We start from the raw sequence: 70,843 nt of genomic DNA on the forward strand, positions 1-70,843 counted from the left end.
TGTTTCTCCTTTTGGTTCTACCGCTTCTTGCTTCGTGTATTCTGCAGTCCTTCTGTTTAGTGCATACATAGTTAGGATTGCCATGTCTTCTTGTGGATTGATTCCTTTGTCATTATAGAGGTTGAGTATCCCTTATCTGAAATTCCTGGGACCAGAAGTGTTCCGAATTTTGGATGTTTCAGATTTTGGAATATTTTCATTATACTTACCAGTTTAGCATTGCTAATCTAAAAATCCAAAGTTCAAAATGCTCCTATGAGCATTTCCTTTGAGCATCACGTGAGTACCTACATGATGCTCAAAAAACTTTGGAGTTTGGAACATTTCAATTTTTGGATATTTGGATTAGGGATATTCAACCTGTATAATGCTTCTCTCTGCCTCTGGTAATTGTCTTTGCTTTGAAGCCTACTTTATCTGATATTAATATAGTTACTTTTGCTTTCTTTTGATTTATATTGGCATGAGATAACTTTTTACATCCTTTTACTTTCAATCTGCCTGCATTGTTATACTCAAAGTGAATTTCTTGTAGACAGCAGATAGTTGGCTCACGTTTTTAATCCACTCTGTCAATTTCTGTCTTTAGTTGGTGTATTCAGACCATTAACATTTAATGTAATTATTGATATGTTAGGGTCTAATTCTGTCTTGTTTTCGTTTTTCTTTTTTTTTTTTTTTTTAAAAAAGATGACCGGTAAGGGGATCTTAACCCTTGACTTGGTGTTGTCAGCACCACGCTCAGCCAGTGAGCAACCGGCCATCCCTATATGGGATCCGAACCCGTGGCCTTGGTGTTATCAGCACCGCACTCTCCCGAGTGAGCCACGGGCCGGCCCTTGTTTTCGTTTTTCTGTTTGTTCTTTGTTTTTCTTTTCTCTGTTTCCTTTTTCCTGTCTTCCTGTGGAATTTCATTTTGATTATCTATCGTGTTTTTTAGTGTATATATATATATATATATATTTTTTTTTAAAATTATTTTTATTTATTTATTTTTTTTGTCTTTTTTGTGACCGGCACTCAGCCAGTGAGTGCACCGGCCATTCCCATATAGGATCCGAACCCGCGGCGGGAGCATCGCTGCGCTCTCAACGCCGCACTCTCCCAAGTGCGCCACGGGCTCGGCCCTAAGTGTATATTTTTATACTGATTTTTTAGCAGTCTCTCTAGGTATTACATTTTATATATATAACTTGTCACAGTATATTGGTGTTGTCATTTTACCAGTTTCAGTGAAGTATATAAACATTACCTCCCTTTAAATCCTTTTACTCTTTCTCATTTATAATTGTATTAAATATTTCCTGTACATACATTAAGAGCCGCATCCGACAGTGTTATAATTTTTGCTTCAACTGTCAAACACAAGAAGAAAAGGAAAGTCTATTGTATTTTCCCACATTTTTTGCATGCCATGTTTTTCCTTCCTGGTTTCCCAAGATTCCTTCTTTTATTATTTCCTTCCCGTTTGGAGAAATTCCTTTAGTTCTTTTAGAATAGTTTTCTGGTGATAAATTCTTTAGTTTTCCTTCATCCTAGAATGTTTTGATTTCCCCTTCATTCCTGAAGGATATTTCTCTGCATGTAGGATTCTGGGTTGACACGTCCTTTCTTTCAGCACTTGAAAAACGTTGTGCTGTTTCCTCTGGACACCCCAGGTTCTGGGAAAAATTCACTCTCTTTCTAATTATTTTTCCCCTCTATGTAAGATGTCATTTCTCTCTTGCTGCCAAGATTTTTTTCTTTGTTTTTAGTTTTCAGAAAACGTTTGACTATGATGTGGATTTCTTTGAGTTTACCCTGTTTGGGGCTTGCTTAGCTTCTAGATTCAGTAGGCTTATGTCTTTTGCCAAATTTGAGACAGATTTTCAGCCCTTATTTCTTTGAATACTTTTCCAGCCCTGCCCTTTTTCTCTTTATCATTCTGTGACTCCACTGACATGAATGTTAGATCTTTGGCTATAGTCCTATGGCTCCCTGAGGCTCGGTCTCTTTTCTCTCTGTTGTGCAGGTTAGATAATTTCTATTGTTCTGTATTCTAATTCACTGATTCTTTCCTTTGTCCCCTGCATGCTGTGTTTGAAGCTCTTCTTTATATTTTCTGTTTCTTTGCTGAGGCTTTCATTTTTTTCATTCATTTCAAGCATGTTTATAGCCTTTCTGTTATCTCAGTGTTGGCATCTATTGATTGTGTTTTTGCATTCAGTTTAAGATCTTCCTGGTTCTTGACATCATGAATGATTTTCTATTGAAACCTGGACATTTTGGGTATTATGCTATGAGACTCTGTATCTTATTAAACATTCTGCTTTAGTTAGCTTTCTCGGGCCCTGCATCCACAGGGAAGTGAGGGTGCTGTCTCATTACTGCCAGGTGGGGCTAGAAGTCCAAGTTCCCCACTTGGTCTCTGTTGACACATGAGGTGGCAGGGCTCCTTTTTTACTGCTTAGCTGGGTACGAAAGTCCCAGCTCCCTACATGGCCTTCCCTGACAGCACCCTGGCAGGGAGATAGGAGAACCTTGTTATAACCTGTCGAGGGCAGAAGTCTACGTTCTCCACTTGGCCTTTGCTGGCACAGGTGGGGCCACAGCTTTTTATAAGATGTTTGGCTGGAATAGAGCAATTATTGTCTAAGATTTTTCTGTCTTGCTAGGCTGCCTCTTTTCTGTGTTCATGGCTGGAGAGAGCCGGCCTTTGTTGGGGCTTTTTACATCTAGGCCCCTTGGTGTTCCAGTTGCAGGCCTTTTCAACTCCAAGCCTGGGATACAGGAGGTAAATTAAAATGAACAAATAAATGAACAAAACATACCAGGAAACTCACCACCATGTTGGTCCTTGGGTCCTGAGATCCATAGCTAATTTGCCTTCTTCTCTCCTCTTTTCAGAGATTCCTCATGCTAGTTTTGTATGTTATGTCTAGAGTTTTTAATTGTACTTACAGGGAGGAATAGGAAAAAGAGTATGTCTATTACATCTTCCTAGAAGTAGTAACTTTTGAAGCTAAGTTTTATTTTACTTTTTACCACTAGTAGAAATTATTGAGATGATTTCATTTCTTGATTCTTTGTTCATGCAAGGTCCTCCTTTATTTTATATAAAGTATATGTGTATGTGTGTTTGTGTGTAAAAAATCTTCCTTTCCGGGCCGGCCCGTGGCTCACTCGGTAGAGTGCGGTGCTGATAACACCAAGGCCACGGGTTCGGATCCTATATAGGGATGGCCGGTTTGCTCACTGGCTGAGCGTGGTGCTGACAACACCAAGCCAAGGGTTGAGATCCCCTTACCGGTCATCTTTTAAAAAAAAAAAAAAAATCTTCCTTTCCTCCCTGAACCAAACTCCCATCCCCCCCCCCTGCAAAGGCTTCCACTGTGATGCACTTGATACATGCCCTTAAATATGTATGTATCCTCACCAAGTCCGTAGCTATTTTTTGGAGGGATGTGTATGCATTTTAAATTGACACAGATGGTGTCATGTCAGACATTCCATTTTATTTCCTACCCCTTCTTATCAAAACTACGTCTTTTTGGTTGGATCCACATTGCCCTACAGATGTCTGGCTGCTGCTTCTCACTACTGCAGCATTCACCACTTTTTACCTATCCATTTCCCTAGTGGGGGACACTTGGATTGCTTCCAACTCTCAGCTGCTGCAGGGACATCTTGGGAAAGCCCCCTGTAGACCCAAGTGCAACGTGCTTGGGGGTTTGCAATGAGGAATGGGGCTGCTGGGTCATGGGTACATACTTTCATAATTGCTCCAAATTCTGGCATATGTACCAGTTTACGCTCCTGCCAGCTGTGTCTGGGAAATCCTGTTGGGAAGACTAATTAAAATAACTTTGAGAATCCTTTGGAGATAATTTTGGCAAAGTGAACAACTGCCCCCTAAATCATGTTTGGGCTTGTAAATAACTAGACAGTATAACCCAAGGTTCCCCTAGACTTCCCCTGGTGATCAGGAGAGCATCCTGCCTGTCTCATCGAGGGTCACTTAGGTGTGGAAACATCCAGAAGCAGGGAGAGACTCAAACTCAAGAGATCCCAGAGGAGAAAGGGCCTGCCGGGGGGTTGGCATCATGGGAAGCATTACAGGGCCTGGCACATAGTAGGTCTGTAATTAATATTTGTCAACTCAATGAATGAAGGAAGGAAGAAATGATTGGCCTGGGGCTCTGAACACTTGCTGTGCTGCTGGGAACCCCAACCTTTATTTTCCACATTGGCTCTGCCAGTTGCCTGGTCTGAACAGAGCTGCTGTGAAGGTTCTTGTGCATGTCTTTTGGTGGACATATACATGCATTGCTTTTGGACATATGCCCAGGAGTGGATCCGCTGGATACTGGGTAGTCGCCTGTTCAGCTTTAGTAGATAATTCCAAAGAGTTTTCCCAAGTGGGTGTACTAATTAACACTCCTTTCAGCAGCAGTGCTCTGAGCATTCCAGTTGCTCCTTATTCTCACCAACGATTGATATTGTTTATGATTTTCATTTTAGCAATTTTGCTGAGTGTGTAGTGGAATCTCACTGTGGTTTTATTTTGCATTCCCCTATGAGTAATAATGTTTTCATATACTTATAAGGCTTTTGGAGAACCTCTTTTGTGAAGGGACTTTTCAAAGTCTCTTGCCTCTTTTCTATTGATTGCCTCTCTTTTTCTTATTGATTTGGAAGAGTTCTTTACACATTCTGGATATGAGTCCTTTGTCAGTTATATGTTTCGTAAATATTCACCAGAGAATTCTAAACCAGGGACTGATGTGGTTGAATGCAGAGTGCAGGACAGATGACGCCCATACCAGGAAGGAGGGGCGTGATGGTGGAGGTTACCAGGGTAGTGGCTGTGGGGGTGGACAGGAGGCACCAGGGTTTACAGATACTTCAGCAGCAGAATTGAAAAGAAACATCTGCCACATCATGTCATGACAACAAACAAGACATGCGGGGTGACACAGAGAGGGGGCAACAAGGCTGACTTCCAGGTCTCTCTGGCTGGCCCAAGAGCTGACGCACACCCTGCCGCCTGGCTGCCGGCAGCCAAAGACCGCTTTGTCTTTCCAGGCCCCACCCAGGCCTGCTGGTTGGAGATGTTCTGGGGTCACCATCAGGACACTGGAGAGAGTGCTCAGTGTAGAATCTGGGTCTCCCATGGCAACTCGGGGATAAATGTACCCCTACACATGGCAGGCTGGTCCCAGGAAAACCTTGTGTCCCAGATGGGTTGGCAGCTGTGGGATCTGGGCCCAGCTAGGCTGGACAATGACCCCCTGTTTGCAGCCTCCTTGTCCCTGCTGAGCCCAGGCTCAGGGGATGAGAGTCCTGCTCCAGTTCCTGGGGAAAGAGTGGGAAACAGATCCTGTGGAGTCTCGGCTTGCACCGAGCAGCCGGGACAGTACCAGAGTTTGACCTGAGGTCTCCCCAGAAAGCAAGGACCCCCCACATCTGCACCCCTGGTTAGTTTCTTGACAAATGTTCCCCCCCCTCCCCACTCTGCTTTTTAGTATTTACTTGGGAGAGTCCCCCCAGCCTCTGCTCCTCACAGCACTGGGTTCAGATGTGGATTACGGTGTGTCTGCCGTGGTATGGTAATTACACCTGAAAAATACGTTCCTTCCATCTCATGAGACATGCAGCATATCCTGTATGCTGCAGTGTACTAGTCGCTTTATGCCTGTGATGTCCGTCGCTCCTTCCAGTAATCTCTAACAGATATTCCTTTCTTCATCTTGCAAATGAGGCTGCTGACTTGCCTAAGTCCACGCAGTCCCAGTGGCAGGAGCAGGGTTTGAACTTGGGCCAATGGACCCGACATCCCCTTTCTTCTCTGCTCCGCTGCCTCTTGGATAGTGGGGGGCTGCTGTTGGGGATTGACTGTCTTCCCCAGTGGTGGCGTCTGAGCCTCACCTTCATATGGCTCTGGGTATGGAAATGGGGGTGGCTCTGGGCTGTGGAGGTGGAGAAGGGGGTCCCGAGACAGCGCAGGTTTGCACCCTGCCTTTCCCTACCTCACTGGGTGGCCATGGGTGAATCACTTTTCTCCAGACCTCGGCCTCCCCGTCTAGCAATGGGGTCCCCTCTGCCCAGCCGTGTACCGGGATCGTGCAGGGGAGGTGTGTGGGGGTGGCAGAGCCGAGCTCAGAAGGAGGGGTACTTGCTTCGTTTCTTGCCCCGTGTTTGGCTCCTTCCTGGCGCTTAAGCTGACCTTTTCTGTTCCCTTTTTTGGTGTTGGGGAAGAGTCAGATCACTTCCCCCCCAAGTCCTCTCCAGCCTGCACTTTTCCCGGCTTAATCAGTCGCCAGCTGCTCAAGTGTCCCAGGCAAGCCCTGGGTTCCAGCCAACGGTGTTTGCCCCATGGCAGGGCTCCAGGCCAGGCCAGATGGGCAGATGGTACTGTTGGCTGGAAATAGCCCTGGTGGGAGATTCCCCCCTTTCCGGTGCTCAGCCACTTCCTCTCTGACGGAGGACACAGTCTCCAGAAGGCTCTGCTGGAGAGAGCCAGGGACAGGCCTTGGGTCCTTGTCTGTTGTTCTTGGGTGTGCTGCACACATGGGGGGGCTGCCCCCTGCCATCCCTTCCTTTCCTGTCTCCTAGCAGGACCCCACAGCTCCCAGCCCAGGCTGGGTGGGTAGGCACTGCCCAGCTCCAGGTGGGCCATGATTGGTTTAAGCCAATACTATGTCCTGTGGCCACTGTGTTCAGGGATGAACACAGATCCAAGTCAGGCCAATCAGAGCAAAGATCTCTATTTGAGATCTCCAATAGGTAGACTTTCTCTCTCTCCCCTAGATGTGGAGAGAAGCACTCAGACCCAGACCCATTGGGGGCCATCCTGAGACTCTCATGGGAGAGCCAGCCTGGGAAAGGAGCAAATGCCGGAACACAGAGCCGAGGGATGGAGAAGCCGAGCCCTGTCACCCTGTTTGCGTGGCTCGACCAAGGGTTGCTTGAAACCTCAAATACCCTGTGCTTTTTGGTTGCTACACAACCCATAAATTTCAGTTTTTAAAGCCACCATGAGTTGGGTTTTGTGTCACTTGGAACCTAAGAATTCTGAATAGGGCCTATCGTGTGAGGGCCAGGCCTCCAGGCCCTCCTCCTGCATTTCTAACCAGTAGGACGGAGCTCAGAAGCCAGCCCCGCATCTGTCCTGACCACAGGCAGTGCTTGTGTGGGAACATGACCAAAAATGTCCCTTTCCCATCCTTTGTCTCAGAGCCAGAAGACCACTCAGAGACCTTGAATCCCATGTCTCCATTTTCCAGATGGGAACACTGAGGCTCACCAATCTTCACCTCCTGTGGACTGATTGATTTGTGTCCCCCAAAGTCCATGTGTTAGAAGCTCAATTCCCACTGTAACTGTTGAGGGTGGGAAATCCTATTACATTAATTGAAAGGTGGGGCCTTGAAGAGGTGGTTGGATTGCAGGACCATGCCTTTGTGAATGGATTAATACGGGTGGGCAAGAGTGTGGTTTTTAAAAGGAGAGCATGTGAGAGACTCTCTCATTCTCTGCTCTGCCATTTTCTGCCATGTGAGACCCCTGCATTGCTGTAAAGCCACCACCCAAGAAGACCCTCACCAGATGTGTTCCCTGGACTTTGAAATTCCCAGCCTCTAAAACTGTAAGCAATAAATTTCATTTTCTTATAAATTACCAGTTCCAGGTATTTTGTTAAAAGCAACAGAAATGGATTAATACACGACCCCTCTCCCAGTACATTGGCTGTGTGCCTAAGGACTCAGGCAGATGGAGAAGGGGCTGAAGATCCAGTTGCACCCAGAGTCCCCAGGCCTCACATCTGTGGCCAGGCTTTTTGTGGAAACCCCCCCACCTCCCCAGACCCCACTTTGTCTGCGGATGAAGGCTGTATTCTGTAACGCTAAACTCAGAGGGGTCCAGCACATGCATGGAATGTCATAGCTCTCACCCAGGTACCCTCAGTAGCTCCTGGTTGCCTACAGGGTCAAGTCCAAACAGCTTAGCCTGACATCCTAGACCCAAGCCCCCTACCTTTTCTCCTTCATTCTCTCTATCCTCCCTTGCAAGGAGGGGACACCTGCACCGACTGTGCAGCCTCTTGTCCCTGCAGAAATGTTCTGCATAACACGTGGCCAGGGAGTGTCACTTTAAGTTCACAGTCATGAATCTCAGTTCTGCCCTTGGTGCTTGTTCCAATTAGTTACGAGGGTCTTCAAAAAGCTCATAGAAAAATTCGTATTATCTTTTAATTCTATTTGTCCATGAACTGTTTGAAGTACCCTCCTATTTCTGCATGATAAATTAAAGGCTTAAAGACTTAAGACAACAATATTTTTATTAACTCTCACGGATTCCGTGGGTCATGAATTTGGCTGGGGCTCAGCTGGCTTGTTCAGGGTCTCACCGAGTTGCAGTTGGATGGTGGCTGGGGCTGAGCATCGCTCTCTTCGTGCGGTCTCAGGGCCTCTCCTGGTCTCTCTGCGTAGGCTCGTGTGGGCTTCCTCAGGACATGGCGGCTCAGGGCTCTGGCAGGAGTGCTCCATAAGGAGGAAGCTGTTCTAACCTGGCTTCAGAAGTGATGCAGTGTCACTTCCACTGCATTCCATTGCTGACACAGTGAGTCACAAGCCTGCCCAGGTTCAAGGGGAGGGGAATGAGACTCCACTTCTTGGTGGAGGAATGGAAGGTTCTGGAAGAGCTTGTGGGGTGGGAGATGTTGCAGCCATTTTGGAAAAGATAATCTGCCAGGGTGTTGCTGGGCAATGCTGCTACACTTCTGTGGTCCACTTGCTCCCCTCCACCTGAGAGGGCTCTCACGCCTCTCCTCTGCCCTCGAGTCCCCAGGGCGTCCCTCCCTAACTTGTAGCCCATGGGTTTGCCGCTTGTCATCTTGCCGCGGCTTCCACCAGCCGTCCCCTGCACCCTGCAGCCACTCACGCTGCTCCCCGGCAGCCCTGTATTAGTCCGTTTGTGTTGCTTATGATGGAATACACGGAACTGGGTGATTTATAAAGAAAACAAAATTTATTGCTCACAGTTTCTGAGGCTGAGAAGTCTAAAGTCCATCTGGTGGTGGTGACAGTGACCCAGGGGTCTCACATTGCAAGATGGTGGAAGCAGAGAGAGCAGAGAGAGCCAGACAGACTCTCCTCTTCTTTTAAAGCCCTCAGAACCACACCCCTTACCACCACTTTTAATCCATTCACTACTGCAACGTCCTACAATCCAATCACCTCTTCAAGGCCCCACCTTTCAATTACCATAATAGGATTTCCCACCCTCTTAACAGTCACAGTGGGGGCTAAGTTTCTAATACATAAAACTTGGGGGACACAGCTCAAGCTTCAGTGAGTTTCGGGGGGACGTAGTTCAGTCCACTGCGAGCCTCCGTCCCTCCCCCCACCCCACACCGTCCCTCTCCTTCCCCGGGAGAGCGCGCTAACGCTTCTCCCATCCTGAAAACAAAACCAAACTGTCTCTTCCCCTTTCCCTCAACTCCTCTGCTCCCAGCTCAGCCGTCACATTTGCGGGGCCCGGGACAAGAGTACAGATGGAGGCCTGCATAGTTTTAGTCTAAATATCACCATGTTATAAATACGTGAACAAACTGTTAAATCCCGTATGTTCTCTCTTTTGACTTGATAAGCAGATCTTCTTAAGGAGGGTTTGGATTTAGAAGTCTCTGACTCCAGAAAGGTGTCTGGTCCTAGGCCCAGTCCCTTTTTCTCTCCCTCCCGGCTCCTCTCCTCACCTTGGACGGCCTTGGGCACATGTGTGTAGACACCCAGCCCAGACCAAGCTCTGGCTATCACCCCCACCCCACCCCTGCAGCACCCCTTGAGAGGAGCAGCCGGAGGGGACCAGTGTGGATCCTCCGAGCCTCTTGCCTGGGTTTCAGGGCAGCACGGTGGCCCCCTGTTCGGCCACACTCCTGGGCAGTTGCCTCTGCTTGCCTTTTAACTTCCTCTCTCCTGTTCTTTCTTGAAGCCTCTCTCTTGTATCAGGCTTTCACCTGCCACAGCTCTGCACAGACCTCCCTGCAACTGATGCAGAGCCTGTGGCCTAGGACCCCCTCTGCTGGGCCTCCCCCTGCCTGGCTTCTCCTTCCCAGGCTCCTCTGCTGCTCCCTCGTCTTCTCCCCAACTTCTAAATGTTGGGGCTGGTGCAGGGCACAATCCTTGGACCTCTTCTTTGTCTACACCCATTCCAGTGTGATCTCATCCTGTCTCCTGGGTTAATTACTACCCATAAGCCAATGACGCCCAAATGTGTGTCCCCAGCTGGAACCTGAACCTCAGACTCCAGTGTCAGCTGCCTGCTCAGCTCCTCCTTGTGGGTGTCCACACTTATCACCAGGCATCTCAACCTGTCCATCCTCAGTGCCTGATCCCCATCTCATCCAAACCTACCCCTCCCTGGCCGGCCGGCCCCCCATCAATGGTCTGCAGCCCCATCCTCCCAGGTGCTGGGCCTGCACCTTGACCTTCTCCTTCCTGTACCCCTCCCCCTCCTTTCATAGGCTGCATGCGCTGCCAGCTCCACTTTAAAAACCCACTAAGAATCGTCTCCTCACCGCTTCTACCTCCTGTTCTCCCCTCAGCCAGGTCCCTACAGTGGCCCACTAGGACCTTCTAGGGCCCAATAGTGCCCTTCCGAGGGGAACCACATTCCACCTGTGTCTGTGTTGCTCCCTGCCCCTGCCCGTGCTGTGCCCACCTTGGGGCTCCGCATGTGCAGCCTCCTGTGCCTGAAGCCCCCTGACCCCAACCCCAGCCTCTGCCAGCTCCCTCCCTCACTTCCTTTAGTCTTCAATCAAATGGCACTCTCTGTGATGCCTTCCCTGACCACCCCACCGCAAACTACCCCTCATCTTTCCTCAGAGCTGTTATGTCAACCCATCTACTCATTCAGTGTCTCATTGCCTGGTTTCCTCCATTTGAATGGAAGCTGTGCTGCGGTGTCCGCAGACAGGGCATGGCACGTGGAGGTGTTCAAGAAGTATTTGTTGAATTGAATGAATGAATAAGTGCATGAATAAAATGCTAATCAAGCCCTGCATCCATCCCTGGCGGATGCCCACTTGGCTTCCCAGTCTCTCTTAACCCAGGACTCCAGATTTCTAGTGAGCTGAGGCTGCTTGTCATCCCTCTTGTACACTTTTCTTTCTTTCTTTCTTTTTTTTTTGGGTGGCTGGTAGGGGGATCTGAACCTGGGACCTCGGTGTTATAAGGCTGCTCTCTAACCAACTGGGCTAACTGGCCAGCCCCCTGCTCCATAGTTAAACCAGGCTCCAGCCACACAGAGGACCCCCTAACTCCCCACCGTACATCCCACCGGTACCACCACCCCCAGCAGTCACCTCCTCCCTGAAGTCCTCCTGATTTATTCATCTCTTTCTCTTTCTCGGGTGTCCTTCTGAGGGGAACCACATCCCACATGCGTCTGTGTTACTTGCGACTGGTGACTGTCCCCCCCTCTGGATAGCTGGTGAACTTGCCAGGGACTCTGTCTCCCTCATCTCTGTAATCCCAGCACTCAGCAGAGCCCTGGCACACAGTAGGTGCTCAATGTTTGCCAACTTGAGTTGAACATTGGGCTTAGTTTTATGTTTAGTATTTTCCATTAGGCCTTAATTTCTTTTATTTTAAATCATGGCTTTTATGTTGTTTTCTAATTTGATTTTTAATTTGTTTTTATTACCTTTATTCTCCTTCTTCTGATTATAAAACCATCATGTGCTTATTGCCAAAGACATTGAGAATGCACAAAAATATAAAGGAAAGATGAGATTATTCATGATTTCGCAACCCACAGATAACTGTTATTAGCATTACATGGGTTCACTTCAGCTCCCCTTCTGGGCATGCGTTCTTTGACTAAATCTTATATTACGACCCTTATGTCATTGCTGTTCTTCAAAGACATCATGTTTAATGGCTGCATAATATGCTGTCGCATCACTTTATCATAATTTATTTAATCAAGGATTCCACACACAAGTGATTACGACTCCCCCCACGCCCTCGAACTCAGCGGCACACACGCCCAGCCACGGCTCCCAAGCCACACAATCGAGGTGGTTTCCCGGGGGCGGGGGGTGGAGGTGAACAATGCCCTGGACACGTGGACCCAGCAGGGTGGGGTTCCAGCTGCTTCCTTCTACTGTTCCTCAGACAGACAAAGAGACAGACAGATGGCCAGACAGGCGGACAGGACAGCAGATGGGAGGCACCAAGGGAAGGTGGAGACAATGGCTTTGGGGGTGTCTGGCCTTTTGGGAGGATCAGGCAGTGAGGAAGGTGGGGTTGCTAGGAGCAGGGGCCCCACCCCAGGAAAGAGCAGGTGACAGAGTGGGGCTTCCTGTGCTTAATACCAAGGGTATGTAGAGGAAGGTACATGGTCACGGAACTGAAAACGCAAATGAATCCCGGGACCGCAGAGGGCTGAGTGGGACTGGCCCCAAGGGACTCTGTTGTCCAACCTCTGATGGTTAACTGGAGCTGTTGAGGTCCATTGGTTGGGATCTCTCAGGGCTCCTGACTCAAGCAAAGAGCCTTTCCTGCCATTCCATGTGGCCTGGGCCAGGTCACTCTGGTTTCTGTCCCTAGAGCCACCATGAGCTGTTGAGGTGGGAAATAGGGCATTCTGTGCAGACTGCTCTGGAAGGTCTCCAGGACTGGGCAGAGGGGATTGGGGTGGCCCTTGACCAGCAGGAGAGGAGAGAGGGAGAGAGTCCAGAGACTGACGCCCTAGGCCTGACCCCAGATGCATCCGCCCCAGCATGCCCTTCCTGTCCCTCTCCCTTGGGTCTCCCCAAGTGCAGAAGGCAGTGTGGGGGGAGACAGAGGTGCCAGTGTCTGGGGCTACCTGCTCCCAGGCTCGGTTTCCTGTGGAGGGGAGGTCTCTGAGACAGACCCCTGGAGAGCTGCGCTTTCCTGGCCACCAGCTCCCGGCTTCTTCCCAGACTGTTCTGGCTCTCGTGGGTCTGAAGCCTGGGGCTATTCACAGGAACACATGAGAAGGAATGAACCCAGCTTCTGGGTGGCTCTGCAGGGGAGCAGCAGTTCCGTCGGTTTTACTGAGTCAGCTCAACCCGGCTAACTGTCGGACCTTGGACAGGCCATCTCCCTCCCAGGACCCCCAAGACACTCCCAGGCCAGGGGCTCCGGAAGCTGACCACTCTAGGCTGTGTCGTTTCCAGCCCTCCTCTCAGAGTGTCAGAATCCTGCAGACCACTGCTGCGGGTGGAGTTGACCGTCGACGGAAGTGGGAAATACCGTGACCTGCGCTCGGCCAGGCCCAGTGTGGAGAGGGCCGGTCCCTGCCCTCAATCAGGGGAAGAGGCTCTACAAAATGGCACTTATGACATTGTAGGTCATGACACCACAGTGTAGCAATGCTGGGGTTACCCAAAGGAGGGAGACAAAAGCTGCCATTTATAGATGGAGATACCAAGTCCCAGAGAGGGAAAGTGACTGTCCCAGGCACTAGAGACGAGAAGCCAGGAGGTTTCCATCCCTCCCCTTCCAGTCCTGCCCCCTGGCTACTTTCCAGAGCTTCCCTGGGGAAAGAGGGCTGGGGATGGTGGGTGGCTGGGGAGCCCTACAAGGTAAACCTGAAAGCAGAAACCCCACCCTGTTGACTGACTGCCCCCAGATTCCCCAAATGTCTGCTTCCAGAATAGGGGTTTGGCTGCTTCTGCAATAGCCTGGAATGGGAGGGACTGGCATGAGAGGGGGTCCCCTGTCACCCCAAGCCCAAGGGGGGCACTCCAAGTGGGACGCTGCTCTGCCTTGCCGGGCCAGTGAGGCTCCAGGCCAGTGCCCCCGGCAGCACTGAGGCAGCTGGACAGAGCGGGCGCCAAGAATGCCAGGAATGCAGAGCGGCCGTGTCCTTCCCGCTCCTTTTCCTCCCCCTCCACGCTGAGAACAGGATATTCCCTGTCCAGGGAAACCCAAGTCCGGTCCCTTTATGGGAAAACCACAGGGCATCTGGTGGGCACTGTTCCTGCTCTGGGATGGGCACTCAGTATGGGGGCGCCAGGGGGCATTGCAGGGGGTTGTGTGGGAGGGTGCAGGGGATTGTAGGGGTCTATGGGGGTTCAATACCTGTGAGGCCTACTATGTGCTAAATGCTTCATATATATTAACTCACTTCATCTCACATCAGCCCTGGGAGATTCTGTTTTACACATCAGGAAACAGGCTCGAAGGTGCTAAGGACCTTGACTAAAGGCACCAGCTAGCAAGTGGCAAAGCCAGACTTGATCCCAGGCCTGTCTGACTCTGGTGCCCATACTCTTAGATACTAGGCCAGGTGGCCCCAACTCAACTGTGACCACTGTTGGCCCCTACATGGCACTCGCAGAGGGTGAGAGGCATGTTGCAGAGAGGCATCCTCCACCCTGTTGGCAGCTGGTCTGTTCTGCAGCCGGCAAAGGGTCAGTATGGGAGGTTTGTGTCAGATATGGTGGTTGGCACTCAGCTCTAGCCCCTCCTCATGGCTTTCCTTGCAGGGTCCCAGCACCAAGGGACCACCACGTTTGGTCAGGCCATTGGTTCTAGGAGGGGCCAGTGAAAGTGGTTCAGGGAGCCAGAAGGGGCTCCTCTGGTGGGCAACACGTCTAAGCATCACCCTGGCTGGTTCAGGTGCAGACCCCACCCTTTTCCGAGGGTGGGCCAGCCTTGGATCAGGTCTGCTGGCGGCTGGGGGACAGAGAGAAACGCAGAGCTGTGGGCGTGCTGTAGGGGCCCCAAAACCAACCCAAGTGATCGGAGAACAAGGAGCTATCTACATGGGAGATTGTCCCCATTTAGAAACAGTGAAAACCAAGGTTCAGGGAGACGCGATGACTCCCTCAAAGTCATAGAACTGTCACCTGGCAGGGCTGTGATATGAATGCTGGCCTCTGCCTCTGGTGCCCACCAGACCTCAGGGAGGGGATCGCCCTCACCCCCCAGCTCCCTGCCTTCCCCTGGTTCCCTACCCCCCACTGGCTCTGTTCCAGTGTGTCGTCCTGTACCGGCTCTGGGGTCCCCCAGGGGGCCAAGGTCAGGTAAACAGGATCCCAGCCGCACTCCCTGACCTTGTTTACCTCCCAAAAGAATGTGAGGGCCTTCTTCCCGTTCCCGGCTGGCCGTGAGTCACCCTGCAGCAATGCGACAGCTCCCGCCACTGCCTGCCGGGCCCCCTGCAGCCCCCTCCGACCGGGCCCGTTGCCTCCTCACCCGGTGATGTCACCGATGTCACCCTTCCCCGCCCCCCATGGAGCCCACCGGGCCTCGAGTTGCCATGGCGACGGCGCACAACAGGAAGCGAGGCCCCATCAGGCCTGCGTGGGGCAGAAACACAGGAAGCAGCGCTGAGCACTGGGCAGCATTGTCAGCCCGTAAAAAACAAAACAGGACAAAAGGATTTAATAAGAACAATTAGCCCAAAGAAAAAGGAAAAAAAAAAAAAAAAAAAAAAAGGCCAAAGAAACAAACAAAGCTAAACAACCTGAAGGCAGGGGGGCTGGCCAAGCTCCAAGGACCCCGTGTTTTCCCTCCCAGCACAATGTAGGTTGAATAATACGTCCTGCTCAGAACGAGGCTCCTGCGGGGTAAGAGGGGTCCTTCCCAGCGGCACCCCTGCTGAGTCTCCCAACTCCTGAGGCCTCCCAAGCTAGCCTGGCTGCCCCTGGCTTCGCCTGTCACCTTGACCCAGATCCGCCTCTGCAACCTCTACTGAAGGGACCAGACGGAATAGTCCTGCCCCCCACCCCAAATATTATTGCTCCCCACATCCTGCTCACTGGAAGAAAGAGCACAGGCCCTGGGGTCACTCAGATGGAAAATCAATTCCCGGCCCCCCTGCTGCCTGATCGTGAGATTCTGTGCAAGGGACGGTCTCCCTCGAGCCTCAGTTTCCCCATGGTTTTCTCATCATCACCACCATCGGCACCATCAGCATCCTCCTCACCTCACAGAGGTGTTGTAAAGTGTGAACGAGCTGGCACATCAGCTAGCATTCAGCAGGTGCTCAATGCATGTGGAATAAACTAGGGAAGAAAGAATGAACTGGGCAGAAATTCCAGAGACCGGTTTTGGCTCAGTATGAACTAACGATCAGAGATGGACAAGATGCCCCATGAAAGACTGAGTGCCCCATCAGTAGAGGTGGGCATGTAGAGACTGGGAAGACTTGGAGGACCTTGCAGAAGGGGCTGAACCCTCGGGTGGGAGTGCAGTGGGGGATCCCCCAGGCTCTGTCCCTCCAACCAGCTGAAGGCTCTGGCCCAGTGATTCTACCTGGATAATATACATTAGAGCGGTATCTGTGGAGGAGCGCCTGCAGCTCAGGTGGGGCCGTTGGAGGTGGGGGGTCCACAGCTCTCTCTCCATTACCTATAAGGGTAGCAGGCCCTGGGGCAGAGCAGGTGACATAGCTTCTTTGCCTGGCCAAACTGTAGTCAGGCTTCTAAACCTTCTGCTGGGCCCATCTGTGCACGTCCTTGTAAAATCCAGTTTTAGCAAAAGAACTTGCTAAGTCAGTTTAACCAGAGCCTCTCATCCCCAATATCTGATCATCTTTGACTTCAGATCAGTTTCCTCATCCTCCACCATCTCCCAGGTGATGTCTGGTCACCCTGGCCTGTCTTTGGCAAGAATCCTGTCAAGTCCATTTAGCCAGAATCCTCCTTACTGCTCATGTTTCTTCTTAGTGATTTCTATCCACTGACCCCCTCCCCACTTCATGGCTATAAATCCTCACCTGCCCATTCTGTATTTGGAGCTGAGTCCAATCTCTCTCCCGCACTGCAAGACCCCACTGCAGTGGCCCCTGCACCTTTTGCAATGGTTCTGAATAGTCTTCCTTACTGAGCTTTAACATCATTGAATAATGTTTTCTTTAACAGAGGCCACAATTGAAATCCATTCAGTTCCCTCCTTAGGAACTGACCCCCGCCAGGACAGTGGCAGAGCTGCACCTGCCCCGGCCACACCCTGCAGCGTGGATCCATCCAGCACCTGCTGTCAGCCCAGCAGTTTCTGCAATGGTTATTGATAGAATGAGGCCAGGCAGGACTGAGGCTGAGGAGTGGGGGTTGGGATGCTTAGCTGGAGGCTGATGGAGGTTCAGCGCCTTCTCCAGGCAGTCAGAGAGGCCATGTGGGGGAAATGGACCAGAAAGAGCTGATAGGACTTTGCTTGTAGAGACAGTGGTAGCTGTTCACTCAGGAGCACGGCATGAGCACAGGCGGGGAGGTGAGAAAGCCCAAGATATTTTGGGCATGGGACCTGGACCCATGTGACTGCAGTGGAATTTGATATCACAAAATAAGGGGGGGGGGCCCACATGGGAAAGAGGTTGGAGCCAGATTGTGGAGGGCCTTGAATGTCATGCCCAGAAGTCGAGACCTGGCTCTATGGGCACTGGGGAGCAACTCGTGGCTTTTGAGCAGAGTAGTGACTTGTGCAGCTGAGCAATGAAGGGTGATTCCTCTGGATAGATAAGGAATTGGGAGACGCACCAGGAAAGAGCTTAGGATGGGAGGTCGGGGAATCCGAGGTCTGCTGACTTGGTTTCTTTTCCTTTGAACTCTGTAATAATGACACATGATAGGCGCTCAATCAATATTTATTGAATGAATGAATGATAAATATTGTGATATTTATTTTGCAAACATTGTCTTAATTCTCACTATAACCCATGAAGCTGGCCTCATTCTTCCCGGTTTTACAAATGAGAAAATGGAGGCTCAGAGAGGCTGAGAAACTTGCCCCAGGCTGCACAGCACATAATGATGGAGCTGGATTCCAGCCCAGCTGACCCCACTTGCCATCTCACACTGCAGTGCTTACCCAGTGCTAGCCCCAATGCCAGGTCTTGGGGACACACAAATGAGCAAGTACCAACCATGTCTCTGGGAGCCCCCGGATTGGAGGCCTCAGTTTTTCCCAGCCATGGACTGAGGGGTGGTCGAGGAAGCCCTCAGTGAAGAGGCTGTGGCGCCGTGGAGAGTAGGGAGGCCACAGTAGCTGGGAGAGGGCAAGGCTGGGATGGAGGAGGAAAGGAGGTCCCCCTCCCCCCAGAAGAGACTGGATAACTGTGGGGTGTCCCGCAGGAAAAGGAGCAGAGGCTGGGGCTTGGGGAGGGGAAGGAGAGGCTGACATGCTGAGGGGCAGGAGCAGGTGTGGTCTGGGGCCGGAGGAAATGAAACTCAGCCCCGGTCCCTGCCCCTTGGGTCCTAAACACAGGCGGATGGGGTGGGGACTGCACCTGAGGGCCTCAGGTGGGTGTGGAAAGAACACGCCGCCCACATCCGTCCTCCTTCCCCTCCATCCGGAGCCCCTCATGCACCTGCCCCTCCTGCCCGGCTCACCCCGGGGGTGGGGGTGGGGGTTCCAGTCCCGGGTGGAAATCCTGGTGGGGGCTGTGGAAATGAGCTGTAGGAAAGGGCTACAGTGTGTGGGCGGCTGTGTCTGGAGCAGGTGAGGGACAGGAAGCTGGCAACAGCCAGGCTCCCTGGAAAAGCCTGATGGGGACGGGGGCAGGAAGGGTCATCACAGATGGTGGAGGAAGGGGCACTGGCCTTGGAGCCACCAGGCTGGAGCCCTCCTCTTGGTTCTGCTCCCCACCAGGGGTGGGGTCCCTGGCAAATTCTTCCCCTCTCTGGGCCTCAGTTTCCTCTTCTGTGACATGAGGGACTCTGATGCTAGGGAGAGGTGGCAAGCAAGCCTGGTGCCTGAGTGTGGGTTCTTTGTGGACTGGACAGTCTGGGCTCCTGGCTCTGGCCGCTGTATCACACAGACTCCGTGGTGAGGTGTCTTTATAATACAAGGTGTGGTGTAGCCTGCGTGCATAGAAATGTTCTGGTTTTAATATCTGCCAGCTGTGTGACTTTGGGCAAGATGCTCAATGTCTCTGGGTCTCAGTTTCCTGCAGCAAGAGGATTTTAACAGCATGTACCTTTTGGGGTGCTGGCGGACTCAGTATGTAGGAACACAGGACAGCGCTGGACATATTGTAAGTCCCCAGAGAGCCATACTAAGATGCTTTTTGACTGGAGAAACCCCGGGACAGCTGCACTGTCTGACCATGTGTCCCATTTTGGCCATGGGACAGAGGTGGAAACAAGCAGAGGAGAGTGAGAGAGAGAGAGTTGGAAGCTGTCTGGCCCAGAGGTTGGGACCATCTCCCTTGGCCTCTGTCCCCTGATCACGGCCATTGTGAAGTAGAGCCACGAGGTCCAGCTTTGCAGGCCTCCCTCCTTAGGCTGGCCACTCCCTGCAGAGCACCAGGCCTGGCCTGGTGCAGCGTCCAGGCCCTGGGTTTCTCAGTGATCCCTTAGCCGACTCTCCAGGCCTCAGCGTGCTCCTCTGTAAATGAGAATGGGAACTGCAGCCTCATGAGCCACCGGGAGGACCCAGTGACATTGCGCACGTGAAGGACCGGCCTAGGAGGTGCTCAGTTGTGTTCTCTTGCCCTCCCCTGCCAGAATCATCCCGCCCTCAACCATCCACCTCAAGCCCCTCCCCGCCCACCCTCCCCTCTCTACTGGGCAGTCTAGACTCATCCTCAGGTGTCTGCCCTAACACAGACATGGCCCTGACCCCAGCTCCTCCCAGCTCCTCCCAACCTTCTCCCCTTCCCTCTGCCTCACTCCACCTGCCCCCCACTTCTCGACTGCTCCTCCCCTCCCCATCCCTGAAGCTCCTGGGCCTCCTGGCATCTTTACCCAGAGCGGTTGCCTCTCTCCCCTTGGCTCCAAGACGCCCCACTACCGCTCTCCTCCAACCCCTTAGGGCTTCTTCTCAGTCTTGCTGTCTTCCCCTGCCAGTCTGGACCCAGGGGTGTTCCTGGGGCCTCTGCCTCTGCCTTCTCTTCTCCTCCCAGCCCCTGGCATCATATCCGCTCCCCAATCCCTGTCTCCAGCTGGGAATGGCTCAACAGTAGGATTTTGGTGAGTCAGCACCCACCACCTAGCTGTGCAACCTTAGCAAGCTACTTAACCTCTCTGTGCATCAACTCCTTCACCTGTAAAATGGGGCTAATAGTGGTTCCTGTGGCCTAAGGTGGTGGGAGGATTAGCTTGGTTAACAACTGCAAAGCACTTAGAATGTGCCCATGCAGCGCAAGCACCAAGTGACACAGCCAGTGTCAGAGGGGACATGCACCCAGGTCTCCTGGCTTCAAGTCCTGTTCTCTTCCAATTTCCTTATGACACTCCCGTCTTCCAAGGAGTTCCTCCTTGGTGGGGAGGGGGTTGTAGGGTAGAGCAGGCATCCCATCTCCAATAGTGGACTCAGGCACAGTAAGGCAGATAGGGCAAGATTGCTTGAAGAGCTGCGGTGACCCCAGGACTGGCCTGGAGGAACCCTCTTATATTGCTGCTGTGGCTCTGGCCTCCTGGGGACTCGCTCCATCCATAGAGAAGCTGGGGAGTGTGCGACGGGCAGCTGGACACCTGGGGGCCTGGTGCCACCTGGTGGTCAGAGCGAGTCTCACTGTCCTCTTGCTTAAGACTGGAACTCTGGGTGCCAGCCATCCTGCAGCCATCACTCCATTTTTTTTTTTTTTCGGCCACCTTTAATAGTCTTCCCACCTCCTGCTGCGGAGCCCCTCCTCCTGCCCTCTCGCTCCATGCCTCGCTGAAGACCAGCCTCTCATGGGTTTTTATTTATTCACTCAGCAAATGCAGACCCATATCATGTGCCTGGCCCCAGGCAGAGCATGAGATGATGAGATAAACCATGTTCCTTGTCTTGTTGGAGCTCCAGCCTGATGGGGGAGACACACACGGACGGACAGCAGGATCAGGGCTGTGACTGAGGGAAGCCTGGAGGTTTTGCTGGGGCCAGGCAGAGTAGCCAAGGGAGGCTGTCTATGGAGGAGGAGATGTTTGAGCTTCATTTTGAAAGACAGAAACAATAGTGATTAGGAGAGGCGTTTAGTACGTAGAGAAGGAGGTAGGAGGAATGCTAGCCACGGGAGCAGCACGTGCAAAGGCATGGAGGCTCTGAGCTGAGAGCCGCTGAAGGCTGTTAGTAGAAAGGGATGTGGTCACTCTGGCTGCGAGTGCCGGATAGAGGAGGTGGCCGACGTGAGAGGTGCTGGTGGCTGCATCTTGGAGAGAAGATGGCCATATGTACTGGTGGCCACAGGGGCTGTGAGGAGGGGACAGGATTGAGAAGCAGCTGGGAGGTGAGTTAGAAACAGGGTCTGGGACACCCCTTGGGTATCTGGCTTGGCTGGCTCAGTTCACCTGGCCAGGTACTTGAGAAAGAGGAGGAGGAAGAGGGAGAGGCGGTGGAGGCAGGAGAGGGGAGTGCTCAGAGCAGGACATGCTCCGTGTGAGAAGGCCGGGCTACCTCCAGGTGCAGCCACCTGGGGCAGTTATAGCGGGTGTGGGGTGTTTCTAGGGTAGAATCCATGGTACCAGGTGACCTGCTGAGTTAGGAAAAAGAAACTCAAATGTTCCCCTCGTAGAGCCGAAGACAGCGCTTCTCACAAACTCATGTGCACACAAGTCAGCGGGGATCTTGTTGCCAGCGAAGGGCACCGCCCTCTCCCAAAGCTGGACGTGCAGTCTGACCTTTCCCCCAACCCGCCCCCCAGTTAATTCATCCCGTCTCCTCTCTCTCTCTAATCCGACCGACCACCGCTGTCCATGCTGCCGCCGCTGGGCCCTCCTGTTCCCTGGGGAGTTGCAGGGGCTCCTGACTGTCCACCCGCCTCAGTTCTGCTCCCTCCAGTCACTGTCCACAGGCAGAGGGGTCCCTGTCCTCCCCCGCCCCGACTTCCTTTCCTTACACATTATATCCAGGGCACATTGAGGTGTTTACTTTTCTATCAAAATTATGCATGTATAATTCATATGTATACATTAGATACATGTATTGTTAAACATATATTATTATTATTATAGGCGTATAATTCATGTATACATACACACACGCACAGGAGGGTACTTCCAAGACTTGATGGAAAAATAGAATTAAAAGATAATACGAATCCACCAACTTATTGAAGTACCCTCCTGTGTGCGTGTATATATATATGCACAATATAGTTCTGTAAGTTTCATGGAGAAAAATAACAGCCCTCTCCTTTACCCCATTCCAGAGGCAACCATTTCGATTCTTCTAGCTGGTTCTTTCGGTGTAAACCTCCACATTGGAAAATTGCATGCTTACGTGCTATTTCTGGACCTTTCAGTGTTTGACACGATCTCTTGATCCACTATGGAGGAGAGGATATGGTTCTCTTTCACTCCTGTGCTCCCCCCTTTCCTCCATTCTCCCCTTGTGATTATATCCTACTTTGGGTCAGAGCAACATGAAGTATGACATCATTAAGATGACGGACATGCTCTTCACAGCTGAGCCACGTGGAGTACTATGAGTGTACTTTGATTACTCCCCAAATTATCTGTGTTTTCTTTGTCCCCTGGCGTTTCTACTTGTCTTTTAGTTTGTTCATTTAAAAACATGTGCTTATTACTAGTTGAACCCCAGGCATCCTGCCAGTTGCCTGATCCGCCTCAACACTTTGGGGCATGCAGCTGTTCTGTCAGTTTCATCTCCCTGAAGAAAGCTGTCCTGGTGCCTTCTGACTCTCTCTCCTCTGAGCCTGCAGCCCTCTGCACCTGGGTGTACCTGTTGTTCTGGAAGTCTCCTTCATTTCTCCCGCTTCCCCCCGTGCCTCCCAAACCTGCTTCCTAAGGTTTCTTCTACTCCCTCTTTTGGGGGGCAGATACCTTCAGTAGCTTCCCAAGAAGGTGTGCATGGGAAATAAATTTTGAGAGACCTGGTATGTCTGAAATGTTTTTGTTTCTCCCCTTACGCTTGATTGGTAGCTTGGTTGGGTATACAATTCTGGGGTGAAAATAACTTCCTTTCAGGAATTTGAAGGCATTTGTCTATGGTCTTCCTGCTTCCACTGTTGCAATTGAGAAGTCCGAAGTCATTCTGGTTCATCATTTTTGTATATGACCCATTTTTCTTTTTCTTTTTGGAATTTGTAGGATTTTCTCTTTGCTCCCAGTGTTCTGAAATTTCAGTATCATGTGTCTTAATGTGGGGTTATTTTAGTTCATTGTGCCAGGCCCTTTCAATCTGGATATCCATTAAATTTTTATAATATTTAAAAATAAAACTTTATTATAGATTAACTTTACTATTGATTGAAAAAACAAAAGTTAATTCGCCATATTAAGAACTAAACAGGAAAAAAATATGGTCATCTCAATAGATGCAGAAAAAGCCTTTGAAAAAATTCAACTCTCTGTCATTGTAAAAACTCTCAGCAAACTAGGAATAGAAGGAAACTTTCTCAATCCAATAAAGCATGGCTACAAACAATCTGTAACTGAAATCATAAATACTGGGGAAAATCTGAGTGCTTTCTGCCTAAGATCAGGAAAAAAACAAGGATGTTCACTCTCAATACTTTTTTTCAGCATGGTCCTGGAGGTCTTAGTGCAATAAGTCATAAAAAAGGAAGGCATACAGCTTGGAAGGGAACTAAACTGAATATATTCACAGACATTATCATCTATGTAGAAAACTGGATGGAATTTACAAAAATAGCTAATAGAACTGATCAGTGAATTTAACAATGTTGTAGAGTACACGGCCAATATTTAAAAAGTCATATTTAGGGCCGAGCCCGTGGCGCACTCGGTAGAGTGCTGCGCTGGGAGCGCGGCGACGCTCCCGCCGCGGGTTCGGATCCTATATAGGAATGACCGGTGCACTCACTGGCTGAGTGCCGGTCACGAAAAAACGACAAAAAAAAAAAAATAAAAATAAAAAAATAAAAAGTCATATTTAGTTCTATATACTAGTCATAAACAATTGGAAAATTAAAACTGAAAATTTAAAATTTTAAAATACCACTTACAATAGCAATGAGACACTTAGGGAAAACTCTGGTAAAAATGGGAGCAACGGGACCTCCAGAACTACAGAACATTGCTGAAAGAAATTAAACAAAACCTAAATAATGGAGAGAAATAACATTTTTATGGATTGGAAAATTCAATATTGTTAAGATGTAAATTGTTTCCAAGTTGATCTACAGATTCAAAATAATTCTAATAAAAATCTCAGCAGTCTTTTTTTGGGGGGGGAGGTAGAAATTGACAAGCTGATTCAAAATTTTATATGGAAATGTGAAGGGCATAGAAAAACCAAAATAATTTTGAAAAAGAAGAACGAAGTCGGAGGACTTAATCTACCTAATTTCAAGACTTACCATAAAGCTACAATAATCAAGAAAGTGTGGTACTGACATTAGAAAAGATATTTAGGTAAATGGAACAGAACTGGAGTCCAGAAATGGATCCATACATATAAAAGTAATTGACTTTTGGTAAATATGCTAAGGCAATGCAGTGAGGGAAAGGATAGTCTTCTCAACAAAAGGTACTGGAACAACTGGATAACCACGTGGAAAAAAATGGAGCTTAATCCTCACCTCACATCATATACAAAATTAACTCCAAATGGATCCTATATCTCGATGTAAAACCTTTTGTTCTTTAAAAAACATCATTAAGGAAATCAAAAGGCAAGCCACAGTCTTGGGGAAAATATTTGCAAAATATGTATCTGTTTAAGGACTTGGAATATACAAAGAATAAACAGAGAATTCTTATAACTCAAGAATAAGAAGACAATCTGATTTTTAAAATGGGCCAGAGATTTGAAAACACACTTCATCAAAGAGGATATATGACTGGCAAATAAGCACTGGAAAAGGTGCTCAACATCATTGGTTGTTAGAGAAATGCACATTTTCTACATTCTGTTAGTACATGTGCAATAAATAGCTAAAGTCGAAGATTGATGGTGTCATGTGTTGGCAAGGATGTGGGGCAACTGGAGCTCTCAGACAGTGTTGGTGGGAATGCGAAATAGTGCACCCACTTAGAAAACAATTCGGCACTTTCTTTAGAAGTTACCACATACAATCCAGTGATTCTACTCCTAGGTTTCTACCCATGAGACACGAAAATCACTTTCTAGGTTTGTTGCCGCAGGTATGTTTCTGAGATTTCTTTCCACTGTCCTCTTGGATAAGTCCCCTTGTTTCTTATTTCCTACATCTTCCTCTGAGTTGGTTTCTATCTCTTACGGAGACTGCAGGTGCTCACCAAAGCTGTGAGCTTCTCGGCTTCCTTGCCACCATGGTAGATGACCCAATTCCTTGTACCCAGTTCAGGTCACATGACTAGTTCTTGCCAATGTTCCTGGAAGCTGTGTTACCTCCACAGAGGTGATATGCCTTCTTTACTCTTTCTCTTCCCTTGTCTACCAGCGAAATGTTCCTGTGGAGGTACTGAATGACTGTGTGGAGCAGCCCCCAACCTGCACTGGGCTCTAAGGTGGTCAAAAAATCAACTTTAAGTGTATTTAACTACTGAGTCACTCTGTGTGAGTGTGTGTGTGTATTTGGTCTAATAGCTAGCATTACTCACTCTGACTAATACATTGCCATTTTGCTGAAGTAGAGTCTCAAGTAACTTCCTAACAAAGGGTGATCAGGAGGTAAATTTTCAGAGCTCTAGCATGTCTAAAAATGACTTTATTTACCCCTCACATTTGATCTTGGCTACTGAGGCTAACCTGCTAGTTGCCTACCCAATACCCATTTCCCCACTTCTTGCTTGCTAACAGAACCCCTTTTTCGTGTTAGGGACAGCAATACGATTTGGCTAAATACTTGCTTTCTCTGGCTCTTTGGTGGTCAGGAGGAGCTATGTGACACATTTCTGGCCACTGAACCATCAGCAGAACTTTTCCTGAGTTTCCTGGGTAAGCTTTGCTTTCCTGATAAAACCAGGATAAAAGGGGACATATGCACATGGCACCACCCTTCCTCCTCTTTCCTGCATTGCACATGGATGTGATGTCTGGAGCTATAGCAGTCATCTTGTGACCATGTGGCGACAAATACAAGGTAGAATCACAGAGATGCTAGCCCTAAGGCCTCTGATTCACTGAACAAGCAAGCAATGACTCCTTTCCTATCGAGAGAGCAGATGTTTTATTAGATGAGAAAAATTGCCTCCTATGAGTATTTGTTTAAGGCACTGTAAATCATAGCTTCTGTTACGTAGGGCATTTTTGACTGACCCAGAAGCATATGTAATTTTATGTTCAAAACTTTTAGATTAATGTTTAATCTTTGATGTTCAAATATTTCTTATTGTGCATAGGTGTTAGTGTTTTAGAAGTCCATCCTGAGCATCACATGATAAACACTTTCAGTTTGATGGCCTGAGTCTCCCTTCAGCTCTGGAAAATTCTTTTCTATTGATAATTTCCCCCTTTGGTCTCCCTACTTCCTCTTTCTGGAACGGCTGATCACATATGTTGGACCTTCTGGATAGATCCTTTATATCTCTTGTCTTTTCCTTCATACCCTCCACCTTTTGTTCTATGTTGTAGGATTCACTAACCCTTTACATTTTTTAATTTTTAAAATTCCAGCAATGTTTGTAATGTTCAAGAATTCTTTCTTGGTTTCTGATTTCTCTTTCTCAGAGCATCTTGCTCTTGTTTTGTGGATGTGGTATTCCTAAAATGTCTGAGAAGCTTTCACCCCAAAGTTATCTTCTGTATCCTGAATTATCGTTATTTTCTTCGGAGCCTTCTTTTTTTTTTTTTTTCTATTAATCTTCGGATTTCTCTTTCAGCTGCAGCTTCCCCTCAACTATCTGACACTTTTTAGAATAAAGACAAAAAATTCTTAACATAGCCCCAAATGCCCTGTAGGGTCTGGTCCCTAACTACAGTTTCAGAATCATTTCTTTTAAATTTAATTTAATCTTTGAATTGTGACACTCAATACATACATAAGAGGGTGTAAAACATAGAAACGTTCCAAGAATAATAATAATTCTAGTGCCCACATAACCAACTTCCAAATTAAGAAAGGGCACATCGCCAGGACCGAGTGTCCCTCTGTGTTCATACTCACCTCTCTCCCCAAGAGGAAATCACTGTTCTGGTCTCTGCAATATCGCTTCCTTGTTTTCTCTTTAGTTTTACCATCTACTCATGTGTCACTGTACAACATGGTGTTTAACTTTGCCTGGTTTTGAACTGTATATAAGTGGCACCGTATGGTTTATATTCTTATTTCCCTTGTTCAACATTATTTTGAAAGATTCATTCAAGTTGATGGATGTTCATTCCATTTCAATTCTGAATTATAATACAGTGTGTAAACATTCCAGACTTTATTTACCTGCCTCATCTACTGGGGTATTGCCAGTTTCAGGTTTTTACAAATATTGTTGCTATGAACATTTTAAAACATGTTTTCTGTTGCACATTTGCAAGAATTGCTCTAAGATATGTCCCAAGCAGACGAATTGCTGGGTCACAGATTATGTGCAGGTTTAAATTTGTTTTAATAGTGCCAAACTGATTATCAAAGTGGTTGAATCCATTTCTATGCTTACCAGCAGTGTACGAGAGTTCACTTGTTCCACATTCTTGCCAGTGCTTGCAAGAATTTTTTTATCAGACTTTTAAATTTTTGCTAATCAGGTGGGGGTGAAGTTGTATCTTGTTGTGGGTTTTTATCTGCATTACTCACGAGGTTGAGCAACTTTTCATAATGTGTATGGGTCACTTGTTCCTCTTTCTGAAGTGCCCGTGCGAGTCCTCTGCCACCTTCTGCACCCCTGCATTTTGTCACAGTTGGTTGTCCATTTTGTCCATTTTCTTTATTGATTGACAGGAATTCCTCACATCATCTCCTTATCAATCGGTGAGTGTTTTAAATGTTTTTATTTTCTGTTTGCTGTATACAGTCTTTTGATAGAGTTCATAGTTTTAATGTCATTGAAGTCATCAATTGTTTCCTATATGATTTAAGCTTTTTGCTTCTTGTTGAAGAAACTATTCCCTACCTCATGATAATAAAGATATTTTAAAATATCATCTTCTAAAAGTTTCAGAATTTTTCCTTTCACATTTAGGTTTTTAAATTATATGGAATCAATTTTTGTGAGGTAGGAGATTTAATGCTTTAATTTTTTCACATAGAGATAACTGATAATCCTGGCACCATTTATTGAGAAGTTCATCCTCTACCCACTGATTGGCAATTTCAGTCTCTCTCTTCCCCACCCCCGGGCTCTAATTTTGTTCCACTGTCCTATTTGTCTGTTCTTGTGTGGATAGGACATTGTCTTATCTGCTGCAGCTTTATGTCTCAGTATCCTCTTCTCTTTTCTTTTCCTTTTAAAAAATATCCGCAGATTCTTTAGCTTTTAATTCCTGACATTAGTTAATTGTGTCTTCTTTTTTCTTGGTCAATTTCACCAGGGGACGTTAGTACTATTAGTCTTTTCGTAGAAATAATTTTTGTTTTTGGCGGATTCTATTTCATTACTTTCTGCCCTTTCATCCTTATCTTTTGTTCTCTTTGGTTAACTTTGCTGTTCTTTTTCTAGTTTTTTTGAAATGGGTACTTGCTCATTTCAGCGTTTTTGCTTTTGTAACATAAGCATTAAAGGCCATAAACTTCCAAGCAGTGCTTTAGTTAGAGTCCACAATTTTTAATATGCAATATTGCCATTCTCAGTTTAAAACATTTTATAATTTCCATTATAAGTTTTTTGATCCATCAGTTATTCAGAAATGTACTTCTTAATTTCCAAACCTGTGGGGCTTTTGAAGTTATATTTTTGTTATTGATCTCTTGCTGGTAAGTGTTGTGGTCACAGAATGCACTCTATCTTATTTCAGACTTTTGAAATTTCTTGAGATTAACTGTTTTTGTAAATATTCCTTATGCCTTGTAAAGGATAGTATTCTGCCATTGTAGATACAGTGCTCTATAAAAGTCCATTGGTCAAGATAATCATGTATTCAAATCTCCTATATCCTTACTGAATATTTTTCTGCTTGTTCCACTAATTACAGAGGTATGTATTTTAAAATCTCCCACTATAGTTTCTCATATTTTAAGACTATGGTATTTGCATATAAATTTGAAATTGCTCTATTTTTCTAGTGAATTGGACCCTTCTCATTATGAAGTGACCCTCCTTGTCTCTAGTGATGCTTTCTTTCTGATATTAAAATAACTGCACCGGTCTTCTGTTTGTTAGCATTTGCATGGTATTTTGCCCGTGTGTTCAGTTTCAACTTTTCAGTGTCCTTACATTTTGAAAGTGTCTCTTGTGGATGTCTCTTGTAAAATGCATCTAGCTGGATTTCATTCAGTGTGTGTGATAATCTTTGTATTTTAACTACAATATTTAGTCCACTTGCACTTATCAAATTATAGAACACTTGAATTTATAACTATCATCTGTTTGTCTAACCTGTTTTGTATTGATTTTTCTCTCCATTCTTTCCTGCTTTAGGATTGTTTGGGTTGATTTTCTCGTTCTATTTTCCCCCTCTAATAACTTAGATAAATGTTATTCACTGTATCTACATTCGTTTAGTGTCTACCCTAGTTAACTTGGATTCTTAACTTATCAAAGTCTAAGTGTATTTGATCTCTAACTTCACTTTCCTCTGAAGAATATAAGGATCTTAGAACACTTTGCTCACTTGTTATATGCCATCGTTGTGTATTTGAATTTTATTTTTATCCAGAAGACATTGTTATTGTTTTACATTATCAATGCCCCTCATTGTGCTTTATTCCCTATTGCATCAGGCCTCTGTCTGCGATCATCTTCCTTCTGCCTGAAGTTCCTCCGCTGGAATTTCCCTTAGGGAGGGTCTGCTAGTGGCAAACTCTTAGTTTTTGTATTTGTAAACGTCGTTATTTCACCCTCATTCTGGACACATGTACCTTATTCTGAGTGGATAACTTTTTTTTCATTGACAGTTTTTTTTATTGAAACATAAATGATGATATATGTTGTGGGGCACAGACTTGAATATCAATACATGCGTACAATATGTCGTAATCAAATCAGGACAATTAGTATTTCAGTGGATAACTCGAAAACTATTTTCACTGTATATACTCGTCGAGTTCTAGGATGACGGCTATTTTTGCTCTGGCTTCCGTGGCTCTTGATAAAAAGTCAGGTGTAAATCTATTCTTCTCTTCTTCTGTGTGCCAGAGGCGTTTGGATTTTATTCCGAGCGGAATCGGGAGCTGTGGGAGGTTTTAAAGCCCGGGCTGACTCGGTCAGGTCTGCGTGTGAGAAGCACCCGGTACGTGTGGGCAGAGCTGGGGCGCGGTGGCAGCTCCGTCAGGAGGTCATTGCTGTGACCCATAGAAAAGAAGTGGGAAGAACCAGGGCGCTGGGTGTGCAGGTGCGGGAGGCGCAGACCCGAGTGTCCCCAGGAGGTCAGAGGCAGGACAGGGGAGGGGGCGGGAGGGGCAGGACGACTGCGGGGTCCTGGTGAGGACGAATGGGGGCGCTGTAGCGAGACAGGGGCGGGATGGAGTAGATGGGGGATAATGAGTTCGTCCTGGACCTCAAGATCCATTCATGCCACGAACAGCTGAATACCTACTATGTGCCAGGCGCCAAGTGCGGGGGTAGAAGGGGGTTGGGGCAGCACGACCCGTCTCCGTGTGCACCTTACTCAGCTCCACCGCGGCTGCACCGGCTGCGAATGACTGCCGGGGACCTCTCCAGGTAGCGCCGGCGTCTGGCCCGTGCGTCTCTGCATAACCGTCTGCGGTCGGACGGACGGATGCACGCAGAGACACCGCTCAGGAGCGGCCAAACCACGCCGCTCGGGTGCCCGGATTCACGAGACCTCGGTCCTGCGACGCCCCGACATTTGGGAAACCTTTGCGATCCCCACCCCGCTGCAGCTCGAGGATCCGCGCCTCAGCCCCGCTCTCCTGCGTCGTGGGAGGTGGAGCAAGTGCCCTCCCGGCTGGGAGCCTCTGTTTCCTCATCTGGCCGACCGGGGCCGTGCCGTTTCGGCCCCTCAGAGTCACGGGAGGGTTTGAGGTATCGCGTCTGGGTGTCAGAAACCACGCCGCACCCCGAGCCGCGAGAACGGACGCGCCGGTGACCGCGGTGTCCCGGCGGCCCGCGCCAAATAAATCCCGCACCCGGCGGCCTGCAGCTCCCGGCCCCACCCCTCCCCGGCGGGGCGGGGCTTGGGGGCGGGGCTCCGGCGGCGAGGGGGCGGGGCGTGACCCGCGGGGCGCGAGCCGAGCCCCGCGGCCGGCCCGCGCGCTCCCGCCCCGCCCCCTCCCCGCGCGCGCTCGCTCCCTGGCGCCGCGGAAAACGTTGCGCAGGTTCAAAAATGGAACGTCGGCGGCGTGAGGGAGCGCGAGGGGGTGTGCGCGCGTGCGCGTGCGCGCCCGGGCGAGGGTGACGGGGACCCCGCCGGCCCCAGCACCCCGCGCCGCAGCCGCGGCCCCGCAGCTCCGCCCCCGGCCCGGCCCGGCCCCGGGCCCGCTCGCCCGCCGCCCCGCATGGAGCTGTCAGCCATCGGCGAGCAGGTGTTCGCCGTGGAGAGCATCCGGAAGAAGCGCGTGCGGAAGGTGAGGCTGCCCGGGGGCGGCTCCCAGGACCCCTGTGGGGCCCTCTCGCATCCCCAGCGCCGCCCCCTCACGTTGGGGGAGCGAGGGGGAAAGTGGGCCTGGGGGCCCAGGCAGCCCTGCGCTGCTGGGTCCGACTCCTCAACCCGTGCCTCAGTTTCCCGGCCACTGTGTAGCGCGAGTAGAATAAAAGTTGTCGCCCCAGGATGCTAGGGCCAGTTTAGCCCGTCCAAGCTGGAGATTAGGATCGGACTGTAGGGATGCTGAGCGCTGTCCCACCTCATCCCCCTTTCATTCTAAATATAGGTAGACTGAGGCCCAAGTTGAGGAAACGACTTGCTTGGTGTGTTAGCGTCAGAGCTGGGTCTCGAATTGGGGGACTCTGGAGTCCCGGTACCAAGTCCTTTGGAGTTGGAGGCGGAGCTTTGGAAAAGTCTCCTCCTGCCCCTGAAGTTTTCCTGCTGGACTTTGACCTTTGTAGATCCCAACCCTCCGGTGCACACCCCTCTTCCCCGACCAACCCCCCAACTCCCAGTCCCAAACTCCCAGCCCCCGCCCGGCTCTGTAGCTGCCCGGCACCCTTGAAAGCTCCTGCCCCACTGCCTTCACCTTCAAAACGAGCACACTGCAGTCCCAGGAGGTCTGTTCCGCTGGGCTCAGGACCCCGCACTTCGGGGCTGGACTTCAGTTTTCCCGGCCTGGCGTCTACTCTTCTAGTGCACATGTTTGCCGAGTAGACTCACCCCAGACTGGAGGCTGGGCTTTTGGGGAAAAGCTCCCTTCCTGGCACTCACCACCTTCCTTTTCTCTCATCTCCACACTACAGCTCCTTGGGAGACTGCAGCAGCAGACTGGAAGGGGCCTTAGCCGTCACCTCCTCCCATTCGACAGAGGGAAAAACTGAGGCAGGAAGTGACCTGCTCAAGGTCACACGGCAAATTAGAGATGGAGATAGGGCAGGAGCTAAAGCTGGCTAATTGCCAGCCCATCTTCTCTCCATAGAGAAAACTTGGTGCTGGCATCTTGGGCTAAGGGTGAAGGTCAAGGTGGGTCATGAGCTTCTTTTCTTTCCCCAGCTTGGCTTGGGGTTGAGCTCTGACTTGTGGTTGGAGCTACTGCTCCTCCTCCCTTCTCGCTCCCCCGAGGGTTTCCTCTACTTGAAAGAGAACTAATTTATTCCACAAAGCCCAGTGCTTTCTATGCAGCGGAGCCTGAAGCAGGTCCAGCGATATAGGGCCCTGGAGTAGTGGGAGAGAGTGGGGACCACTGTGCCTTCAGCCAGTCACTCAAAGCATTTATGGAGGAGCTGTTATTTACCAGCCATCTTCCTGAGCCCCAGGGATCCATCCCTTCCCTCATGGCATTTTGGCAGAGGAGATACACAATGAATAAGGAGATAAATACAGGTGCCTTTAAGTGGGTCTGTGTGTTCTGCAGAAATATAAGTGTAAGGTGCCGGGGAGGTACAGCATTGGAAAGGGGGGCCAAAGAAGGCCTCTGAAGAGGTGCCATATCTTGGTCTTAAAGTTCTGGTGTGGAGGGGCTTCACTCATTGGATGGAATGGGTTGGAAACTTTTAAAGGCCCCTGTGGGTAGTGAGGAAGGAAGCGCCTGGCTCACCCTTTCTAAAGGTGGGGACTTTGCCAGTCTTTTTTGGGGTCCTGCCAGGGCCCTTAGAGTTCAGCGTCCTCAAGTCACTGGCCTGTTGCCTCTTTCCTTCTGGGCCAGAGGCAGCCTCTCCCAGAAACCCAGCCAATAGGGATAGAACCATGGTGGAGGAAAAGAGGGATCACCCCAGGGAAGAATTTTCTAGGATTTGGAGTCTTCCAATCTAAAAAGAAAAGTACGAGTTATGATCTTGGCCCTGGGACTCTGAACAGTGGGTCTTTGGCCATGCACACACACCCCCATGTGGTCTCAGTGTCCCCAGCTTGGGCCCCAGGAGCCTCAGAAGTGTTCCAGGGCCAGATGCATTCCTGTGCTCTAATAGGGAGGGCAGCCTGGGGTAGTCATGCTGCAGCCAAAGTTTGGGTCAGTTAGCGAGGATCCGGTGGACGGTCCTTGGATTGTGTGTGTGTGTTCGGGGACATGTGTCTCCAGTGAGGATTTGGGGCTGAGGGCCTTGGGGCCTTACTATCCTGCGAGTGGTTGTAGGGGCAAGCGTGTGCCTCACTGTGTCTGCTTCTCTCTTCCCAGGGTAAAGTCGAATATCTGGTGAAGTGGAAAGGATGGCCCCCAAAGTAAGGTTCCTTTGTGTCTGTCTGTCTGTCTGTCCCTTCCCTCATGTCTTGCCCCCTCCCCACCTAGCTTTGAGCTCCAGCTGCTCTTGTAACTGGACAGCTGGCCTTGGTTAAATCATCATCTTCTCCGGGCCTCAGTTTCCCCTATGCCAGCTGAGGGGCTTGCAGCACATAGGGTCGAGGTGGGTCTCCAACTTCTCTTCTCACCGTGTGCCGTCAGTGTTGAGTCCATCTTCTGATTGGACCTTCCCGTTTCCTCCCCTCCCCTCCTTTTGGCTTTTTCTAGCAACTGGGAGGTGAAGGCCCAGCCACTTGGCTGCAGAGATGGCTGCTGGCCAGGTGGAGGGGCTCCCAAGCCACAGCAAGTCCAGTGCTGGGTGAGCAAGGGAAGCCTAGTTAGTGGAACATGAGTCCTCAGTGCCATATAGCTAGGGGCAGAGCCTTGCCTTTGGATGGCACTTTCCAGTCTCCAGAGTAGGTTCCCGTATAGCCTTCTGAGGTAGGTGTGGTTGTGATCTCTTTAGATGAAGAAACAGGCTCAGAAAGGGTAAGCAGCTTGCCTTAGTTCACACAGCAAGTGGAGGCAGAGTTGGGACTTGAACTAGGCCTTCTCATTTTCAGGTATCTCCTCTGTGCCCCACCAACATCCAATCTCAGAGTTTGGGGGCAGGAAGCTGGGTCTAAGACCTCTCCCAGTTGCTCACCTCTTCTGCTGAGGCCCAATCAGGAACCCTCCCACCAACCAATCACCTCCCAGCAGGGAGTTGTTGAGCGGGTAGGGAATGAACTAGTCGTGCGGCTGCCCCATTGGTCTGTGGGTGTCCCACCCCTGTCCTGCCTCCTGGAGACTGACTCCTAGAAACCCCCTCTGCCGAGAGCCCCTGCTGTCCTACCAGGGGCTTTCTGCTTGCTGATGTTGGGGGCTGACCTGGTGTTGGGTCCTGGCGGCACTCTGTGGGGATGGTGAGGAGAGACAGCAGAGAAGATAGCCCAGAGTGCCTCAGCTTCCCTCTCTGCAAAATGGGTTCAATAGTTCAGGCGCTGCTCTCCTCTCCCAGGCTAGCTGGCTTTGTGGGGTGAAAGGCCTGGGCACATGTTCAGGGTGACGGCAGGCATCCTGATGACTGGAGTTGGTGGTTGGCACGTAGATAATACACCTGTGCACGCCTCACCCCAACCCACCCCTGTTCTCCCTTCCCAAATTCCTTGGTGGCTGAAGGAGGATTCCCCTCCTCCACTGGGCTGATCCAAGGTGGACTTCTGGCCTGAGCAAAGGGGGCAGTAAAAGGGAGTGAGAGAGAGAGAAAAGGGAGATGCCCAGGTGGGCAGTGGGCACTGACTCCCTGGGCATGTCACGCCTGGCTTAGCCTCTCACAGGGAAGGCATCACGTCAGAGCCAGAGTCACCAGCTTGTCAACCTTCAAGTCACTGTTTGCTGTTCTACCTCCTCTGTGGACTCCACCTTTTGAAAGATTTTCTCTAAACAGAGACCTTTAATAACGAGGAGTTCCCTCTCCTACTTGTATTAATCCTAAATGTGAATACATCTGCTGAACAGAGCCTAGTCGGGAGGGAAGGAGCCAGTGCTCCGAGGGCAGAGCCCAACTGATATTTCTGTTGGCCTGTGTCCTGGCCCTGGGGCCTGCTTGTTTCTTAACGTGAGACCACCAGGTGGGCCCTCATGACTGCCTTTTACAAACCTCAGGGGGTTATAGAAACTCTGTTTAACCAGATGACCTGGGGACACCTTCTGCCCCCCACCCACTTTGGTCCTGGGTTCCAGGCCTGGCTGCCCACTCATCAGCTGTGAGCCCTTGGGCAGGTCTCCAATGTGGCTGGGCCTCTGCTTCCTCTTCAAGTTAGAATGATGAAGCCTTCTTTGCAGGGTAGTCATGAGGATTAGATGATGCATATAGATTACCTGGCTTGTGTTCAGCCCAGACCAAGCATGTTAGTAAACGTTTGCTGCAAATACAAAGTCAGATAGCTAGGTCTCTAGGTTTTGTTTTTGTTTTCTCCATGCAGGAAAGGGACCTATGGGATTCCATCATTCACAGAAGCTCAGAGTATCCTTAGAAATTATTTAGCTCAGTCCTCTCACTTTTCAGATGGAGAAACTGAGACCCAGAGAGGAGAGCTCATTACAAGAGTATAATTGCCAACCCCATGCAGTGTGGTACCCACTTCATGACATTCACGGTGCCATCCATGTGAGGCAGGGATGGCTGCTAATCATGGCCACCTCATCTGGGAGAACACAGAGGATGTCGGGGGAAGCAGGAGAGCCAGGGCTCCTTTGTAACCAGCTCTGTCATCAGTCTCCCTCCTCAGGAGGCCTTGCTTGGAGAAGAGGCTGAGAAAGAAAGAGGGGAATGGGTAGTTGGGCAGGCTGCTTCTTCTGGGCCTGGGAGCCTTGGCTGGGGTAGTGTGAGCTCAGGGACGGCCACCAACCTCACCTCTGGGCAGGCAGACTCCATGATTTAAATGAACACTCACTCTGTGCCAGGTCCCTGTTAAGCCATGATATACCTTGCCTGTTTTCTCTCCCCGGCAACAAGTGACTGCCCTCCTGCCACAGCAGATGTGGCAGAGGGGCTCTCTTGCTTCTTCTGGAAGGCACAGCAGATGGCACAGGAGGGGCTGGGGGCTGGAGGCAGAGGGTGTTAAATTGTCAGCTATAGGTGCTCTCTGCACCTCAGAGACCCTCAGATACCTCACTCTCATTTCAGCCTGCCCAGGACCCTGCTGTTCCCCCTTCGAAAATGCCTTCCTTTCTTTTCCATTTGAATGCTACCCAATCTTTTAGGAAGGTCAGGCTCCGTGGAGCTTTCGTAATGATATCAGTGAATACAGCAGTAACCAGGCTGCCAATCAATAAGCCCCTATTATGAGCCAGGCATTTGCCCATTTAATGCTTCATAGTCACCCATTTTACAGATGGAGAGAGAGTCCCCCAGCAGAGGAGAGTCCTTGCCCAAGGCCATACAGCCAGGAAGATTTGAGCTACCACCTGCCTGACCCCAGGGTTGTGGGCTTTCCCCCTGTGTACACAGCCAGCTCCGCCAGAGGTTACCAGGAGTCTCTAGTCTGTTGGTTTTGGGGCCAGTTCGGTGGGAAATACTCAGGCTTTGCAGCCAGACAACCCTGCCTTGGAACGCTGATTGTCTAGATCCACCAGCTGTATGACCCAGGACAAATCCCTCAACCTCTCTGTGCCTCCATTTATTCATCTATAAAATGCCCTAGCCCCACAGGGCCCTAGTCCCACAGGACTGCCCGAGACAAGGTAAGATTCATTAACACCCTGACAGGGGCAGAGTATGGAGCTGTTTCCTCCTTCAAGACTGGGGTTGGGCAGCGCAGCAAAGTCCGTGGTTGGGGCCCGGGCAGACCTTTGCGCACTCTAGGGTTTTGAAATTGATTTAATTAACGCTTCTTTGCTTTTATTATGTGCCATACTGATCAAAGATGTGGCTTAACACACCTGATTTTCACAACAACCCTAAGCGACAGGGATTATTGGTAGCCCCACTTTAGGCCGAGAACCCAGAGCACTGGAGTCACTTGCACAAGTCCGCGCTCTGGCAGTCTGGACCTGAGCCCGCCACGGTGCTTCTCATCTGGGGCAGCTTTAAATTGGAGTTGGGGGCTGCGGTTGGCCTGGCCCCGCAGGGTCCCTGGAGTGTTTCCACCTACCCCAGGGACGCCTGCGTCACAGCTCTGCAGTGCCTGCCCCTCCCCCCGCCTCCCTCAACCCGGGGAAAGACTGGCTCGGGGTTGGGGGGTCCTCCCCGCACTGCCGCACTCCCCCCACTCCGTTCCCCCGACCCCAGCAGGGCGGGAGCCTGAGCACCCGGGGCTCAGGCAAAGAGGCCGCGAGCTTGTTTACTGGGGCGGGGGCGGGGCGGTCACGTGGCCGTGTTTATCTCGGAGCCGGCGCGCGCTGTCCCCGCCCCGGCCCCGCCCCCATGGGTTTGTCGGGTGCGCCCAGCGCGTGCCCCGCCCCGTGCGTGCGCGCGGCCGCCCGACTGTGAGGGCGGGGCCTCTGGCTCCCCCCACGAGCGCTCTGTTCCCTCCCAGCCGGCTGTCCGACCCCGCGGCAGCCCCCTCCGGTCCCCGAGTGTCTCCTCGGCTGTGTCCTGCGGCGACCGCGCACTCCCAGCTACCTGCGCCCGGCTGTTGGCGAAGCGTGTTTCTCCCGGCTGCGGCCTCTGGGGTCCCTGCACTGCGGAGGGGCGCGGCGTGGCCTCCACTTAGGGAGGGGGGCGAGGGTGGAGAGGTTAAGACACTTGTGCAAGCCCTCCCCCTCCATGGCCCCAGCACGGAGCAGGATCAGGCCTCCTGCTCCCAGATCTGACCTTGTTACCTCGGATCCCGGCTGCCCCGGGCCAGAAACAGTCCCCCTCTTAATCCGGCCGACCCTTCCTGTGCACCCGCTGTGTGCCAGGCCCTGGGTCAGACTCAGGACCCAGGTCAGCCAAGCAATGATCCTTCCCCAAGGACGTCACTGCCCGGTGGGGCGCCAGATACAGCGACCTGGGAGGGGCCGAAGGAAGGAGGGTGGCTGAGAGTCCAACTGAGTTCCAACCGCAGACTGGCCCCTTCTCCTCAGTGACTTTGGGCGAGTTGCTTAACGCCTGTGCTTTCTATCTCTTCATCTGTAAAATGGGGGTAATAATTTAAGGACCTACCTCATCAGAGATGCGAGAGGGACAAGTTCCTGGTTGCAGTCTGCACGCCTGCTGTTGCAGTGATGGTTATTCTTAAGATGAGGAAATTGAGGTCCAGAGAAGGGTAGGGACTTGCCAGGAATCACAGCAGCTACATCAGCAAGAAATGGTTTGGGCAGTGGGGAGGTGGGCAGGGTAGACAGGACACACAGGGAGCTTTCAGCAGAGAGAGGGCGAGACAGACCATGAGGGAGGAACACAAAATTCCCCTTTCTTCTTACTAGTTACAGTTGCAGAGATTCAGCCTTTATTTGGGGAAAGGAAGGTTTAGAGTCTCTGCCAGTCTCGGGTTGCTCATGTCCTGGGCTTTACCTAGCTCTGTTTTGCTTTCAGCATTTCTGCAGGGGTGAGCAAACTGCCGCAGTGGCTTTCACAGGCATTCCCAGAGCACCTGGGGCAGGGTTTGTGCTCCCCTGGCCAGGGTGCCAGCTGGATTCATTGGCAATTACGACAGGGACCAAATTCAACAGTGAGGCTGAGCAATGGAGGGGAGGGTGCGTCCTGCTGGAGTAGGACAGCATGGATGGGGTGTCAGGGAAAGCTACAGGGGCCTGGCTCCTAAAGGATGAGAAAGAGTTCACTGGAGGGCCGGGGCGCTCCAGGAGGAGGGCACAGCACATGCAAAGGAAGGGAGGCCAGGCCAGCATGTGGCTCGTGGGAAGGGGTTGTACAGTGCTCAGGGCATGGATCTTCATTGCTGAGTCTGCAGATCCCACACAGGCCTGACCCAGAGTAGGTGTGCCGAAGTGTTAGTTGAAGAAAGCATTCTGTCTTCAGGCAGCTGGTTGCTCCAGACTGGACTAGTGGATATCACAAAAAATGTTCCGTAAGATAAAGGTGTCAGCTCACCCTAAGACCTTCCTCATGCTCATTCATGCGCTTATCCAGCAGAAGCTCTGACCAGGATCCCAGAGCATCGCTTTGTTTTCATTTACATATGTGTGTGTACATATAGTATACATGTATAGTTTTTAGAAGGGGTCTTCAAACATTTCATGGAAAGATTCATATTATCTTTTAATTGGATTTTTCCATGAACTCTTTGAATTACCCTTGTATGTATACTTTATATATATTTACATATACATTTTTTTAATTGGAATCTTTTTATACTTGCATCTATTTATGGTGAGTGATACTGGTTTTTCCATTTACGGAAGTCATTGTGTGCTTTTAAAATAAAATTATTTAAACCCTCCAAAATGAGCTGCTTTAAAGGCAGATACTAAGTAAGTAAAAGTGCAAGTGGAATGAGGATATGGCAGGTGTCACCAGGGGTACCACAGATGGCTGAGCTCTAGAACTGCTGCACTGTCACCACTCGGTCTGCCCCAGCACGGGGATGCTCTCTGGTCTAGGGGTGATGGAAGATCTGCTGTAGAAATACCAAGGGGGCCTGCTGTAGGACTGCTGAGCCATTAGGTCAGTAGACATTAACCATATACCTGCTGTGTGCTGGGCCCAGAGACAACAAGGAACATCAGACCTGGCTGTGATGGCACAGGTGTCGCTGAGCTGAGTAGGGAGGGCGCAGCTCTGTGCAAGCAGAGGGGGCCTGGCCCAGGCCAAGGCTTGAAGGGTGTGGAGGAGCAGCAGCAGTTCAACACTTGCAGAGTGCTCAGCACGCACCGGGCATGGCTCCAAATGTTCAGATGAATGAGTTTCATGAGCACAAGAGCCCTTTACAGACGGGGAAATTGAGGCACAGAACCCTTAAGTAAATTACTCAAGGCAGCACAGCTGGCTGGGGGTGGAGCTGGGATTTGAACCCAGAAAGTGTGGCTTCAGAACCCCTGCTTTTTACCACATGCACCCTGGGACCTGCAGGGGCCTGCGTTCTTCTAGGCACCCCGAGGGTCTCAAGTGAATATGGGGTCTAATGGGGAGTTGGACTCAGTCAGGTTATAGTGTGGTGTGAACAAGGAAGGCTCTGGAGTCGCTGGAGTCCTCAGGAGGTCCAGGCTAGGCCAGCTCCTTGGAGTAAGTGACAGCTACACCTTACCAGGAAGGGGTGAAGGCTTGCTGACAGCGGGCCTGGGGCAGCAGCTGCAGCCTCTATCAGGTGCAAGTCAGGTGGGAGAAGGGCAGCTCTGACCTCTCGTTCTTCTCCCCAGGTACAGCACATGGGAGCCAGAAGAGCACATCCTGGACCCCCGCCTGGTCATGGCCTATGAGGAGAAGTAAGGGGTGCTCGGCAGGCCGCTGGGCTGGACTTGAGGCTGGCCCTGAGGTTTCATAGCGAGCTCGGTGCTGGCTTGGCCCTGATCAAGGGGTCGTTAGGGTGGGGCAGGGGGGTGTCTGACAGGGGTGGTCTGGTCTATTCCATGGCTGAGGATCCTGGGTAACTTTCCTGTTGCTGGATGATGCTTTCTCTACCACCTAGGCCTCAGGCTCTCTGCTGTAGGATGGACCACCCCTAACAACACGCTGATTTCCCTGTAAGGCAGAGGTTTCGGTTTTGTTGAAGAGTGTAGAAATGCTTTACAAAGATGCCCACGTGCGAGGGGGCAGCAATAACAGTAATGCCGGTGGTGGTGGGTCAGAGATAGAACCCCCTAGGGATTCTCTCACCAAGAAAGCAAGCCTGATGAAGCCCCACACAGGCCAGGGGAGGGAATGGGGGCTTTAGAGTTGGGGTTGCTGAGTTCTGGTCTGCCCCACTTGGCCAACTCCCAGCTGAGTGGCCCTGGGAAAAGTCAGACCCCACCTGTGTCAGTGCTGTGCTTTTGAACAGAACTGACCCTTCCCTTCCCAGCGCCACTGCCTGCCCCTCTGGCAGGCAGCCCCAGATCCTTCTGCCCCTCCCTGTACAGCATGGCACCATTCACAAGATCGTTTTTATCTGGCTCCTTACGGCAGCATCCAGAGATGGAATGAGAGTCTCATTTGACAGATGGGGACACTGAGGCTCTGAAGGGTTAAGGGGCTTGTCTAGGAGCCTCACATTTGGGGAACTAGCACAGCAGGGACTGACGCAAGGCTCCTGACCCCGAGTCATTGCTGTGCTCGCAGCACTTCTCCCCAAGGAGGCTTCTGCTGATGATTCAAAGGACAAGTTTTTATTGTCCTTTCCTTTAAAAATCAGGGTGTCCCTGTCCCACAGCTTTCTGCTTTTGGGTGCTTGGTGCGGCCTTGGTCCAAAAGGGTTGTGACACCTAGGAGAATCCTGCAGAATGTTGTGGATTGTGGTAAGGAGAGCAGTGGACAGGTGTCAAAGGCCTGGATCAGAATCCTCTGCAAGGTGCCCTTTCCCCTTTCCCCTGGAGACTGATGTCCAGCAGGGTGTGGCAGCTCCTGCCTAGAGGACAACCAGACACTTGAAATAAATGCCATGGGATGCACTGGTTGATGCTGAGCTCAGATTGAGAAACTGGCCTAAAGTCACACAACCTGTAAGGGACATATGGGGTGAACTCCTGGCCACCACATTCTTTCCGCTGCCCACGTGGCCTCTGTGCTGGGGGCTGCAGAAGTGTGAATGGTACGAAGTGAAGTTGGAGGCAGAATGAAATGACTCTTAATCTCCCCACCACTCTGGCACTGTTGTTTGGAGGCTCTGGTTGTGTTGTCTTGTGTATATCATATGTGGCCTTGTAAGCACCCTCTACCTTGTGTGCCTTGTGTGTTTTGATGTGAGGGGAAAGTACCCTGCCAAGAGTGTGACATCTATGAGGCACTCAGTACAGGCTAGTTTTCCTGCCCTCCCCAACTAGATGACACAGATGAGATGGGCGCCTGTTCTCTCTGCAAGGGTTATGCACATCCCAAATGGGGTGGGGGGTGCCTGGGCAGAGCTGCACTTGCAGAAGGACTCATTCTCATCATCCCCCTGGGACATTTGAGGCAAATTGGATTGACAGGTTTCTATACAAGTCTCCTACGAGTGGAAACTGGAACTACATTTTTGGGGAGTCCTCAGTAGCATGCAGAGCAGAGCCCTTGCATGGTCCTAGAGCCCAGTGAAGACCCACATATTTTCAAGATCCCTCATGAGGCCTGCCTTAGAGATTGAGATTAGTGTCCTTCCCATTTGTCAGATGGGAAGACCGAGGCTCTAGGCATTGAACACCTGACTCCTGCCCTCCCCAACAGAGCAATGGGGAGGATTGGGGCTGGCCTGCGGGGGGTGAGTTCTGGTGTGTTCCAAACAGCAGAGGGCGGGTGAAGTAGACGCCTTACTTTCCTTTAGATATCACCAGTGTTTCCTTTTCTTCTGCCACCTGCTTCGCACCGCAGGGAGGAGAGAGACCGAGCGTCGGGGTATAGGAAGAGAGGTCCGAAACCCAAGCGGCTTCTGCTGCAGGTAACCTGGCCTGCCTTTGTGCCTCCCTTCTCTCCCTACCCACCCACAGGGCCCCTCTGCCTCTTCCTCAGCCCTCTCCTTCCATGCGTTTGCACTGGCTAGTTGAGCTGATCCACTGACCCTGCCCTGGCACTGCTCAGGGCACTGTGGGTTAGGTCACTTCGTGGGTCAGTTTCAATGGGAGGAGCTGGGAAAAGCCCGAATGTGGAGCTGGTGCCCAGGGCAGACAGCTTGGGTGGGAGGGCGGTTGAGCATATGGCTGATAGAATCCTAAAATTTTGAAAGCTTAGAATCTTGTGAGGAGCTTTTTTTGATGCTCAAAATCCCCTTACACAAAATTGTAATATTTGAGAACCTTAGAAACGTAAACTTTAGAACTGAAGAAACACAGGAGACTGGAATTTTTGAATCTTAAGAAACAGAGACTCTTAGAATTCTGGAAGCATAGGCTTAGAATATCAGACTCCTAGAAATGTGTTGTTTTTAGGTGGGAAGAAACTTCCAGCCCTTGTCAGGTGAGGGTCTAGTCCCTGTGACATGCCACGGTGCCTGCATCTTAGGTCTTGAGGGCACTGTGCTGCCTTCACTGATTTGCAGTGGAAAGTGAAAAGCCATGTGATTCTAGGCAGGTCTCTTAGCTTCTCTGAGCTGGAGTTTTCTCACCTGTGAAATGGGAGTGATAAAAATATACCTGCTGTCCTTAATTTAATGAGGCCCACCTCGATATTCGAAGCCAGAAAACAAGGATTCTTGGTTCACATGCAGTGTGGCCACTTCTGACTGTAGATCTCCTGAGCTTTCACCAGAGTGGATGGGCCTTCCTTCATGCACTGGGCATGTTTCAGTGTGAATTGGGTCCTAGGAAGGAAAGTGACATCTGCCAGACAGCCGCGTGCTAGGCTCTGCCCGATGTGCTTTGCTAATGAACACATTCCATCCGTGCACCAAACCTGCGGGTGGGTGTAAGTCATCCACTGCTGCATAATAAATTCCCCCCTAACTTAGCAACTTAAAGCCATGAACACTTATATCACAGTTTCTGTGGGTCAGGAATTTGGAAGTGCCACAGCTGGTTCTTTAATGGTTCCGGTTCAAGTTACAGTCAAGATGCTTCTGGGGCTGCAGTCGTCTGAAGGCTTGACTGCTCAGGTGGCTGCTGCCATGCCTGGCAAGTCACTGTTGGATGTTGACAGGGTCTGGCTCCTCACCACGTGGACCGCCACACTCTGCTGGAGTGTCCTCACAACACAGCCACTGGCTTCCCCCAAGCGGGTGGTCCGAGAGAGCAGGGTAGGAGCCGTGTGTCTCTTACGACCTAGGCTCCAAAGTCGCACGCCATTCTGTGTAGGAAGGGACTACATACGGGTGTGTGCCAGGAGGTGGGCGTCGTTGGGGACACCTTGGAGTCTGGTTACTGCCGTCCCTTCACCCTTTCACCTATGAAGTAACTGAGGCTCAGGGAGGTTGGTAGCTTCCCCAGGGCCACACAGCAGGATTAAGCCAGATCTGCCTCTTGGTGCTCCTGCACCCATTTTAGTTGCTGTAGTTCTCTCACGCTGAGGTAGTGAAGGACAAAGAAGAATCTGCCTTACAGGATGGCAGGGGAATTTAGGCTTATGATGGCCTATGTGCCAGGTGAGAGGCGTGGGCTTTGGTAAAGCTGCGTGTGGGGTGAGCCTCCTTGCCACTGCAGTGCCTTCCCAGTCCCCTCCTAGTTAGGCCCTTCTCCCAACATGACAAAAACCCACCCTCTCGATGAGCAATGGCAGAGGTCCCATCTGATGGCTCCCTCTCTTCCTGGGAGCTCTTGTCCTCTGATAACAGGTGGCATAGAAAGTACTGTCCCGGAGTGATCCGTGATCTCCCAGTATCTTGGCACCAAGGATCTTTCTTGGATTCATGTAAATTTTCCACAAAGTCAATAAAACAAATCCCCAAATTACAAAACTCCAGCCCTTGGGTGGTGGACAGAGTGCCCTCTAGCTCCACTTCACCAAGGGTGGGGTGGGTGTCAGCAGAGACCCAGACCCAGATGGGTTTGTGCTGTGGTTCAGAGAGTCCAGGAGCAGCCTGTAGGGGTTGAGGGCAGCGTGTGCAGGTTGTGGTCAGAGCACTGCCCCGTGGCTGGGCGACGCGGGGCTCCCAGTGCTGTGTGTACTGGTTGACCCAAGACTCTCCAGAGCTGGGTGTTGCCCTCTGCCTCACTCCGTCTCCTGGCGAGCTGGCCGTTCCAGCTTGGGAGACCCTTTAGTAAGCAGTATTCTTATCCTAAAGTGAAGAGTAACTCTTTAATATATCAGGGTTATGGATCCAGATTTGTTTATTATTAGTCACCTTTCAATGTGTACCCCTATATGCTCCTCTGCTGCTTGTCAAAGGAATAAGCCCTGTGTCCCCCAGGCCCCCAGTCCTGAGATACAACTGTACCGTGGGGCCAAGAGGAAGAGCCAGGCAGGGCCAGGCTGGGCCAGGGCTGGTCAGGGGTAGCTCCCTGGGTGGGGGCGGGGGTGGGGAGACATCTGGCTCTGGGCTTGAAGTGTGGGGAGGAGTTGGGTGGGCAGCTGTGGGAAGGGGTCTCTGGGTGGGAGGAAGAGCATGAGCGAAGGTGTGCGGTGGGTGGGAGGGCGGGGCTGACCCGCCCTGCCCTGGCTTGCCCCCGCAGCGGCTGTACAGCATGGACCTGCGGAGCTCCCACAAGGCCAAGGGCAAGGAGAAGCTCTGCTTCTCTCTGACGCGCCCACTCGGCAGCGGGAGCCCCGAGGGGGTGGTCAAGGCAGGGGCACCCGAGCTGGTGGACAAGGGCCCCTTGGTGCCCACCCTGCCCTTCCCGCTCCGCAAGCCGCGCAAGGCCCACAAGTATCTGCGACTCTCACGCAAGAAGTTCCCGCCCCGCGGGCCCAACCTGGAGAGTCACAGCCATCGACGGGAGCTCTTCCTGCAGGAGTCACCTGGCCCAGATGTCCTGCAGGCAGCTGGCGAGTGGGAGCCCGCAGAGCAACCCCCTGAAGAGGAGGGTAAGGTGGTTCAGGCCCAGAGCTCCTCAGAGCTGGGAAGGTCCTGTGGGTCATCAGGTCCAACCGACCCAATGTCCAGAGAGGGTCCGCGGTGCTCCTGAGGCCACACAGCCTGTAGGGCAGTCAGGACTGGACTGTCATCCTGCTCTAGATGAGCTCTTGTCCGGCTAGGGAGGATGCATGTAGTGATCTCCTTCATGAGTCCAGCCTTGAGCCTGGCCCAAGCTGGCTGGAGATGCAGAGAGGGTGGGAGGGGGAGGTCTGTATGCTGCCACCTGCTCCCACCTTCCCACCTTGTTGTCAACACTGTCCCCTGTCTCTGTCTTTGTCCCATGGCTGCAGCAGATGCAGACCTGGCAGATGGGCCCCCTCCCTGGACACCCACGCTCCCCCCAAGTGAGGTGACCGTGACTGACATCACCGCCAACTCCATCACCGTCACCTTCCGCGAGGCCCAGGCGGCTGAGGGCTTCTTCCGAGACCGCAGTGGGAAGTTCTGAATCACCGTTTTTACTCTTCTTAAACTGTCTTTTGGGCTTGGGGTGGGGACTTCCAGAGGTAGGGAGGGGTTGGGGGTGGGGTAATTATTTTATTTAAAAAAATACGGAGCAGCAGCAGAAGGGGGAAGATCCCATCACGCTCCCACCCCTTGCCCCTTTCTTTGTGAGGGCTGTTTACAGGGAGGCCTCAGGACCCGGGGTGGGGGGCGGGCCTAGCTCTGTCAGTTGGAGAACCGTCTTCAGGGCAGAGTGGGGACGGGGCCACCCAGGACACCTGCGCCGTTCTTTTCCACTAGAGACGCAGCAGCTGGTTCTAGGAGGTAAGGGAGCTTCAGAAGGCCAAACCCTCTCCCTTGAGCAGCCCACCCCAGCCTGTCTGGTTGGCTTTCCCTTTCCTTTTTTTTTTTTGATTGGGTCTTTATTTTGAACTTTCCACTCCAGCTTAGCAGTGTGGTGTTGAGGCTGGCTTTGACCAAAGTGACTGGGTCTGGGAGAAGGGGCAGGAGTAAGGGTTTGAAGTTGCAGGGTGTACGGCTTCTTCCGAGAGGCGTCTACCCTTCCCAGGGAGGAGGCTGCCAGCCGAGACCCTTCTGCTGAGAGCTCCGCCCTCCTGCATGGCCTGGCTGTGCAGAAACGCTTGCGAACGCCCAGAAACACAGGTGTGCACGCATTGCCCCTCGTGTGTGCGTGTGTCTGCAGACGTGTCCACATGGGTCTTGCAACTCCCTTCTAGAAACGCTGACTGGGTGAACATGGAGTGATTCATAGCACAAGAGAATTTGCCACGGTTTCCTACACTCACCTCGCCTCGCACGCACATCACACTATAGGATTTATCCCAGCTTGGTTTGCTTGCAGCTGTCAGCAGAAGGTGGGGGTCCTGGAGCTTATGCTCCAGGCACGCAGATGTGCTTTTGCAGTTGCATCTGGCCAGGCTGCAGGTGTGCAGGTGTGCAGGTGTGCGCAAATGTTCTAGCGCATCAGTGCAGGCTCTGAGACACTTGGGCTCTGACCTTCCCCCCAGAGGGATTCTTGTTTTTTCCAACTCAGGTGACTTTTCAGCCCTTCTGATCCCACTTATTTGCTGTCCTCCCCTCCAACTCAGCCAGCCCCGATGTGGGCGTGGGCAGTCAGGGAGGGAAGGAGTGTCCCACCACTTTCTCAGGGCAGCCCTCGACTCCTGAACCCCTTCCTCCCCCTGTTCTGTTCCCTCCCCATCCACCCTAAATGCCACAGCTGGGGCTGACCTTGTTTTCCTGTGGGAGCACCTCTGCCCATTTTCCTGGGGTCGGGTTCTGCACAGGCTGCAGGTGCTGGCAAGGGGCTGTGTCTGCTAGGAGGAGGGGGCACTTGTTTTCTAGTTTGCACAAAGTGCCCTGGGGGCCAGTAGCTTCCCTGCCCCTGAGGAGTGGCTTCTCCCTTTATCCCAGCCCTAGAGGGGAGAAAAAGCCAGACGGGCACCAGGGAGCATGGAAAAGGCCGGCTCCCCCATCCTTCTGCCAGAGTCAGGGGAATCAGAACTTGGAGCAGGGTGCAGCTGGGAAGTATGAAACTTGCTTGCCTCCTGCACGGTCCCCCGACTCTGCTGGGTCCTCAGGCAGTCAGCAGAATCTCTGCTGGACAAGGATAGGGTGACTCTTCACCCAGATCCCTTCTTCCCCAGTTCCCAAACCAAAGACAGCCTGCATCCCATTTCTGTTTGTTTGGGGTGCTCTGTTGGCAAGATTTCCAAATCCCTGAGTCTTTCCCTTTCCTGCTTAATCTTTAGATGTCCAGGGTCAATTCAATGCTTCTGTTGAGGGACAGTCTCTTCTGGGATGACCTGATTCACCCCCAGCCCAGGGAATTGAACCTAGAGGAATATGTGGGGGTGGGTCAGGAAAAGAAGGGGCAGCAGGAATTGCCATCCATCCAGCTGTGGGACCCTGGGAAGGAGAAGGCGAAGTTGGAGTTGGGGTGGGGAGATTCCCAGGACAGGGGTTCCCAGAGGTGAGGGTGGTGGAAGGTAGGGGGAGGGGGTCTCTTTCCATTGAATGTGTTCGCCCATGGCTTTGGGACATGGTTGGCAGCTTCCAGTAAAAGTCACGCTCCCCATCCCTCAGCAGACACAGGACCTCTTCTGCTTCCTGGGCACTTTTAAAGAGCTGTTTGTGCAATTTTCTGGTTTGTGGTTTTAGGGGGCTTTTCTTGTGGATGAGGCAGTGTTTTTCTGTCTGCAGCAGCAGAACATATCTTTCCTCATATGCAGACCTTTATGGCCCATGGGGAACCTTGCAGCTCAGGGAGGGCTGACTTCCAGGAGTCTGACCTGCCGTGGGTGGATCAATGATGCCCAGCTCAGGGCAGCCACATGGCTCATGGGCTCCAATAAGCTGGCTCCCTGGGGAAGGGCTGTGGCTGTTAGGACTGCCTCCCTCAACGCAGGTGGCCTCTGTGAGGTTACCTCTGGGTGTGGTCGCACAGGCCTCTTCCCAGCCCGGAGCATCCCAGCTGGGGTTCAGGTCTTGAGAGCAGGCAAGGTGGAAGGTGGACAGTGACCTCCCACTCCCACCCCCACAGCACCCCCCGCAGAAGGCCAGTACTCTTGGGGGTGGGGGAGCCGCTTAGAAAGTTCTGCCACCTGCCTCTCTTTTCCCCAGCCCCTACCCCGTTTTGAATGCAGAGACCCGTAGGTACTTTTTCTTTCGCTGTGGGGCAGGGCGAGGCGAGGAGCATCTCCTTCACCACTTGGCATGGCCACCACGATGCCGATGCTGTGGCTGAGCCGGTCAGGCTTCGTGATTATCATTGCTCTTAGGATGATAATCCCATTGCCAGTTCCTCCCCTCCTCTTGCTCTGGGGGAAGGCGCTATGCTTCTGTAAGGCGGTTTAGCTTTTGCTTTATAATTGGCCAGACATGGCCGCCAGGCCTCAGCACAAGAACACGCTTCCTTTGCACAGAAAGAGCTTTGAGCTTTGTTCAGACTAAATGAATGTACTCAGGAGGGTCGGGGCACGAGTTGATTCAAAGCACATGCCTTTTCTGAGTGAGCGTGCTGGGAGAGCAGAGTGGACGTAGAGTGTGGTTTTATTTTTGTACTGATATTGGTAAGAGACTGTATAGCATCTATTTATTTAGATGATTTATCTGGTAAATAAGGCAAAAAATTATTAAAAATATGTTAAAGATGATCTAAAAAAAAAACTCTTGGGCATTCGATCATTCCTTCTGATGGTATCCTGCTGTGCCAAGGAAAGACCACCAGCCCCTGGTGACAGCCTGGGATTTAGGTCCAGGTCTGCAGTTACTGACCATGATCTTGAACAAGTTCAGTCTTCTGAGCCATCCAAATGTACAGTGAAGATGAACTGAGATGACAGGAACTGGAAACCCTGGAGTGTCACTGGGTGGGTGCCTACCTCCATGGCCCATGCGGCGTATTCTCAGAGTCTCAGAAGTGCTTCGGGTCTCTTCTCCACCTTTTCTCAGCTTCCTCTCAGGAATATTCTTTTCTAGAACCTCGGGACAGTCAATCCCAGATCTTTGCAGTTGCAGGTTCTGGAACCCAGGACAGTCATGGGGCTCTCCCCTCCTGTCTGTTCAGCATACCTGTCTGAACGCTGAGACAGGTGGCCAGAGCAAAAGAATGGAGACGGGGGTACTGTGAGCCTGACCATGTCTAAGTTCATCACTGGCTGCAGGGTGGAGACTGGGTGGGAGCGGGGGATGGTGATGTCCACAACGATGGAAGTGTCAGGGAAAGAGAAATGGGTAGACTGGAGGTATATTTAGGTGGTAGAATCATCAGGACGTGGTGACTGATTGGATGTGAGGGTGAGGGAGATGTCAGGGTTACAGCTGGGTTACCAGTTTGGGCAACTGGGTACGTGGTGGTTCTTCATCTGAATGGATGACTTGGTCACCCCCAACTGCAGAAGTGAGGCAAGGATTTTCTGTGCAGGCAGTTTATTTGGGAAGTGATCCAAAGAGCAGGGGGAGGGGTTAGAATGGGTCAGGGAGGGAAAAAATAGCCATTACAAGGGTGTATTACTGAGGTCTCTATAATGGGAAACTGGGGTGTGTTTCTCTGTGAGATCACCTGAGAAGTGTCCGAATGTCCCCAGAATTGTCCATTCCCAAAGGACGAAGGGTGGGACCGTTATGCATTGAGTGCTGCCCCTCACTGGAGGGTCCCCCTGGATGTGCTAATCCACACCCCCCAGCTTCCCAGCTTTGCATCTACCAGCTTCCATCTGTCTGTTACTCCTGTCTGTTGTGTTGGAAGAGCCTCAGGCAGAGAGTGAAGACATGCTGCCAGGTGAAACCCACAGGAGACCCTCCAGCCTGTCCACAGCAGAAAGCAGAGATGCGGCCAGGCGATGAGCATCCATGAGGGGCATGGCAGAGGTCTGACACGCTTTTCTCATTGTCCAAAAGAAATGCACTCTCAAAAAAAAAAAAAGAAGAGAGAAATCCACTCTTTCACTGAATCTTCAACAAGGTGGCCAGTTACGATCTGGATAAAAGACTGGATAGCTGGTGGTAGTGGGGTGAACTTCAGTTCTCAGTGCTGCAGCTGGCCTCAAGGCTGTGATGGATGGTATTCTCCACTTGCAACCCCTTCTGGCCAGCGTTCCTCCTAGTCCAGGTTATTTGCCTGGTGGGGTGACCCAGACTCACCCGTGAAGAGTCTGGGCCCTTGGTGACTTGGCCATGTCGGATCATGCAGGTGTGCTTATAGTCATCACCGAGCATGGAAGCGTGAAGAGATGCCTCAGTGACTGCCCCAAGCTCCAGACAAACTCCCCTCTACCCACATTGTGTAGCAGCAAGCCTCATGGCTGAGGGTGGACAAGGTCAGTTAACCTCATCAACTTAATAGTGACTTTTTTCTTTTGGCCTCCTGATCCACTGGTTCTAGGAGCCCCAAATGCCCATTTGGTAGTTGTAGCTTCAGTTTCTGAGGAGTCCTATACACTGTCCCCTGGTAGAAGTGTTCCCTCCCCTGGAAACTAGGACCTGTCCTCTACCAGGTCTAAATCCCAGGGGTGAGGAGCACAAACTTTGCAAGTTAGGTAAGAGGGCTGGTCCACCATCCACCACTTGGTTCTTCCTGAGCATGGCACCGCTGGTTCAGCACACATACTAAATCCCGGGGACAGTGCCCCAACTCCACAGGGTGTTGTCCCCAGCTGATGCACTAGCAGCTTTGGATGGTACAGCATGTGGTAAGGCCAGTGAGTCTCACGGCCAAGCACATACAAAGTACTTTAAAAAGATTGTGGAAAAATGGAATCAAAAGATAATATGAATCTTTCCTTGAACTTTTTGAAGACCCCCTTATATTGCTGCACTTCCTCCACTGTAAAAGGAGTCCCTTGATCTACAGTCGTGTTCTGTGTGAGAACCTGTTGGTAAATCAGGTGTTCTGTAGTCCTTCAGACAGTGGTGGTGGCATAGATGCTGTGGACGAGGAAGGCAAACCCACGTCCTGAGTGGGTGTTGAATCTGGTCCGTGTGAATTGCTGACCCCTCAGAGGGAAAGGAGTCCAGTGTAAACAACTTGCCACGAAGTTCCCAGCTGATCTTCTGGAGGAGTGGTACCATGTGGGGGCTCACCGTTGGTATCTGCCTCTGATGACTGGACATTCATCAGCTGCAGTGACCAGCTTTGTGAAAGGAAGCCTGTGCTGTTGGCCCATTCGCAGCCTCCATTTCTCCCACTATGGCCATTCCAGTGGTGGCTTATTGCACAGGCACCTGCTGGCAAAGGCAGAGGCTGGTTTTTGTCTACTATCAGATGGATAAATAGGCGGATGGATCGGCCTGTCCTTCTGTTTCTCCAGAGTCTGCTCCATGGTGAGTGCTCTCTGGTGAGTACAAATGTGAGATATAGTCTGCCCCCTTCAAGAGAACTTGGTCAGGGGAGGTCATCTGGTCTCAGTATTAAATTCACTCAAAAATTTCCACCAGCCTGAGTCTTCTGGCTCCTGCCTCAAAATGATTCCAAGGCTGTTTTAGCATCTGTTATGGTCACCTGCAGAGGTGGATGGGCACCCATCCAAAACTTGTTTCAGATGTTTAGACTAATGCTCCCCCACACATACACACACCCCAAGAGGGTATGAAAGTGTCAGTTACGTACATAATTCAGGGTCCATGGGGTGAGCAGGGTGGGCCTCTTGAGCAGGTCTGAGGTGGCCTGAGGCAGTAAGGACAGGAGCCCAGCCTGGATGTCGTCATGGTCAGGAGTAGGCCAGGTTGAGTGTTCCTGGGCCCAGGCAGATGTGAATCGCACCCAGTCTTGCTTCTCAGCTTGCCCAGTTGTGGAGCACAAGGGGAAGGGCGGAGGCCAAGGCTTCAGTGCTGTTAGCAGTTAAACATCTGGTGCTGGAGTTGGACCCCTCATTACGCACCTCTGTCCCATAGCAGGCTGTCACGCCTATGCCAGGAGCCATCTCAGCAGTGTGTTAGGACCAGCACCAGGTGTCCTTGTCAGTTTGCGAAATCCTGCATCACGGGAGGGTGCTCTCGTCAATGTTTTCTCCCCTTTTATTTATCACCCTATGCTGTGGATTGAATTATGTCTCCCAAAGTCCATGAATTAGAAATGTAACCCCCACTGTGACAGTGTTAAGAGGGTGGGAAATCCTATTACGGTAATTGAAAGGTAGGGCCTTGAAGAGGTGATTAGATTGTAGGACTGTGACTAGCGAATGGATTAAAAAGTTGATGTTTTAATGGTGGTCATGGGTGTGGTTCTGAGGCCTTTAAAAGGAGAGCATGCGAGTCTCTCTCTTGCTTCTGCCTTTCTGGCAAAATGATACCCTGCGTTGCTGTGTAGTCACCACCAGGAAAAGGCCCTCTCCAGATGTTTACCCTGGACTTTGGACTTCCCAGCCTCTGAAACCGTAAGTGATAAATACTGTTTCTTTACAAATTACCCACTTCCAGTTATTTTGTTATAAGCAACAGAAACAGACTAATACACCCTCTAAGTCTCAGACCTTCAAAATCCACTCTCATCTGTGTTCTACAAGTTCCTGCTAGTCTGTGTTAGCTGGATCCTGCAATTCTTTTGATGCATAAGTTATTTCCTCCCAGAGAGGGGTGTACTTCCCTGGTTGGTCTATGCTTAAATAATGGGGAGAGGCAAAGGTGAATCTTGAGGAGGAAAAGTGTAATCTTGGGGGCCGTGTGCCTCGGGTGAGGCCTTCCCAAGGTCAACAGGCAAGGGAGGCTGCTCTTAGCTGGGGAGGGAGACAGGCTTCTCACACCAGCTCAGAGGGGTCAGAGGATTCTGGTGGTCAAGTTTCTGAGACCCTTTTCCCTAGATGTTTTCCTCCTGGGCTTAGGGTTCTGCGTCTGCCCTATCAGGGCCCTCAGCTTGAGCATAAGTGGCTGTTGCAGCTGTGTGTTCTGTCTCCTTTGCTGTTCTGCCACCCTTACACTAAATATTGGGACTGATGGTCAGCAGAGTATGCCGTGTGGCTGGGGGACATTTGGGGATCTTTAAACACTGCTCCATGAAAAATATGAGAAAGATTACATATGTGAAAAACAACTATATTTTCTAAAACAAACAATTTAGTGACAAGAGGCCTCTGGCTTTCACAGCATGGCCTGAGTTGATTGTGGGCTGATCTGAGCTGCTGTTTTCCTTTCTCGTGCCCTCCCATGGTGCCAGCACACCATTCACGGGCCAGAGCTGTTGCTCGTCCAGTGCCTCATCTTTCAGGTGCGGTGAGGCTATGGCACATTGGGGATTGTCACCACCTGTTTCCCCAGCATAAGGGTCCATGTTGCCTGACTGGCAGGGGATCCAGCTCCAAATCCCATCCTGAGACTAACTTTAAAGGTCCATGTCCAGTACCTCTGTCTTCACTTAGGTATCTGTTAGGGACTGATTATGCCCCTCTGAAATTCATATGTCGAAGTCCTAACCCCCAGTACCTCAGAATGTGACCTTATTTGGAGGGAGAGACTTTCCAGGGATAACTAAGTTAAAATGAGGTCCTTAGGGTGGGCCCTGATCCAGCATGGCAGGTTTCCTTATAAAATGGGGAAGTTTGGACACAGGCACAGACAGAGGGACGACCATGTGAAGACACAGGGAAAAGACAGGCATCCATAAACCAAGAAGAGGGGCCCAGAACAGACCTTCCCTCACGCCCTCTGACAGAACCAACTCTGCCCACACCTTGACCCTGGACTTCCAGCCTCCAGAACTCCAAGAGAATAATTTCTGTTATCTAAGCCTCCCAGTCTGTGGTACTTTGTTATAGCAGCCCTAGCAAGCTGATACAGTGTCCATGAGAATAGAGTCTAAGACTAGGACTTGGGTGCAGGTGCTTTATTTGGGGGGTGGTCCTAGGGAGTGGAGGTGAGGACTGGGGAGAAGCACAGGGAAGGAGGAAAAGCCTAGATGAGATGTGATGTTGAGGCGGATGCTGTAGGAACAGGTCCCTCTGGACCATCTGAGAAGCATTTGCAGTGCCTCCTTCAAGTGTCCCTGCAGGACTGGAGACAGGAGCGTTCACCCCTCCTTGTCAAGGGTGCCCTGGGCTGTTGACTACCCTGCGTTTCTGATCTGGGTCCAGAGGCCAAGGAGCTCCCACCTGCCTGCAGGAAGTGAAGACGGGACTCCAACCATGGCTAAAATTAAAGATGAGGACGAGAGGGCATGAGCGAGCAACCAAAAGTGTCTGATAGAAGGAAGATGACGCAGCCAGTTCACGTCGTGAGTTTGAGGTGTCTGCGGGTTGTCTTAGTGCAGGCTGCTGTAACAAAATGCCATAGACCGGGTGGCTTAAGCATGAACATTTATTTCTCACAGTTCTGGAGGCTGGCAAGTCCAAGATCCGGGTGCTGACAGTTATGGTGTCTGGTGAGAGTCCTCTTTTTGGCTTGCAGACAACCACCTTCTTGCTGTATCCCTACGTGGCAGAGAGGATGCTTTTGTGTCTCTTATTCTTCTTACAAGGACACTAATCCCATCATGGGAACTCCACCCTCATGATGTCTTCTAAACCTATTCACCTCTCAAAGCCCCACCTCCACATACCATCATAGCCAAACATTCAGTCCCTAACATGGGTATTCAGGAAGAGAGGTCCCACAAGCAGTTCACAAAGAGTTCTGAATCATAGGGAAGAAAAACACGTTTGGTGCAGTTTCTTATTTTTTAAAACTTTTTATTATGAAAAAATTCAAACATATACAAAAGTAGAGAAAACAAGATAATGAACCCTCAAGAACCCCTTGGTCCTCCTCAGTGTTACCCCAAGCATGCTGGGATGCAAATGTGGGGGCATCGGCACAGAAGTGGTACGGAAAGCCCCAGGAGAGGTGGAAGGGGTCCAGGGGGAGCGTTCAGAGGGGAAGAAAGTGGCATGTGTGTGTGCGTGTGCACATGTGTGCAAGGCGTGTTAGTAGAAGCAGGGCTGATTCTGTCACCTCTTAGTTCTCAGTGCAGTGTTGACGGTGGACTAAAGGCAAAATGCCCACCAACTGACGAGATGGTATCACAAGACTGAAAAATGACCCAGCCAATTCCAAGTAGTAAAGCAAAGAATTTTATTAAAAGGGTAACTTACAGGATGTTGGATCGGGTGGACGAGGACCCAGAAGCAATAACAAAGTTTCTCCATGCCGCCTCCTGGTGGAGCCAAAGTTATGTAGGCAGTACACAAAAAGCAGTGGAAAAAGCCAAGGACGATTACTAAGAAACAAGCTAACATCACTGACTCCAGACGTCTTGTGACAATGATTACTATCTCTGGTGGTCTTGTGATGCAGGTAGCCAGACCCGCTGTTGCCATGCCGGTACTTAATCATTAAGTTCCTCCTTTGTAGTTAGCAAGCTGTTTCTACCTATTGTCCTAACTACCTTGCTCCTAGTGACTGCATAGCTTCTGTGGGCAGGGTTCACACGAAGGATATGGCAAATGGCAAGGGCTTCACGATGGAGAGTTATGTTCACAGTCTCACACGCAGGGAGTGGAGCCCCTGATCCCCTGCTAGCAGCTCCCTGGTAACTGGGCTTTTAGAAAGCAGAGTACTTAGCATATTTTATCTTCAGTGTTGAGCCTTGACCCTAATTCTAGGTCCCCAAGAAAGTCCCACCAGCGCCTGACACAGTGCTCAGCATGGCTCGTGTGTTGCCTGTGTGCACATGGCGACTGTCAGAAGTAGGCCTTATGGTTGCACCCATTTCTGAGTGGAGACAAATAGGTTATGGTCAGTTATTCCAGGCTGCATGGCTAGCACGTGGTGGAGCAGGACTCTGAGCCTACATCTGGCACTAAACACATCCCTCTAAAATGGTCCTCACACGTTTTGGTTGCAGGATCTGTTTACATTCTTAAAAACTATTGAGAGCCCCAATGAGCTTTTGTGTATGTGGATTATATCTATCAATATATATCACATTGGAAATTAAAACTAAGAAATTTTTAATATACCTAATTCATTAATAATAATAATAAAGCCGTTATATATTGACATAGATAACATATTTTATGAAAAATAACTATATTTTCCAAAACAAAAAATTTAATGAGAACAGTTGGCATTGTTTTACTTTTTTCCTTAAATCTCTTTAATGTCTGACTTAACAGAAAGCTGCATTCTCACATTTGTTTCTGCATCAAATCTGTTGAGATATCCCATGGCATGGAGCCTCTGGAAGATTTCACTGTACACTTGTGAGAATATGAGAGTGGGAAAGAAAACATTTTAAGCATCGTTATGCAAACCTTTGACCTTGCAGACCTCTGAAAAGGTCCTTGGAGCACATTTGAGAACTGCTCCTTCATTCCCTTTGTAGCTTCATGGGGCGGATGGCTAGGTCCAGCGATCTGATTCTGACTCTTTCCACGAAGCGTGGGTGTGTCCTTGCTGGTTTCTCCTGGTTGGTGTCTTGAGAGAGCTCATTGCGAGTGACTTCCTGGAGGTCAGCTGTCAACATCCCAGCCATACTGTTCCTTGATGCCTCCTAGAAAGAAAAGCCAGAGCAAGCAAGCAAGAAAGCAGAGGAAGTTTCTGTGAAACTTTGAAGGGAGAAAGGGAGGGGGCAGATGGAGCTGGGAGCAGGGCGGTGGGGTGTGGGGGGAACGGGTGGGAGATGAGAGGAGAAAGGAGGCACAGAGGACATGGAGCCTCCAAGCTCCCTACTGAGAAAAGAAAGAGAAGAGAGAGAGGAGAGAGGACCACCTCCCAGAGGTGGGGAAAGGGAGAGAGCGACCCCTTGACTGGTCTGTGGTGGGGCCGGCTGCAGCCTTCCCTGGCTCTCCAAAGGTTCTTGGCTGTCCTTGAAAATAAATCAGCAAGAGAGGAAGAAACTGCAAGCCCCACGTGCCCCGAGGCGAGGCCTTCCCTGTCCCTCCTCCTGTTCTGCACAATAAAACCTTTTGTTTTCTCCCGGACCCCACCTGTACATGGAATCAGACAGTGCCTCAGCCTGGCCCCACCCTAAAATCCTTACTCCCCAGTGCTCTTCCCTGGAAGTCTGAACCCTCCCGCCCTCATCCAGTGGCTCCCGTGGTTTCTTTAGCCATCTTCCCTCACTGGGTACATTCTGACTTTGGGAGGGCGTGGGTGGGTTTTGGGCCCCTGCCCATCACAGACAGGAAGGAATCTTGCCAAGGACGTTGTGTGGCTAGGGAGTCTCAGCGCAGCAGAGAAAGACAGGTGAGCTTCTTGTTGATTAGCAAGCAAGGGTGGTCAGGCTGACCCCAGGAACTGTTAACCTGCCATCTGCTGCACTACTAGGCTGTGATGTGCTTTGTTCACCACGAGGAAGAATGAACATTTTTCATCCACTTCCCCGTTGTCTTGCCTGTCCAGCCATCAGCCAACACTGTCCGCGCCTCTGGTTCAAGATGGCAAACTGAGCCCAAACCTTGATCTCTCCCTGCTCCTGAAACCCCAGCATAGTGACACTGCACCCATCAAGCAATACAATGAAGGCTAAAATAAGAGGCAGAAAGCAGGACTGGAAAACAGGAAAGGGGCCATCCAACAAGGAGGAAAGTTCGAGGAATTTCCGGAAGGTACAAAAGTGGCTGAGGTCAGAAAAGCAGAGAGAACCATCAGAACTGTATGGGCAACAGACAAAGCAGGGGAGTGGGATATTTACTTGGTTTCAAATTACCTCCTCCAGAAAATAGTTGTTAATTTCAGCAGGAGAAAGAGTAACCTGCCAGTGGAGAGGCTTGGCAGGCACCACCCTCTTCAAAGGATCAAAGTGGATAAGTTATTGAAGGGTACAGTGAGCGGGACACAGTATCGCTTCTGTGACGTTCCTGCCCAGGGCACATGACCTGAATCTGAGCACGAGGAGCCATCAGGTGCCCAAAGTCAGGGGCACACTACAAGTCGCTCACTTACACACGACCACTTCCCTACCAATTGCTGAGATTGCTTTGGATTTATAGAACAGAGGCAAGGAAAGTACTCTCTCTAGGAACGTTGAATGTTTCTTCATTTTGTGTAGCTTTTAATTTTATGTCCTTTATTAAAGTTTTAAAATTGTATTCCTAAAGTGTACATATTTCTTAGGGCTTTTCCTAGGCATTTCATAATTTTTGTTACCCTGTTGAATAGTATTCACAAACACACACCCACCTTTTAAAGTTGGTTATCACTAGTTTATAGGACAGCTGTTTACATATACATTGTTTTGATTTCCTAGGGCACCATAACTACATGCCACAAACTGGGTGGTTTTAACAACAGAAATTTACTCTCTCACAGTCTGGAGGCCAGAAGTCTGAAATCGAGGTGTCAGCAGGGCCCTGCTCATCTGTAGGCCCTAGGGAAGAATCTTTCCTGGAGCCTTCTGTAGGTGGGCTTTCCCCTTCTGGTGTTGCTGGCAAGTTCTGTTGTTCCTTGGCTTATGGACACGTCACTCTGGTCTCTGCCTCTGTCGGCACATGGCCTTCTCCTTGCGCGTCTGTCTCTATGTCTCTTCCCTTCTTATAAAGACACTAGTCATATTGGATTAAGAGCCCACCCTAATCCAATATGACCTCATTTTAATTAACTACATCTGAAGCTACCTTATTCTCAAATAAAGTTGTATTCTGAGGTTCTGGGAAGGACATGCAATTTGGGGGAGGACACTGTCCAACACAATATTATTATTAAAAACTTTCTCACATATGTGGTAGAGACTACTAATTGTCCCACTTTATTTATCCCCCCGCTCCTTTATCTTCAGAGTGTTTTAAAGCCTGATGTTTAGCAAGGTATATGGCCATCCCCCAAACAGGCTACATTTCCTGGACTCCTTTGCTGCCAGGTGTGGCCACGTGACTGAGTTCTAGTCAATGGAGTGTAGAAGGAAACCTTTCATGGCAGCTTCTGGGACTCTCCCTTAAGAGACAGCTAGCTTGGCCCCTTGCTCCTTCTCTTCTCCCACGTAGCTGACTGGAACACGGTGTTATGACTGGGTGACATCTTGGGCCACCAGGACAAAGCCTCCCTGCTAGGGATGATGTAGCAGAATGCTGGAAGTGACCGGGTCTTGAATGACCATGGAGTCATCATCCTAGCTCTGCAGCTTATGTCTGAACTTTCCTGTTTGAGATCAGCGTCTGTCCAGGGCTGCTATATTACACAACCCCAGGGGGCACTGTTTGCATGGTAGAGGACCACCTCGGGGTTGTGAGGTGGACAGACCACCTGGCCCTTCTCAGAGGCCTTGCTTCTGTCTAGTCTCAGCCTCTGATTGTGAGGTTTCAGTTATTTGCAGGCAATTTTAATTTTAACTAATATTACAGATTTTTTATTTTTTCTTTAATATCTAGTAGGTTTTTGTACATAGGAATATTCATTAGTATTGATACTTTGTTTATTGTCCAATTTATTAAAGTAATGTAACTCTGAAAATCAGTTTTCCATGAGCATTTAAACATCATTATTAATTTGATTAATTATAAATCTAGTATGACTGATTCTTTTGAACACTCCAGACATCTTAGATAACAGGCCAAACATACACAAATACAGTATTTCAGACAGCTCAAGACGGCAGCCTCTGAGTAACCTACCGATTGATTTTTCTACAGGGGTGTTCAAACTAAGGAGATTTAAACTGAAACCTCTCATCATTAGGCTAAGTCTCTTTTGAAGTAATAATAATAATGTTTATTTGTGGCATCAGGGACTGTTAAGCCTCTCTTTGTCATAGAGATTTTAATTTTTCAAACTTGATATCTTTCCCAGATTTTAGCATTTTCTAAGTTTGCATGGCCAGCAGTACGTACCTCATTTTCTGCCGTTATGGTATATCTACATTGTCTCCTAGAATCAGTAACAACTGAGGTGTCCCTTTAAGTTGTGGTTCGTAGTTTTCTCTTCAGAGGGCCATCAGGAACTTTCCTATCCTGCAGGTAGAGGGTTCAGTCTTTGTAGTTAGCTCTCCTCTTTGGGAACATTTGGCTCATTTGTCATCTGCGAGCACACAGGTGAGTGCTCCTCCATGAGGCCATTAATTGTGAGCTGAGTGCTGGGGCCTGGCAGTCTCTCCTTCTCACGTATAGTCCCTGCTTTTTCTGGGACTGTTCTTCCATTTCGTAGTTTTTGTGTTTTCCTTTTGACACAGCTGGAGATGAGTAAATACCTGTACTTTCTTTTTAAAAATTATTTAAAAACATTTTTTAATTGACACGTATTGATTGTACATATTTATGTGGTTCAGTTATATTTCAATTCATGTATACAATGTGTGATCAAACCAGAGTAATTAGCATATTCATCATCGTAATAATTTATCACTTTGTGATAACATTTGAGCTCCTCTCTTCTAGTCATTTGAGAACATACAATAAACTATTGTTAATTATAGATGCCTAGCACTACTGTACACCACTAGAACCTTTTTTTCCCTATCTAGCTCTAATTTTGTGTCAATTAACAAACTTCTCCCTGTCCCCTCTCCCCCTTTCCCTTCGCAGCCTCTAGTAACCACAGTTCTACTCTATACTTTTAAAAGCTCAGCTTTTTGTTTTGTTTTGTTTTGTTTTTAGCTCCCACATATGAGTGAGCCCATGAAGTATTTATCTTTCTGTGTCTGACTTATTTCACTGAACATAATGTCTTCCAGGTTATCCATGTTGCAGCAAATGACAGCATTTTATTTTTTATCATGGCTGAGTAGTATTTCACTTTGTATATATACCACATTTTCTTTGTCCATTTGTCTGTCGATGGGCACCTAGGTTGATTCCACATCTTGGCTATTGTGAATCGTGCTGCAGTAGATGTGGGGATGCAGATCTCTCTTTGGTATGCTAATTTCCTTTCCTTTGGGTAAATACCCAGCAGTGTGATTGCTGGATCTTATGGAAGTTCTATTTTTAGTTTTTTGAGGAACCTCCATACTGTTTTCCACAATGGCCATATTAGTTTACATTCCCACCAACAGTGAATAAGTGTTCCCTTTGCATCCTTGCCAGCATTTGTTATATTTGTCTTTTTGATAATAGCTGATCTAACTGAGGTGAGATAATTTCTCATTGTGGTTTTGATTTGCATTTACCTGATGATTAGTGATGTTGAGCATTTTTTCATATACCCATTGACCATTTGTGTGTCTTCTGTCGAGAAATGTCTGCTAAGGTCAGTTGCCCGTCTTTTAATTGGATTATTTATCTTTTTTTTTTTTGCTGTTGAATTGTTTAAGTACCTTGTATATTCTGGATGTTAATCTCTTGTTAGATGAATAGTTTGCAAATATTTTCTCTCATTCTGCTTGTTGAGTCTTCACTCTGTTGATTGTTTCTTTTGCTGTGCAGAGGCTTTTTAGTTTGATGTAATCTCATATGTATATTTTTGCTTTAGTTGCCTGTGCTTTAGGGGGCTTCTCTGTAAAATTCTTAGCCAGACCAAAGTCTTGAAGAGTTTCCTCTATGTTTTCTTTGAGTAGTTTTACAGTTTCAGGTCTTACACTCAAGACTTTAATTCATTTTGAGTAGATTTTGGTATATGGTGAGAGAGAGGAGTCTAGTTTCTTTTTTCTGCATGTGGATATCCAGTTTTCTGCACACTATTTATTGAAGAAGCAGTCCTTTCCCCATTGTATGATGTTCGTGCCTTTGTCAAAAATCAGTTGGCTGTACATATGTGGATTTATTTCTGGGTACTCTGTTCTGTTGCATGAGTCCATGTGTCTGTGTTTATGCTGGTACCATGCTGTTTCGATTACTCTAGCTTTTTAGTATATTTTGAAGTCAGATAGTGTAATATCTCCAGCTTTGTTCTTTTTGCTCAGAATTGCTTTGGCTATTTGCAGTCTTTTGTGGTTCCATATGAATTTTAGGATTGCTTTTTCTATTTCTGTGAAGAATGTCATTGGTATTTTGATAGGGATTGCATTGTATCTATAGATCACTTTGGGTAATATGGACATTTTGACAATATTAATTCTTCCAGTACACGAACATGGAATGTCTTTTTTTTTTTTTTTTTTGGTGTGTGTCCTTTTTGATTTCTTTCATCAGAGTTTTATAGTTTTCATTGTAGAGATCTTTCACCTCCCTGGTTAAATTTATTTATGCCTAGGTATTTTATTCCTTGGTAGCTATTGTAAATGGGATTGCTTTCTTGATTTCTTTTCCAGCCAGTTTGTTATGGGTATATAGACACACTACTGATTTTTGTATGTTGATTTTGTAGCCTGCAACTTTACCAAAATCGTTTATTAGTTGTAAGAGTTTTTTGGTGGAGTCTAAGATTTTTTATTTATCAAATTATGCTCTTTGCAAACAGGGACAATTTGACTTCCTCATTTCCAAGTTGGATGCCCTGTATTTCTTTCTCTTGCCTAATTGCTCTGGCTAGAACTTCCAATACTCTGTTAAATAAGAGTAATACTTGTACTTTCTAAATAGGTATAGCCTTAACACAAAAAGCAAAATACCCACACACACACACATACCTATTATTAGCTCTCCTTTTTCTTTTCAGAATCAGTGATGAGTTTAATTCCAGTTTATTCATCCTTCTTTTGTGTTACAACCCCTTTTAAAAATACACATTACGTTAACTTTTCTCATTTGCTTACATTCTGAATGCATAGTCTTTCACAGACACAACTAGTTCCAGTTACCATTGCTGTTATCCTCTTATGATTGAATTGTCACAGAGGGGCTGGTCAGGCCCCCTGAAGCTGGCCCTTTTCTATTGTCCCTGACAGATATCTTTAGGCAACAATGGGATATTCCAGACCCATTGTGGTTTTTCTAGCACAAAGGCACGGAATCAATTACCTTCCAAAGGGCAAAGGGCTGCCGGAGAAAATTCTTAGAGTCTAAAACCTAGGTGTAATGCCTATGAGAGCTGGGGTGGACCAAGAAGATGCTGGGCAACCACTGAGGGTCCCTAAAATTTATCCTTATTATTAATGATTATTATTTTTGGTGGCAGAGCAGAAAAGCATTTCTAAGTGTATGAATACCTCCAACTTGATTTTTATGTTGTGCTGCCTAAATAATCTTACGTTGTTGTTTCACTGACCACTAAGAACTTCTCTATATTACACAGACACACAAAATCTTACCTAAATGAACAAATGGAAATATACTGTGTGTGCTTCTTCTTTTTTTTTTTTTTTCTTTCATACAGTTTTTATCTTTTTCTTTTTGGTTAACCCCCCCCCCCTTACCCCGCTTCCTCTTTTCTTTTCCCACTTTGCACAGCTCTTCAGATTAGTCATGCAAATGACCTTGGTATACAACCTTCCGAAATTTTCTCAATGCTCATATAATTATAAATGAACATATGTACTTAAACATATACATATACATATGGAAGTTGTTTGTCATTTTTTAAAATAAAAATGAGATCACATTATACACATATTTCCTGCTTCCTTTCTTGCTTAACAGTTTCTTGGAGGAATTCTGGCTGTATCCTAGGCAATGGTGTGGAGGTACCCTAAGTTACATATTCATCCGCTGATGAGAATTCACTTTGTTTCCAATTTATTTACTTTGTAAACAGTATTGCAACAACCTCCTTATAGATATATCCTTACTACTGGTGCTTTATGTCTATGAGACAGATTCCTTCAGGAGTGGAGTTGCTGGGTCAAACTGCATCAATAACTTTCATTTTAATATATATTTTTATTCCTTTCCAAAGAAGCCCATAACAATTTGCATTTCTACCAGAAGTGTGAGAGTATCCTTTTCCCTGCCTGCTTGCCAAGAACACATTATAACTATTTTTAATTTTTTGCTAGTCCGTTAGGTGTAAAGTGATACCTTATTGTAACTTTCATTTGTTTCTCTGACTACTGGTAGTTTGGGCATCTTTTCATAGGTTTCTTGGTCACTTGAATTGACCATAACTACCTAATCATACCTGTGCCCAGTTTTTGATTGTGTTGTTCATTGATTTCAGGTGCTCTTTGTATATTGTATAATAGTATCTCTTTTAAATCTGCATTTATGAAAATCTATTATGTTTCCCAGGTTTATTAGTTGTCTATTTACTTTATTTGTATCTTTTTCCATGCAAGTGCTTTAGATTTTATGACACCAAACAGGTCTGTATTTTCTTTGATGGTTTTAACTAAGAGATTTTCTCTGATTTCTATTTTGTATAGGTCTTCTGAATTTTTTTCTAAAATTTTAATTTTTTGCAGTGAAGCCTTTGATCCACATGGAATTTATTTTTGCATGTGGTGTGAAATAGAAACTCAGTTAATTTTCTTTCAGATGGATAACCAGTTGTGTCAGAACCATTTTTTAAGCAATACACAGTATCCCAATAAATTATGATACTACTTTTGCTGCATTTTAAAATTCTTACATATACTGGTATGTATTTCTGAATTCTCTGATTTGCTCTACTGGTTTGTCTATTCCAGTAGTGTTATTGGATTATTTTTACTAGAGTGACTGTGAAACAATAATGCTATATGCTGTCTCTATACTGTTAAGAAGTTAGATCCTATTTTCTTATTCCATTAACTCCAAGGAAATTGAGCTCTGTAGGTCTAGGTTTGTTGGTTTGTTGGTTTGCTTGCTTGCTTGTTTTGCATATACTTTTAACTAATGAAATTCCAGAACCTGGCCTTAAAGATACAAGTCTTTGCAATTACAAAAGGAATCTTGGAAAAAAGTAGAAATGTATCTTCTTCCCTTCATCATAAAACTAGATTAAAGAACCTGGTTTAATAAGCTCTGAGATGGAGGAAATTTTTCTTTCTTTTTCTCTTATCATTACACAATGTAAACATTTTTCGTGGTCTTTTACCAGTTTCTCCCCAACCCCTCCCCACTTCCCCCTTTCCCACCTCTGTTGTCCTCAGTTCCGTTCTCTCCTGTTGGGAATCCAAGGAATTATTGTGATTGTTGTATCTTTCTTTTTTTCCAGCTCCCACTTATGAATGAGGAGATGTGGTATTTCTCTTTCTGTACCTGGCTTATTTCACTTAACATAATTTTCTCTAAGAAAGAAGGAGAAAATTTATGAGGATTTTAATCTTGATTTCCAGTATGAAATAGTCATGTAAATATCCATGATTCTTAATAACTTGGAAGCGATGAAGGAGATGATCAAACCGAAGCAGGTTTTCCAAAACTCACTGCCTTGGGATAAGTCTCATGATCTCGGTGTGGACACCTTGTTCTTAAGATAAAAAACGTGTGTAGTTGAAAGTGCTGATTTGTTGATGAATGTATAACCTGCTGGTTCTGAATAAGCCACTTAGATATTGTTAAGAAGAGCTGGAGCATGAAGCGTCTGCTTCAGGTTGCAGTCGACGCTGTTACCTCCCATGCTGTAATCAGGAACCAATGAACCTACGATGTGACTCTTGTATTCCACGGAAAGAGGACTAAGGCGTTAGAGGCTTTCTCCCTCCCTAACGAAACTCCCCTGTAAAATGCCTTTGCTCGTAGCAGACTTTGGAGCACTTCTCAACTGTGTTGGTTTGTTTCTGGGTTGATCCTCTCACTTGACTCCCAATAAACTTTATAAAATTAATTTTGCCTCGACAGACTTAATTTCGGTTGACAGAAATATGATTTGAACAAAATGATCTCGTAAAATTCCTGAGAGTTATTTCACATGAAAATAGACTTAACCTTCAATATGAAGCCTACGGTTCTAATTGATAATAGTATTTGATAATTTATTGTCCTGGTAATAATGTGATCAACTTCTTTGCATATTCCTTAAAAGCTTGAAGATTTAAAAAGGGGCTGTGTCGAGGCAGAAGAGGATCATTGAGACTTTCCTCTTCTCCCTCCTGCATGATAAAAGAAAAATAAAAGCCTCTTACTCTAGCTAATTTCTGTTTTAGATAAAAAGATCAAGAGTCTTAGATCACTTATATCAACCAAGGTACAATAACTTGGTTTTCATTGTGTACTTCTAAGCCAACATTCAACTATTTGTCTGCCTATTTTTCTATTTTGCTATTTATTTTTCTGTCTATCTACTTATCAACGATCTACCTACTTATCTGCTTCTGAGACCTGAAAGTTTAGCTCTTTCTCATGTTTTAATACTTTTTTTTTAACCTGGCTATTTTCAGTTATTAATGCTTCTGTATATTAATATAGAGTTTGGTTTTTGTTTTTGTTTTTTGCTTTCACCTCTTGTTAATTTTTAATTGTGGTTAAAAAAACCCCCACATACTACGTAATTTACCCTCTTAACTATTTTTAAGTGTATAGTTCAGTATTGTTAACTATAGTCACACTTTTGTGTAACATATCTCTAGAACATTTTCATCTTGCAAAACCAAACCTCTATATCCATTGAACGACAACTCCCAGGTTTTCTCTCCCCCAGCCCCCAGCAACCATCATTCTACTTTCTGTTTCATTGATTTCGATTACTGTAAATATCTCATATAAGTGGAACTATGCAGATTTGTTTTTTTTGTGTGATTGGCTTTGTAGAGCTAGGGCTGGGTCTGAAGTTCACAGACTACTTGAGCCAGTTCACAAACCCTTCACACGCAGGTCTATGAGCTATGTTACCGACAAAAAGGTCCTTGGAGCCTTCGTTGAAGAAGGCATAGTCTTTATTCAGCACACACACATCTAAATACCTAGGCAGTCCAAAGAGAAATTCAGAAACTCTACTGCTACCGGCAAAGTCCAAAGACAAACTGAAACTGAGCAGCTGCCAGCAGAGTAAACATGCTCTATTGTTAGTTGTGAGCTCTCCTGAGCTCTCTGCTGCCAGCCTGTTTCACAAACTCAAGAACACACAAAAGCAATTAACTAGAAAAATACATGGGTGCACATGCACACCAACTCCACCCACACACAACTTGTTTACAAGAAATGTCCAGGGAGCCTGACTAAATTATCCTATTTTCCCCACAGGCTTATTTAACTTTGCATGAGGCTCATCTATTTTGTGGTGTGTGACAGAATTTCCTTCTTTTTAAAGGTTCAGTAATATTCCGTTGTATGCATATACCACATTCTCACCAGCAGGGCAGAAGGGTTCTAATTTCTCCACATCCTCACCAACACTTGTTATTTTCTTTTAGTTTTTTGGGGTTTTTTGACACTGGCCATCCTAATGGGTGTGAGGTAGTATCTCATTGTGGTTTTGACTTTGCATTTTAGCATCTTTTCCTATGCTTGTTGCTAAAATGCAAAATCAAAACCACAATGAGATATCACCTCACACCCATTAGGACGGCCTGGGAGTTCAATGGATATAGAGGTTTGGTTTTGCAAGATGAAAACGTTCTAGAGATCTGTTACACAACAGTGTGAATATAGTTAACAATACTGAACTGTACACTTAAAAATAGTTAGGAGGGTAAATTATAAACTACATGGGTTTTTTTTAAACCATAATTAAAAATTAAAAAGAGGTGAAAACAAAAAACAAAAACCAAACTCTATATTAATATATAGAAGATGTCTTTCCTTTTGTTTGCAATTTCTTTCAACAGTGTTTTATAGTTTTCCATGTATAGGTCTTTTGCTTCCTTGGTTAAGTTTATTTGTAAGCATTTTATTATTTTTAATTATTTTGTAAATGGCATTCTTAATTTCCTTCTTGGATCGTTTATTGTTAGTGTGTAAAATGCAACTGGTTTTTGTGTGTTAATTAGATTATAATTTTTATGGCTATTTTAAGTGTAATATTTCTCCCTTTTCTATTTTAAGTGATTATCAGTAGGATAGAGAAAAATGTTTAATTTATTCATTTTGTATTCAGCTCTCTTATTTACTCTGAGTTTTTCTAAAAAAAAATCTAGTGTCTTGGGTTTGGAAAGTATAAAATTGTCAACAACAACAACAGAAGAAAGTTTATATCTTCTTTTCCAATATTTACACTAATTATGAAATATCTTTGTTTGTTATATTTATTAGAACTTTAAGACAATGTTGAATAAATGGTAATAGGCACCAACCCTATCATGCTCCTGATTTAGTTGAAGTAATCTTCATATTTTGCCATTTATAATAATATTTACTGCTGTCTTTCTCATAAAAGTGTTTTCCTACACTTCAGTATTTTTTTTACTTCCATTTTACTTAGTATTTTAATGATGGCTGACTCCTATTAAGTTCTTTTCAGCATCTATTAATATGATCACATGGTTTTTCTTTAGTCTGTTGTGTAATGGTTATGTTGATCAGTTTCCTGATATAGAGCAATACTTGCATTTTTGGAATAAATATGCTATGGTTTGAATGTGTCCCAAAAAAAGCATGTATTGGAAACTTAATCCCCAATGCAACAGTGTTGGGAGTTGGGGCCTAATGTGAGGTGATCAGGCCAAGAAAGCTCCACCCTCATAAATTGATGGATACCATTATTGTGGGAGGGGCTTGTTATAGAAGGGTGAATTCGGTCCCCTTTTCTCTCTCCCTCTCTTTGCTCTTCTGCCATGGGATGATGCAGCAAGAAAGTCCTCACCAGATGCTGGTGCTGTGATCTTGGACATTCAGCATCCAGAATTGTGATCCAATGAATTTTTGTTCATTATAAATTACCCAGTCTGTGGCATTCTGGTACAGCAGCACAAAATGGACTAAGACAGAAAACATCATTCTCTGAATACACTGTTGAATCTATTTGTAAATATTTTATTTATAATTTTATTTATTTTTATTTTTATTTTTTATTATTATTTTTTTTTTAAAAAGATGACTGGTAAGGGGATCTTAACCCTTGACTTGGTGTTGTCAGCACCACGCTCAGCCAGTGAGCGAACCGGCCTTCCCTATATGGGATCCGAACCCGGGGCCTTGGTGTTATCAGCACCATACTCTCCGGAGTGAGCCCCGGGCTGGCCCCTTTATTTATAATTTTAGTATCTATGTTTGTGAGATGACTCATGAGATTTAGTATTCTCTCTTTTTTCGGTACAATATTTATTAGGTTTTTGTATTAAGGCTTTCTCTTCACAATATGAATTGGGGGAATTTTTCATATTTTTCTATAGCTTGTAATCTTTCATTGACATTGAGATTATATATTTGTCAAGGATTTGATAGAAAGATTGTGAATACGCTTGGCCCTGGTACACTTACATTTGTTTTTAGTGATAGATCTTTAATTATCTTCCTAATTTACTCAATGATAATAGATCTATACAAGTCTTCTATTTCTTTTTTGGTCAATTTTGGTAATTTATATTTTGCTAGAAAATTATTCATTTCCTCAAAGTTTTTAAAATTTTTTCCATAAATTTGTGTGCAATATTCTCTTATAATTTGTCCAGTCTTTCCTATATTAGGGTTGTATTTCTTTTCTTACACCTTGTATGTATTTTTGCTGGGTTTTTTTTTTTGTTTTTTTATCGGGTTCTTTCTGGATTTATCTACTTTCTTGGTCTTTTCAAGGAACACATCTTTTTATTTATTTGTCCTTTCTTCTACCATTTAAACATTTCTAATTAATTTCAACTTTGATCTTTATTAATCTTCCACTTCCGGTTTCTTTCATTACTTTTCTAATTTCTTAAAATAATTAGTAAAGTGCTATATTTATCTTTCTGTTTTATAATAAAAACATTTAGCCTATTCATTTTTTTCAGCGTATAGCTTTTCCCATGTCTTGTAGATTTGGATTTAAAATTATATCAGTTAAAAAAAAAATAAATAAAAATAAAAAAATAAAATTATATCAGTTAGAACACATTTGGCTGTAAACAGCAGGATACCTGACTAATAGTGACTTAATTTCATCAAAGACTCATTTTTTTTTAGTGTTTTGCTCATCAGCATCACCACCTTGGCTTTTTGTACATGTGCTCATCATTGCAAGATAACAGCCACAGTTCCAGACATCATATGCTCTATCCTATTCATGGGCAGGAAAAACAAAGAATGGGACAATGCAATTCAACCCTCTTTCTTAAAATGTCTCTTTAAAAAAAAAAATCAGAGCAGGAAGGAGGGCGCGAGTGGGTGAAGGCGGGTGGCGCGAGCGGAAAAAACACCCAAGCGGGGGTGCAAAAAGAAGGAAAGAAAGAAAGAAAACAAGGGTGAGAGAGGGAAAAGCGAACGATCGAGCGAGCGCGCACGTGAAAACTCCTGGCAGATACGCAAGAGTGGAATTGCCAGATTGAATGTACGTTTCAAGATGGCGGTGGCTGCGGCGGCTGGCGCGGA

The 70,843-nt window shown here is 48.3% G+C and overlaps 1 protein-coding gene across 3 annotated transcripts; it reads left to right on the forward strand.

The window, feature by feature from the left end:
• Positions 1–31,209: 31,209 nt before the first annotated feature.
• On the forward strand, positions 31,210–49,418 carry CBX7 (chromobox 7). 3 transcript variants are annotated; one of them, XM_063075842.1, is made up of 6 exons: positions 31,210–31,467; positions 33,661–33,704; positions 40,549–40,614; positions 42,671–42,737; positions 45,400–45,751; positions 46,094–49,418. In XM_063075842.1, the coding sequence occupies exons 1-6, from the start codon at positions 31,399–31,401 to the stop codon at positions 46,249–46,251; spliced, it is 756 nt and encodes a 251-aa protein (XP_062931912.1). In that variant the 5' UTR covers positions 31,210–31,398; the 3' UTR covers positions 46,252–49,418. The 3 variants fall into 3 exon arrangements, with proteins under 3 accessions (XP_062931912.1, XP_062931913.1, XP_062931914.1); XM_063075843.1 differs by having other exon boundaries at positions 46,097–49,418; XM_063075844.1 differs by having other exon boundaries at positions 45,679–45,751.
• The last annotated feature ends 21,425 nt before the right edge of the window (positions 49,419–70,843 follow it).

Source organism: Cynocephalus volans, chromosome 12, assembly GCF_027409185.1.
Source record: "Cynocephalus volans isolate mCynVol1 chromosome 12, mCynVol1.pri, whole genome shotgun sequence".
In the NCBI taxonomy this organism is placed as follows: Eukaryota; Metazoa; Chordata; class Mammalia; order Dermoptera; family Cynocephalidae; genus Cynocephalus; species Cynocephalus volans.

What these genes read in the sequence shown, in the direction of transcription:
- CBX7 (XM_063075842.1), top strand. Translation starts at nt 31,399, where the DNA reads ATGGAGCTGTCAGCCATCGGCGAGCAGGTGTTCGCCGTGGAGAGCATC. An exon ending in GGAAGAAGCGCGTGCGGAAG is followed by an intron (nt 31,468 to 33,660) that starts GTGAGGCTGCCC and finishes CTCTCTTCCCAG; the next exon opens with GGTAAAGTCGAATATCTGGT. An exon ending in CCAAGCGGCTTCTGCTGCAG is followed by an intron (nt 42,738 to 45,399) that starts GTAACCTGGCCT and finishes TTGCCCCCGCAG; the next exon opens with CGGCTGTACAGCATGGACCT.